Source organism: Phoca vitulina, unplaced genomic scaffold (genome assembly GCF_004348235.1).
Source record: "Phoca vitulina isolate PV1807 unplaced genomic scaffold, GSC_HSeal_1.0 scaffold25, whole genome shotgun sequence".
Taxonomy (NCBI): domain Eukaryota; kingdom Metazoa; phylum Chordata; class Mammalia; order Carnivora; family Phocidae; genus Phoca; species Phoca vitulina.
Window position 1 is genome coordinate 36,099,427 of NW_022589728.1, and position 72,089 is coordinate 36,171,515.

The following is a 72,089-nucleotide window of genomic DNA, read 5'->3' on the forward strand; positions in this document are numbered from 1 at the left end:
ACTGCAATTATTTCTGAAAAAATTACTTTTCTCACACTCTTGCCAAAACAGGATTTTTTCTTGACTTTACACATTGTGAAACTGGTGGGCATTTTTGGAGACAAAGCCCACAAAAACATGGGGGCCCCACTAAAACCGCAGCCCCTACACCCGGGGTTTCTCTCGTGCTAATCCACACTCTGGGAAGTTACTGTTTAAGTGTGCCCACCGGTTTATGGCTCCAGCAGCTTCTGTTCCAGATAGGCTGCTGGCTATGATTCATTGTATTCACTTGTCTGTACAGAGTCCAGAATGATAACTTGCTTTGTAAGCACAGTTCTCTGATGAGTCCAAGAAAAGTGACTGGTTTTCAGTTTGTTCAGTTTTTTTCTTAGGATTCAAGTAAGGATTTCAAATTCCTTACATGTCAGAGCTGAAATGAAGTTCTGTGTTGCCATTTCTGAATTTTTATTTTTGTTTTATTTTTCTTTCAAGTAGGGTATTATTATTATTATGACTATAAAATCTACTATTGTCCAAATCAGGACATGTTTAAAGATGAAGAGAGAACTCTTAATACCAATATTGATCTATAGGCATCAGTGGATTTTGGGAGACTATGAAATAGGACCACCCTATATTTTATCTGAGTTCTTGCATATTTGAAATGATATATGAATGACAACTTTGTTTTTTTTAATATGTGAATGACAATTTTCTTGATCATATATCATGTATTCAGAAATTTTTCTATAATGGTTCACCTTATTTTGACATTGAATTTTGGATACTGAAAAGTCTGAGTAGGTGACATTTTTCCAGAGGATCCTTTAATTATATTTGAGGTTTAGTAACTGTGTCAAGATATTTTAGTAGTGAATTATGTTTTACTAGTTTGTCCTAGGACACAGGTTCTTTTAATCTGTAGCATCAGTTATTTATTTACATTTATATGTGTGTATAAATTATATTTTTCATCTTCCTATTTGTTTCTGGTTCTTTTTTTTAGGAATGTATATTATACTTGTTTGGATCTCCTTTTCCTTCCACACCTAGCATCATTTTTCTGATATTTTTTATTTCTTAAATTTCATTCTGCTTTGTAGGACTTTTAAAAGACTGTGTGCCTTTGGTAATATTGCTTTTTTTTTTTTAAGATTTTATTTATTTGAGGAGGGGAGAGAGGGACAAGCAGACCCCCCCCAAGTGCAGAGCCCGATGTGGGGCTTGATCTTATGACCCTGAGATCATGACCTGAGCCGAAATCAAGAGCCGGACTTTCAACTGACTGTGCCACCCAGGCACCCCCATATTTATCTTATTTTTGGTTTCATTAATGATTTTTTCTTTCTAATTATTTTCTTTGTCAGATCACATCCAGTCTCCTTATATTGCTTATCATTTCCTCTTTAATATCCTGCACTCTTTGAAAAAATTATTTTTTTTTCATAAAGCTGCCTTGTGATCATTAATTTCTTTGGGTATGGAGAACCATATGTCTGAAGATTTGGGAAAGTTAATTCCACTGCTAATGTTTATAATTTAGTTAAAAACATATTTTTGGGTTGGTATACTGCTGGTTCTTTTCAGGTTATTATTTCTTTTTCAAGGGGGCAGATCCATCTAAGCGAATACTTTGCAGAAGAATTGAGATGGGGATTATTGCCCACTGGGGCAGTAAAAGATTGGCGTGGCTCATGGTGAAGCCTTTATATAACCTGCATATGTGTAATGATTTGTTATCTATAGTTACTCATCTGTCTCTGGGCAGCACCGCTAAAGCATATTAGACATTTCCTTTACCTCCTTCAGCTATTTGTCTTTTGCTATACTGAATTGAGGCCATGAAAAGGTATTCCTGCCTGGCTTCTTGCATAGCTTACTATAGCATTTAGATCAAGGTATTTCTGATGAGCCTTTAAGACTATGTTTAGAAAAATCTGCATGCTGCCTGAAGCCAAGAAGGTGTGTGTCAGTTCTATATAAACATCTTGATTTGACACAAATTTTATTTTATTTGACAGATATTGTTTATTGATTGTGATTTGAAGTTGAGGATATTTACTTCTCTATTTGGTTATCATCAGTGAGTGTTAGAGGAAGGGAGTAAAATAAAAATACCTTTGCCACATTTATAGCATTAAGTGAAAGCTTGAGGAAAGACTTTTAACATTCCCTAATAGATCTCACTCCACACCCTGAATCACAAACAGTTAAGTAAAAAAGGTGAACTATGCAAGTTTGTTAGTTTTCCTGTTCCAACCCAATTGCCTTAACCTCTGTTCCAAAGTCACTCAGTTCTTCTTCAAAGAGGTAACTGATTATAAGGTCCTTATGCATCCTTCCAGAGAGTCACTGAAGTTATAAGCATATAATATTATAAAAATATTAACAAGCTAATAGGTAAAAGGAATATATATATAAAGAATATTAAGTACAAAAATATAATACAAAGAAGATGTCTAGGTGTACTACTGTAGGGGTAAAAGTGTAGGGGTATTTATATAAGATACATTCTAGAGTACATTTTATACTATAATTTTTGAACTTGGTGAGCATTTCATATCAATATATTATTTTTATCTGCTCTATAATGCTCCATTAAATGGAAAGACAGTAATTTATTGAATCTGTGCTCTACTGGCATATACTTAACCTATTTTAATATTCTGATATCATCAATTTTTGAATACTTTTATTAGTAATTTTGAATGCAAGTATTTCTGCAGGACAAATTTTATAACTTCACAGAGTTGTCAAACTTATTTTTAAAAACTCATATATAAATACCTAACTATAAAAAACTATTTTAGAACGTTGTAATTTGTGAATTGTGGGGCAAATACTATAGGGATTGGGCAGGAGAACAGAGAGAAGAAATGATCCACTAAAGTTGCCTACTTCACACTTAAAGTGTGAAAAGAAGAATTGTATCTAATTCCAAGGGCATGAAAAGATTATTAAATGCTACTTTTAAACTCATGTCAAGGATATTTCCACTTTCAAGACACTTTTGAGTCATAGTTGTCATTTGCAACAAACTTGGAAATGCCATATGTAATTAGGAGACAACCAGGGAGTGACTTAAATTCATTTAGTAAGTGAAAGAACAGTTCAAGGCTTTCTGAATAGTTATCTCAGATGAATCGAGGTAGTTAATCAAGTCCCCCAAAATGTCAGACAGGTAATAGACAGCTCCCATCAGAAGACTCAATCCTTACAACTATTCATTTTTTAAAAACATTTCTCATTTATGACAGTCACAGGAAAGTCTGAGCAAGAGTTACTTGCAAGTTTAATTGACTGAAATTATTCCCCTGCAAAAAGAAATGTAAAATGGTTAAAGAAAAATAGCAGCTGTAACAGTCTTTTGAACATCTTTCACATGTAGGTAACAATATATTAGAAGTTAGGAAATTGGGTATGCCTTATAAGTATTTTTTTCATAGTGGTTGGGGATTTGAAGTAAAATTGAAACTGAATAATTCTTCCATCACCTGCCAACCAGTAGTTAGTAGGAAGCCATACTGAGAGGTATGGCAAGTGATTTGGTATGTGAAGTAAGACCAAAGCACAGAGGGGTGATGCTAGTGGTGACAGTTATCAGAAACCTACTGCAAGTTATATTCAAAGCACTGGAATAGGACTCTACCCATCATCCTACTGCCCTAAACATAACTTTAAATATCAAAACAAAAACAAACTAAACTGTGGTAAGTGCAAAAAGATCATTCGTGTAGTTAGAAGAAAAATAACGCTTATCAAGGGCCTACTATGTGAAAGCAAAAGCTTTAGAAACCTCTTTTGCTATCTTTAAAATCTGTGAGACAATTATTTTTATTTTTAATGGAAATATACAACAGTAATTCAACATTTATATACATTATAAAATGCTCACTATAAGTATAGTCACCATCTGTCACCATACAAAATTATTAGCATATTATTGACTATATTCCCTATGCCGTATTTTATATCCCATGACATATTTATTATTTGTTTTATAGTTGGAAGCTTATACCTGTTGATCTCCTCTACCTATTTTGCCCATCACCTTACCCCTTTCCTCTCTAGCAACCACCTATTTTTTTCCCTGTATTTGTGAGTCTATTTCTGTGTAGTATTGTTTATTCGTTTGTTTTGCTTTTTTAAGTTCCACTTTTAAGTGAAATCATCTGGTATTTGTCTTTCTCTGATTTATTTCACTTAACGTAATAATCTCTAGGTCCATCCATGTTGTCACAAAGGTCAAAATTTCATTTGTTGTTATGGCTGAATTTATTCCATTGTATATATGTAACATGTCTTCTTTATCCATCCATTTATTGATGGATACTTATATTGATTCCGTATTTTTGCTATTATGAATATTGTTGCAATGAACATAGGGGTGCATACATCATTCAAATTAGTGTTTTAGTTTTCATGGAATAAATACCTGGAAGTGGAATTGATGGATCATATGGTATTGCTATTTTTAACATTTTGAGGAAGCTCTATACTGTTTTCCATAATGGCTATAATAATTTACATTCCCACTAACAGTAAACAAGGATTCCCTTTTCTCCATATCTTCACCAACAGTTGTTTATTTCTTGTCTTTTTGATAATACCCATTTTGACAAGTGTGAGGTGATATCTCATTTTGGTTTTGATTTGCATTTCCCTGATAATGAGTGATGTTGAGCATCTTTTGATGTATCTGTTTGCCATTTATATGACTCTTTGGAAAAATGTCTATTCATGTCCTCTTCCCTTTTTCCCATTGTTTAATCAGGTGGTTGGTTGGTTGGTTATTGATTGACTGATTGATTGGTGTTGAGTTGTATTAGTTCATTATATATTTTGGATATTAACCCCTTACTGGATATGTCATTTGCATGTATCTTCTCCCATTCAGTAGGTTGCCTTTTTGTTTTGATGGTTTCCTTTGCTGTGCAAAAGCTTTTTAGTTTAATATCGTCCCAGTTGTTTGCTTCCGTTGCCCTTGCTTGAGGAGACAGATCCAAAAAAGACATGTCCAAAAGTTTACTGCCTATTTTTTCTTTCAGGAGTTTTATGTTTTCAGGTTTTACATTTAGGTTTTTAATCCATTTTGAGTTTTTTTTATATATATATAAAGAGTACAAACGTGAGCTTCAACTTTGTTCAATTTCCCAGCATCATTTATTGAAGAGACTATCTTTTCCCCATTGTGTATTCTTGCCTTTGTTGTAGATTAATTGACTATATAAGTGTGGGTTTATTTCTGAACTCTCTATTTTTTTTCCCCTAATCCTTTGTATTTCTGTGGGGTCAGTTGTAACTTTTCTTTCATTTTTGATTTTGAGTCTCCAGTCTTTTTTTCTTGATGAATTTGGCTAAAGATTTATCAATTTTGTTTATCTTTTCATAGAACCAGCTCTTTGTTTCATTGATCTGTTTGTTTTTTTCTTTGCCTCTATTTTTTTTTTCTGTTCTGATCTTTAGTTTTCATGGAATAAATTTTCTTATTTCTAATAACATTGGACTTTGTTCTACTTTTTCTAGTTCCTTTAAGTGTGAAGTTAGACTGAGATTGCTCTTGTTTTTAGAGGTGGGCCTGGATCACTATAAATTTCTCTCTTTGAACTGTTTTAGTTGTGTCTCAAAGATATTGAAATGTTGTGTTTTCATGCTCCTTTGTCTCAAAATATTTATTTCCTCTTTGATTTCTTTATTGACCCATTGGTTATTTAATAACATGTTGTTTAGCCTCCATGTATTCATGTTTTATCCAGTTTTTCTTGTAATTGATTTCTAGTTCCATGCCATCTTTGTCAGAAAAGATACTTAAAGTGATTTCAATCCTACTAAATTTAGTGAGACTTGTTTTGTGACCTAACATGGGATCTATTCTGGAGAATGCTTCAAGTGCACTTGAAAAGAATGTGTATTCTGCTGTTTGGGAATGGAATGTTTTGTATAGATCTAGTAAGTCCATCTGGTCTAAGGTGTCATTCAAAGCCACCATTTCCTTATTGACTTTCTGTCTGGAGGATCTATCTATTGATGTAAGTGGGGTGTTGTAATTCCCCTCTACTATTGCATTACTGTCAATTTTTCCCTTTATGTCTGTTAATATTTTTTTGTTTGTTTGTTTTTAGGTGTTCCTAAATACTTGGGTACTTAGATACTTGTTATAGTCTCTTGTTGGATTGATCTATTTACCATTATGTAGTACCTTTCTTTATCTCTTGCTACAGTCTTTGTTTTTAAGTATATTCAGTCTAAGTATTGCTACCCTGGCTTTTTGTTGTTGTTGTTGTTTACTTCTATTTCCATGGTATGTTTTTCCCTCACTTTGTATGTGTCTTTAAGTTTGAAGTGAGTCTCTTGTAGGCAAGTAAAGATGGGTCTTTTTTTTTTTTTAATCTATTGCATCACTTTATGGTTGGAGTATTTAGTCTACATTTAAAGCAATTACTGATCAGCATGTATGTATTGCCATTTGTTAATTGTTTTTTAGTTCTTTGTTCCTTTCTTCTTTTGCTCCTTTCCATTGTAATTTGATGACTTTGTTATGCTTAGATTACTTTCTTTTAAATTTTTGTGTATCTATTTTAGCTTTTTGGTTGGTTGTTACCATGAGGCTCACATATAACATTTATGTATATAGCGATCTATTTTAAGTTGATGGTTGCTTAAGTTCAAACACATCTAAAAACACTATATTTTTACTTCTCTTTACTTGAAGTCATATTTTATTCTTTTTATTTTGGGTATCCATTAACTAATTATTGTGGATAAAGTTGATCTTTTCTCTTTTACCCTTCATGTTAACTTTATAAGAGATTGATTTACTACTTTTACTATATGTTTGCTTTTACCAATAAAATTTGTTCTTTCATAATTTTCTTCTACTTACAGCCTTTTGTACTTAAAGAAGTTTCTTTAACATTTCTTGTAAGGCCAGTTTAGTGATGATGAACTCCTTAATTTCGTTTTTCTGGGAAACTCTTTATCTCCTTCAATTCTGAATGAGAACCCTTCTTGCTAAATTATTCTTGGCTGTAGGTTTTTTTTTTTTTTTTCTTTCAGCACTTCGAATATATTATGCCACTCCATTCTGGCTTGTAGTTTTTGCTGAAAAATCAGCTAACAAGCTTATGGGTGTTCCCTTGTATGTAATTAGTTACTTTTCTCTTGCTGCTTTTAAGACGCTTTTTTCTTTAAATTTTGCTATTGTAATTATGTGTATTGACATCTTCAGGTTCTTTTTGGGGCTTCTCTGTGCTTCCTGCACTTGAATGCTTGTTTCTTTCCCCATGTTAGGAAAGTTTTCAGCTATTATTTCTTCAAATAAGTTTTCTGCCCCTTTCTCTCTCTCTTCTCCTTCTGGGACCTCTATAATATAAATATAGTATGCTTGATGTTATCCTAGAGGTCCCTTAATCTGTTTTCATTTTTTAAAATTCTTTTTTCTTTTTTCTATTCAGTTTGGATGATTTCTACTACCCTGTCTTCTAGATTGCTTATTGATTCTTCTGTATCCTCTAATCTACTGTCGATTTCCTCTAGTGTATTTTTCATTTTAGTTATTATATTCTTGAGTTCTGATTGCTTATTTTTCATATTTTCAATCTCTTTGTTGAATTCTTACTGAATTTATCCACTCTACTCCCATGTTCAGTGAGCATTTTGTGATCATTACTTTGAACTCTATCTTTTCTTTGGTTTGGAACATAGTTCTCTTTCCTTATTTTGTCTGACTCTCTTTGATAAGCTACATCTCCTGGTCTGAAACAAAGTGGTTTTATGTGAAAGGCACACTGAGGGGAACCAGAAGCATAATTCCCCCTGGTTACCAGAACCAAGCATTTCAGGGAAGTCCACTATGTGGACTATGTCTACCTTCCTGTTGTGACTGGGTCAAGATCCCTGTAGGTGCAGTGGTGGGTGGGGCTGATTCCATCAGCTGGTGTGAGAATCCCGGTATATGGGAATAGTACCCATGTGGTTGGCTGCTAGGTCTGGCTGCAACTGGCTGCAACTGCAACCCAGTGTGTTGGTGGGTGGTGTTAGCCCCTGGTATGGCTAGCTATGAGGGTTGGTGTGCATGTTGCCAGTATGCTGGTGGGTAGAGCTAGCTCCCCTCCTCAAGGAAGGAGACACTTTGGAGGGGTACCTGCCCAGTGGGCAGGTTAGGAAGGGTAGATTCAGAGGGAACACTGGGGTGGGGTAAGCAGTGCTAGCAAGGTAGACCAAGAGTGTCACAACTGGTGCTCTCCAATGTCAGACTAAATAGGCAGCAAGGCAAGGAAAATGGCACCCACCAGTGCTTTTGTTCCTGGAGAAAGTTCTGATAGGTCCTTCTGGCATATGCCCTAAAATGAGTTGATGTCTCTTTCATATATGGCCCAGGTGCTTTTATAATTGCTGCCTATTTGATGGGTCCCAGACCAAGAAAGATTGTGTGAGGGCCCTTTAAACGCAGAGTCTCAGTTTCCTATAGCCCTCTGGCACTCCCAGAGATAACTATCACTGATTTTCAAAGCTCCCAGAGCTAGGCCCTACTGGTTTTCAAAGCCATGTGTTATGGGGGTTTAGCTTTCCAGTGCAATTCACCAGGGAAAAATGACCATTGTGGGGCTTGAACCCCTCACTCCTTAGGGAGGACCTCATTGCCTGTGATATTTGTCCTGCTTGTGGGTTGCATTTACATTCTTTTCAAACTGCTATTTCTTCACTGGATTTCTTCACAAGCAAAACTGTAGGTGAGCCCTCCAAGAGGGGAATCTTCTATATAGTTTCCTATAGTTTCATACCCTGGACATCACCCCCATTGACTTTCTAACCCAAATATTCTCTAAGCTTGAGTGAGACAACTCTTATCATCCCCATTATGTAGATGATGAAACTAATGTTTATTTGCCCAGGTATAAACTATATCAAATCCAAACTCAAAACCAGAACTTGGACTCTAGGCATTACAAACAGCATTCATTAAATATGAATTAAATGTATCTCACCAATAATGTGAATGATAAGGGCACATTTTATTCCCTCAAAGAGTCGTAGACAAATATGCAATTCCTTTTTTACTGAGATATAATTGACATATAACATAGTACCAGCTGTATGACATAGTAGTTCCATATTTATATATATTGTGAAATGATCACCACAATAAGACTAGTTAACTTGCATCGCTATATATAAGTCACAATTATTTTTCTTTTGATGAGAACTTTTAAGATCTCTTGCCAAGGTTCAAATATATGGCACATATATAGAATGGAATATATTTCCATTTATGTGTGTCATCTCCAGTTTTTTCATTGTCTTATAGTTTTCAGTGTACACATCTTTCACCTCCTTGGTAATTTATTCCTAGGTATTTTATTATTTTAATGCAATTGTATATGAGATTGCTTTCTTAATTTCTCTTTCTGATAGTTTGTTATTAGTGTATAGAAATGCAACAGACTTTTGTATATTGATTTTATATCCTGAAATTTTACTGAATGTTGATTAGTTTTAACAGTTTTTAGTAAAATCTTTAGATTTTCTGTATATAACATTATGTCATCTGCAACTACTGATAGTTTTACTTTTTCTTTTCTGATTTGGGTGCCTTTTATTTATTTTTCCTCCCTAGTTGCTCTGATTATGACTTCAAATATCATGTTCTGTGAAAGCAGCAAGAGTGGACATACTTTGCTTGTTCCTGACAATAAGGGAAAGCTTTCAGCTTCTCTGTGTTGAGTATGTTAGCTGTGGGCTTGTTATATTGACCTTTGTTATGTTGAACTATGATCTCTCTATATCCACTTTGTTGAGAATTTTTACCATTAATGTATGTTGACTTTAGTTAAATGCTTCACCTACATCTATTAAGATGACTATATAATTTATTCTTCATTTATTAATGTGGTGTATTACATTGATTTATTTGTGGATGTTGCACCAGCCATGCATGGCTGAACTAAATCTCACTGATGGTGTATAATCCTTTTAGTTATTTATTTTTTCAATTTTATTTTGTTATGTTAGTCACCATTCATTACATCATTAGTTTTTGATGTAGTGTTCCATGATTCACTGTTTGTGTATAACACCCAGTGCTCCATTCAATGCGTGCCCTCCTTAATACCCATCACCGGGCTAACACATCCCCCCACCCTCCTCCCCTCTAAAACCCTCAGTTTGTTTCTCAGAGTCCATAGTCTCTCATGGTTCGTCTCACCCTGATTTCCCCCCTTCATTTTCCCCTTCCTACTTTTTTTTTTTTAACATAAAATGTATTATTTGTTTCAGAGGTACAGGTCTGTGATTCAACAGTCTTACACAATTCACAGCGCTCACCAAAGCACATACCCTCCCCAATGTCTATCACCCAGCCACCCCATCCCTCCCACCCCCTACCACTCCAGCAACCCTCAGTTTGTTTCCTGAGATTAAGAATTCCTCATATCAGTGAGATCATATGATACTTGTCTTTCTCTGATTGACTTATTTTGCTTAGCATAATACCCTCCAGTTCCATCCACATTGTTGCAAATGGCCAGATTTCGTTTTTTTGTTGTTGTTTTTTTTTAATGGCTGCATAATATTCCATTGTGTGTGTGTGTGTGTGTGTGTGTGTGTGTGTGTGTATATATATATATATATCACATCTTCTTTATCGATTCATCTGTTGATGGACATCTAGGCTCTTTCCATAGTTTTGCCATTATGGACATTGCTGCTATAAACATTGGGGTGCACATACCCCTTCAGATCACTACATTTGTATCTTTGGGGTAAATACCCAGTAGTGCAATTGCTGGGTCGTAGGGTAGCTCTATTTTCAACTTTTTGAGGAACCTCCATACTGTTTTCCAGAGTGGCTGCACCAGCTTGCATTCCCACTAACAGTGTAGGAGGATTCCCCTTTCTCCACATCCTCACCAACATCTGTCATTTCCTGACTTGTTAATTTTAGCCATTCTGACTGGTGTGAGGTGGTATCTCATTGAGGTTTTGATTTGGATTTCCCTGATGCCAAGTGATGTTGAGCACTTTTTCATGTGTTTGTTGGCCATTTCGATGTCTTAGGAAAAATGTCTGTTCATGTCTTCTGCCCGTTTCTTGATTGGATCATTTGTTCTTTGGGTGTTGAGTTTGATAAGCTCTTAATAGATTTTGGATACTAGCCCTTTATCTGATATGTCATTTGCAAATATCTTCTCCCATTCTGTTGGTTGTCTTTTGGTTTTGTTGACTGTTTCCTTTGCTGTGCAAAAGTTTTTTATCTTGATGAAGTCCCAATAGTTCATTTTTGCCCTTGCTTCCCTTGCCTTGGCGATGTTTCTAGGAAGAAGTTGCTGCGGCTGAGGTCGAAGAGGTTGCTGCCTGTGTTCTCCTCTAGGATTTTGAAGGACTCCTGTCTCACATTTAGGTCTTTCATCCATTTTGAGTCTATTTTTGTGTGTGGTGTAAGGAAATGGTCCAGTTTCATTTTTCTGCATGTGGCTGTCCAATTTTCCCAACACCATTTGTTGAAGAGACTGTCTTTTTTCCATTGGACACTCTTTCCTGCTTTGTCAAAGATTACCATAGAATTGAGGGTCCATTTCTGGGCTCTCTATTCTGTTCCATTGATCTATGTGTCTGTTTTTGTGCCAGTACCATACTGTCTTGATGATTATAGCTTTGTAATAGGGCTTGAAGTCCGGAATTGGGATGCCACCAGCTTTGCTTTTTTCAACATTCCTCTGGCCATTTGGGGTCTTTTCTGGTTCCATACAAATTTTAGGATTATTTGTTTGTATAATCCTTTTAATTAGCTAACATTTTATTAAGGATTTTTGCAGCTATGTTTTTCAGTGATATTGGCCTTTACTTTTCTTGTTGTTCCTTGGTATCAGAGTAATGCTGGCTTTGTAAAGTGACTATTGGTTTTTGTAAAGTGAGTTTTGAAGCATTACTTCCTCTTTCACAGAAGGCATACATGTAAAAACATTTATGAAGTCTATTTCAAGTTGATAACAACTTAAATTTGAGTGCATTCTAAAGCATGTCTTGTGTTTTTGATGTCACAATTTGTATCTTTTTATCTTGTGTATACCTTAACAAATTAATGTAGTTATTTTTTTTTACTACCTTTTTTTAGCCTTTATACTGGATTCCTAAGTGATTGATTCTCTATTGTTCTGAAATTTGCCAAGTATTTTCCTTTTTCTGTGAGATACATACTTTCACGTTTTTCATGAAAATACTTTCACTATTTTTCTGTATTAACCAGTGCCTTTTCATTTCAACCAAAACATGTCCCTTTAACTTCTCTTGTAAGGCAGACTATGTGAAGAATTCCTTACATTTTGCTTCTCTGGAAAACTTTTTATCACTCTTTCAATTTTGGGTAAAATATTCTTGGTTGGAATTTTTGTTTCTTTCAGCACTTTGAATATATTGTACCACTTCCTGTGGCCTGCGAAGTTGTTTCTCTCTTGTTGCTTTTAAGATCCTCTCCTTGTCTTTAACTTTTGACATTTTAATTGAAATATGTTTCGGGTTCATCTTACTTGGAACTCTCTAGTACTTCTGGATTTAGAAGTCTGTTTCCTTCCCCAGGTAAGTTGCTTCTTGCTCTACCCGGTGCGTAGTAACCTGTTAAAAGCTCTTTCTCCTTAGATTACAGTCCAGTCCAGTACGGTCAGTCCAGTCCCTTAGCTTATGTCCTCTTGGCCACCAGTGCCATGTGGTCTGGAAGTGTCCCCTGAAACAGCCACCAACATTAGGATACCAGATGGCCAGCATAAGTGCCTTTCTGTGACAAAGGCAGAGGGAGAATGCAAAGATGATTGTATCCATTGACCTCTGTTCTCTGAGAGCCCCTCCATAGCCTCTAGATGTGTGCCAAACCAGAAGAATGCTCCTCAGGCAGAAGCTCCAGGATAAGGAAATACACCTTTTTCACAGAAAGACGGGGGTGTATTTAAGTTGCTGTCTGTGCAGTGCTGTGGTGGTGGTAACCAACCAAGAACTGTGGGACCCAGGGATGTAAACCCTGCTAACCACCAGAGCCAGATGATCAAGGGATGTCCCTTGGGTGGAAGCCATAATAATGGGAATACTAGACATAAATATGATGGGCCCAGACACCTGTAAAAGCTCCACAGTGTCAAAAACTGGCATTGGGAGTGTGGCAGAAGGAGAGTGCAAAGATGGTGCCCACTAGCCTTCCAGGAGGCTCCTAGATATGTGTTAAATTATATGCCTGCCACTAAGGCCCACACTCTAAGATAAATAAACCTGTTTCACAGAGATTCTGGATGCTTTTCAAATGGCTCTGTGCTGGACCCTTGGGCCATATGTGTATATGTGTGTACACAAGCCCTTTACTGTTTCTCAGTTTGCAATAGCATTATGGGTCTCATGGCTGTGAGCTCTGTTGGCTTTCAAAGCTAGATGTTTTGAGGACTTGTCTTTCAGTGGCAGGTCTTAAAAGTTGGTGTGTCCAATGTATAGATCAAACCCTTTGCTCCTTGGGGAGAAACTCTGGGATTTGGGGTTCTCTGTACCAGGGTTTTTTTTTTTTTTTAATTAGTTTCAGAGGTAGAATTTAGTGATTCATCAACACCCAGTGCTCATTACAAGTACACTCCTTAATATCCATCTCCCCTCCAGCAACCCTCAGTTTGTTTCCTAGAGTTCAGCATCTCTTATGGTTTGCCTCCCTCTCAATGTTCATTTTATTTTTCCTTCCCTTCCCCTATGTTCATCTGTTTTGTTTCTTAAGTTCCACATATGAGTGAAATCATGTGGTATTTGTCTTTCTCCAACTGACTTATTTTGCTTAGCATCATACCCTCTAGTTCCATCCATATCATTGCAAATGGGTCATCTGGGTCATAAAGGCAGAGACAGCTTTCTTTGCATAGCATGCTGAACCAGGTAGAAAATTTTCTCAGGCTCTAGGTCAAACTCAAAGATGACAGCTTTACTAGTTCCTTGATAAATAAATAGACCTCAATAACACAGAAAATATACAGCAAGGTCTCCCAAGCATTTGCTGTGTTTTATTTGAAGGGGATATGAGTAACAACAACTTGTTTCTCACTTTGAAGAGAATATTACAACATGCTCCAAACAAGTGGAGTCCCTGAATACTTTAGTGAAGTAGCACCCCTGATTTTGTGAGGCTTATGTCCCACTATTTCCTGCTGTACGAGACCTGTGAATCAGTGGGATGCCATGGGGGATATTTTGACACAGGGAGAAGAATTTATGTAACCTAATTCAAGGTGGTCAGATAAAAAAATATGCAGTTTTTATAAAGGTAAAAAACTAACAGTATAGCTGCCACTTTTGGAGTAATACATCAGATACAAGAAACAGTACAGCCTCATTCCAATAAAGAGTCCACATTAAGAATAGTAGTTACAATTGTGCATGCTTCCTAATTGAGCGTATATGTTGGAAATATTTCGTAATTAAAAACAAGTCAAATATTAATTAAAATAAGATGATAAATTGCTGCTTATGCACTACAAGTTCTCAAAGTGAGACCATTTAAATCAACATGATAAATTTTTTGCTGGAATTATCAGGCACTTGGCAATTCAAAATTTAAACTTGCATCATTAGTTGATAGATTTGCACTTAATGACAAATGAAGTTCTAAAACTGAGGTTATATAGTTTACAAGTGGTATTTTTTATATGAATCCTCTGCCAAATAATTCAGTTGATTTGCTCATTTAATGTAGTTCCAACCCCTTTATTTCAGGACTTACTACATTCTATGGACTAGAAGTCTAAAATTCTTGGAAATATTTACAGTTTATGTTCTGCATATAGCCTATCTCTTGTCAGGCTGATTAATCTTGAGACGTAAAACATGGAAATTATACAGAGATATCATACTGGATGCATGTGGTATTTCAGTAGCAATGGTAACAGGGGAGCTAGTGTTCAATCCCTAGATTAGCAAGCATTGAACATAAATTTCACTGGCAATGGCAAGACTGAGAAATTGCCATCTTAGAGATTATAGTTGTGTTTCCTGATCCCTGGTAGAACTGGAATGAGTAGTTAGTATTACAGCATCTGTATTCCTGGCTTTTGGATGAAAGGATGGTTCTATGGTAGTATTCTGGGAATAAGTTCAGTCTGGGGCCTTTATCAGCAGCCATTCCAAAGTATTTTTAGATATCTAATATTCTATATTAAATCTCTTCCCTAGTACATTAGGTTTAATCATTTCATATATATATGAAATATATATACACATATATATATATCAGATTACCAACTACTACAGGGAATGATGTCATGATTTACATGCTAGTCTTCTTACTGCTGTTTGTCAAGTATGTAATTTTATTCATTTTCATTCTTTTTTCAGGAATTGGTTAACATATCATCTTTGCCTTTTATTTTTTAAATAATTTCATCCAATAATCAGGTATCCTATGGATAAAATTTTTATACATTTTATAAATGTCTTAAAATATGTAACCAATGTAGACAAAATTCCTGGTGAAGAAAGTTTACAAAGGACTGTTAGTAGCAGCTGGCCTATGGAACATTTGCATGAACATTTGTGCATTTAGACTGGGCCAAAAACAAAGATTTGTTTGTAGTGATGATTAAAATAAACATTTTAATTTAGGTAGTGTTTGACATCAAAACAAGTGTCTTCAAATAAAATAATATTTAGGAAAGTAAGACTCCTGCAAATATGTTTCTTTGCCAAGCAAATATTTTACTTTTTAGGTTTTTGCCAATGCAGGTGCTAATATACATGTTAAGTAAGGTGTGGGTGTCATTCTTCATGATAGAAAAAGGGATACAACATTTCCCCTTTTCATAATATATAATGGAAATAACTACAAAAAAGTTTGTTCAATAAAAATATGAATAAGTTAAATATCTTAATTAAAATGTCTTTCAAAGACATTTTAATTTGTTTAAATATTGGGTGATAATAGCCTTTTTAATTGTATGGAATATAATATTTATAACTGTACTAATATCTTTGTGTTTCCAAATACATATACATGATTTTATAAAGTATATGTGTCCATTAAATGTATGCTGGCTCATTTCAGCTGAGGAAATTTTACATATTAAATCTAATGGAAACTACCTTCTTGGATGGTGGCTCTTGGGTCTGAATGCATGATTGAATCCTTTTGTTTGGGAACTGTAGGAAGGCTCTATCAATTAGCTACACTGGAGCTTAGGAGAGGGCCTATGAATGTATAACTCCTTTTTATTCTCAATACCATTTCCTACCCTGTCCCATGGGTTATACTGGGTAAAAGAGCATAACTAGGGAAGGGAATTATTATCTACTGGGCCAGAGCAGCTCCATTAAGAAATCAAGTCAGCTGAGAGAGAGGAGACTGAAAACCAGTAAAGTAAATTCCATTAATGTCCACATGGTCACCTTATATGGTATGACTAAAGTAGGCTTACAAAGATCATTTTGAGTCAAAAATTGTCTATGTTGTCATGCTTCATACTCACTTCTCAGTTTTAAGGTAAATACAAACCTAGAGTTCTAGTGAAAATACAACAATATCTCTAAGTTCCCAATTTTATTTTATTTTATTTTTATTTTTATTTTTATTTTTTTTTAAGATTTTATTTATTTATTTGAGAGAGAGAGCACGAGTGAGGACAGACGCAGAGGGAGACGGAGAAGCAGACTCCCCGCCGAGCAGGGAGCCCGATGCGGGGCTTGATCCCAGGACCCGGATAATGACCCGAGCTGAAGGCAGATGCTCAACCGACTGAGCCACCCAGGCGCCCCTCTAAGTTCCCAATTTTAAAGTAGGGATTGAAATATGGTGCAAATTCAGAAATTGGTATTCAACTCCTTTTAATTAAAAAAGTCGAGTTTATGGGAAATACTTCTCATTCTAGACTTCAGTAGTTAAACTATCATCAAAACAGAGTGTGAGGAAATAAAAGCTAAGGGAATTTACCATCTCAATGAAATAATTCCTAAAGAATAAACCTCCACTAGGAGAAATTAACATAGATTAAAAGAAGATAATATAACAACAACAAAAAAGTGAGCAAAAGTTTTGGTAAATAACTATGTACCATCAAAAAACCAGGATTGTATGATTAAAGCATGCAAAGATGCTAGTCATGTATTTTTAATTTTTTAGTGGTAACTATGAAATTTTTAGCTTATAATTAAAATAAGGGAAAAATAAGAGACAATAGAAAATAAAGATCCAAATAAGGTAGATACTAAACACACCTACTCTTGAGAATGATGGACTCAGGCCTTAAAAATAACCGTTCAGTCTGCAGAAAAAACTGCAGAACTGGAATATAAATCTATTATCTGAAGGTATTAGAGAGTGAATAGAAACTGACAAATTCTGGTGGGAAGTGCAGACTCCCTGAGCGAAAGACAAATGCATTCTCATCTTGGAAGTTTTTAACCTGAGTGAAACATAGTTGGTATGACATGTCAGTGACAGGAATAGCATTGATGAAAAGCATGTCAGTAATGATGGTGGGTAAACAGTAAATTTTCCATCCTAAGAAACGAGAAAATGAAAGCCAAAGAAACCATGAATTCTGAAGAGAGTAGCAGAATTCCAAGAGGGAATGATGTAGAGAAGACATCTCTATATCATGTATTCACCTCAGAGGTGAATCAGAGATATAGATGCAGAAGCTAAAGAGACCCAGAGAAACTCATCTAAAGACAAAGGATCTGAGAATAGAGTTGCTATCTATGAAAGTTTTGCAATTCAAGTCCAGCGAAACTAAACAATCAATTCTCATTAAACAAGTAAGCAAACAGAAGTCAATTATCCACAACTTATTGTCTAAAACTTAATCCAAATTTGCACAGTATTCAAGTATTATAAATGGACACATTCTCAAAAATAAATTGAACACTGATATTAGTTAAATGATAGGCCTGCAAAATAGAATTTTCAAGTGGCAATTATGTTTAAATAAACTAGGTAAAATATGTTCACAATGAATAAAAAGAAAGAAGCTTTCCATAGAGAATGTAAACAAGTAAAAAGATCCAAATTAAATCTTAGAACCAGCACATACATTCACTAAAAATATAAAAAAACAAATGCCATTGACTTAACTGCAAAATAGAAGAATTAGTGAACTTGAACATTCATCATCAGGAGGAATTAAAAGTGAAGCAAAGAAAATAGTATTTTGAGAAAATGAAAAGAGATTTCAGGACCTGTTATATAGTATCCCATTATTTAGCACAGACATAATTGGATCCTAGAAGTAGATGAGAGAAAGAATCGGGAAGAAAATATTTGTAGTAATATTTAGTAATACAAATATGATAAAAATCGAATTTTAAGAATACAAGATACTTAACACAAGTACAATAAAAACAAACCCCCATCAAGTCAAATTGTTGAAAGCTAAATATTATGAGCTAATCCTGAAAACTATAAGAGAAAGTTGACACATTACAGGAAGAAAAGGAATAATCAAATTAATGTCTGGGATTTTTATCAGAAACCATAAAGACCAGAATAAAATGGATCATTCTTATAATGCTGAAAAAGAATGAAAAGTGTAAAACCAGAATTTGATATCCAGCAAAAATATCCTTCAAAAATGAAAGTGTAATAAAAATATTTTCAGGCAAAAGAAAACTAGGAGAATTCCTTGTAATAAGATATACACAAGTAATGAGAAAGACAATTCTTCAGGTTTAAGAGAAATGACACAAATGGAATCTCAGATTCTCCAAAAACAATAAAGAACATCAGAAATAGTAAATGTGTAGTTAATATAAAAGATGCTAATTTTTTGTTTTTCCCTGTTTTATGAACTAATTCTTTAACACCAAATTTTGTAGCACTTATATCAACAGCTCCATAAAGAATGGGAAGATATAAACCTATACTTTATACATTTCCAAGATTTCAGTAATTCATGTAAATTGGTACAATATGAATTGAAAGTAAATTCTGAAAAATTAAAGATGGATATTCTATTCCCAAAGACAATCACTAAGCAAAAATAAAAAAAACAATGTATAATTAATAAAATAGAAAAATCAAAACTGGAACCCAAAAAAATCATACAAGATCAAGTAATACAAAAGTGGAAAACTAATAAAATTGAAGATTAAATCCAACCATATCAATGATTGCATTAATTGAAAGTAAACACTGAAATTAAAAATTAAAAATATAATGCATTAAAAAACAATACAAAGTATATGTTGTTTGTAGTTTGCACTCAAACTATAAAGACATAGTTAGTTCAAAGTAAACATGTGAAAAAGCGTAAAATGTGTTACCTACTGAATTGTATGCCCTTCAAATTCCTATGTTGAAGTTCTAATATCCACTACCTAAAAATGTAATCCTATTTGGGGATAAGGTCTTCAAAGGGGTGATTAATTTAAAATGATATTTTTAGGGTGGAGCCTTAATCCTGTATAACTGGTGTCCTTGTAAGAAGAGGAAGGGACACCAGGGAAATAAATGCAGAGTAAAGATCGAGCGAAGAGGCAGCAAAAGGGTAGCCACCTACAAGCCAATGAGAAAGGTCTTAGAGGAAACCAACCCTGCCAGCACATTTGTCTTGGACTTCCAGCCTCTAGCACTGTGAGAAAAATAAATTTCTGTTGTTTAAGCCACAATCTAGAGTATTTTGTTATGGCAATTCTAGCAAACTAATATACTGTGCCAACAATAAGCATAAAAATGCTGAAGTGGCAAGAAAAACACTGAAGAGTTCTAAATTAAACAATATACTTATATTCCATGGATTATAGAATAAACCACAAAGGAGATAAGAAACTAGTTTAAATAACAATAAAAATGTAACTTGTAAAAAGTTACCAAATCAGTGCTTGTATTAGAAAAACTTTGTAGAATCAATGGGTACATTTTCATCTTTAGAAATTAGAAAAAAGAAAAATTAGCCAGAAAAGAATAGCAGAAACTAATGAAAGAAAAATAGAAAAACAGTAGAGAAAATTAACAAAACCAAAATTGTCCTCTTTAAAAGATCAAGAAAATCAGTAAGCCCACTTCTTTCTTGTTCTACCTAGAATACTTAGGTTATCTGCACAGTTGAAGGGTTAGCAGAGTCTGGGAACGCAGTAACCAGGACTCAGAACTCATTAAAGGGATGTAACTAAATACTTTGCAGCTCATACTACTAATTGCTTTGTGGACTCCATCAGAAAGCTCACCCACAAATTTCTGGGGATACCTTTCCTGTGGAGTTTCCCAACTGGCTTATGGGCACCCCCAATGCTGCAAGTGTCTCAACCCCCAACTTCTGGCCAACTTTTGGTATGTGCTCCCACAGACATCAAGTGGAAGCCTTTGCGATGGCTAGTGAGCATGTATGCAAGGCTGACTTGAATCTGTAGAATTAAGAGAAAGCTAATAAACATTTCAGGGCATCATGCTAGGGAAGACAAACTGAAAGTTCTTAGCACCTGGCCTGGCTTTACAGAATTGAGAAAAAAGCATAAAATTACAAGAATTCATTCCAAAGAGGGAATAAGAAGTGTGGACTTGGTGCATCCATAGAAAATGTCTGAACAATTTTCAGAATCTCCAGACTGACTAGTTAAGGTGTTTTTCTTCCAAAGCCAGTTAGCAAAAGTTGGAGTTGGTGACTGTTTCTTCAAATGCAAATACAGCATTTTGAAGGAAAGACCTCAAGGAACATGAAAATTCAAGGAAACAATACTACCAAAGGAACACAGTAATTTTCTAGTAGCCAGCCCCAAAATGGAGATCTATAAATTGTTTGTAAAAGAATTTAAAATAATTGGTACAATGAAGCTCAGTGAACTATAAGAGAACACAGACTACTCAATGAAATTAGGAAACTATATACATGAGCCAAATGAGAGTTTCAACAGAGAAAAGAAATCATTAAAAAAGAACCCAACAGAAATTATGAAGCTGAGGAATACAATGAATGAAGTAGAAACTGCAATAGACTTGAGGCAGCAGAAAAAGAATTTGTGAACTTGAAGACAAGTCATTAAAAAAGTATCTAATCAAAGATGAAAAAAGAATGAAAAACGAGGAAAGAAAGCTTAGGTGAATTATAAGACAGCCCAAACTATGTAATAGATGTATTATGGAACTCCTCAAAAGAGAAGAGAGAAAGAGAATGGGATTGAAAGCTTATTTTTAAAAAAATGACTAATTTCTCATATCTGAGGAAAATATGATCATCCAGGTTTATGAAGCACATAAGTCTCTAAACAGATTCAACCCAAGATAAAAATAAAAGAGAGAATTTTGAAAGCAGCAGCAAGAGAAACTCATCACATACATGAGAAATATCATAATGCTATATATGAATTTTTTTTCTAGCGGATATCTTATAGCCCAGGAGAAGGTGGGAAAATACATTCAAAGTGTTGAAAAAATACCCTGCTGACCAAGAATAGTTTTCCTGGCAAAGCTGTTCTTCAGAAATGAAGGAGAGATACTAGCCCAAACAAAACTGAGAGAGTTCATCATCACTGGAACTACCTTATAAGAAATGCTACTAGGAATTCTTTAGTTGATATAAAAGGACACTAATTAGGAATATGAAAATATAAGCACTTTTAAAACTCGCATATAGAGCTAAGTATATAGTCAGAATAATACTGCAATGTTGGTATATAAATCATTTAATTCTAATAGATGGTTAAAAGACAAAATTATTAAAAATAATTATATTACTTTAATAAGCTATATAAAAAGATATAAATTGTAACATCAAAAACAAAATGTGGGTTGAAGAATAGAGATTTTGTCTGCAATTGAAGTTATCAGATTAAAATAGACTGTTATAACTATAAAATGTTTTATGTTAGTCTCACAGTAACCACAAATAATATGGGAGGTACACAGCAGATAAAGAGAAAAGAAAGCATATTAACATTAGAAATCATCAAATTACCAAGAAAGATAGCAAAAGAGGAAGAAAAGAATAAAGAAAAAAAATTTAAAGCCAGATAATAATATGGCAATACTATGCCCTCACCTAGCGATAATTACTTTAATGTAAATGTATTAACTACTCCAATCAAAAGACATAGTGGCTGAATGGATTAAAAAAAAATAAACAAGACCCAACTATACACTGCCTAGAAGAGATTCATTTTAGCTCTAAGGACACACTTAAGTTGAAAAGTGAAGTGAGGAAAAAGATATCCCATGTAAATTGAAATGCAGAACACGGTAGGTGTAGTTATATGAAAAAAAATAGACTTTAAGTCTAAAACTGTAACAAGAGAAAAAAATAGATCATTATATAATGATAGAGGGGTCAATTCATCAAGAGGATATAATAGTCATATATGAACCAAACATTGGTGCACCTAATATATTAAGCAAATATTAATGAGTAAGAAGGGAGAGATATACAATAAAGTAATAGGGGATTTTAATATCCCACTTTCAACAACAGATAGAACATCCAAACAGTAAATCAATAAAGAAATAAACTTGAATAACATGAAAGACCGAATGTACTTAATAAACATGTACAGACTGTTCCATTCAACAGCAGCAGAAAAATACATTCTTCTCAAGTGCAACTGGAACATTCTCCAGGACAAAGCATATATTTGGCCACAAAACAAGTTCTAACAAATTTAAGAAAACTGATATCATCTCAAGTATCTTTTTCAACCACAATGTTATAAAACTAGAAATTAATTCCTGTAGGAAAATTGGAAAATTAAAAGGAAAAACAAAAAGTATTTTGAGACAAGTGGAAAAGGAAATATACCTACCAAAATTTATGAGATGCAGCAAAAACTGTTCTAAGATGGAAGTTTATAATGATGTATGCTTATATTAGGGGGGGAAAAAAAAGACAGATTTCAGGTAAATAACCTAGCTGTACACCTCATGGAACCAGAAAAATAACAACAATCTCTGAACTCAAATTAGCAGAATGAAGGAAACAAAGAACAATGAAGAAATAAATTAGACTAGAAAACAATAGAAAAGATCACTATAACTAAGAGCTTGTTTTTTAAAAAGATAAATAAAATTATAAACATTAGTTAGACTAACAATAAAAAAGAGAAGATTCAAATCAGAAAGACATAAAAACTAATGCTGCAGAAATACAAATATCATAAGACTACTATAAACAATTATGCCAATAAGTTGAATACTTAGAAGAAATAGGTAGGTTACTAGAATCACACAACTTACAAAGACTCAACCATGAAGAAATAGAAAATCTAAACAGACCAATAACAAGAATGAATTGGTAATCAAAAACTTGCCAACAAAAAAAGTCTAGGATTCATGGGTGAATTTTACCAAACATTTAAAGAAGAATTAATACCAATTCTTCTCAAAATCCTCCAAAAATAGAAGAGTAGGAAACACTACCAAACTCATTTTATGAGGGCAGCATTGCACCTGATACCAAAAACAGATAAAGACATTTTAAGAAAATAAAATTACAGGCCATTTTCCTAATGATCACAAATACAAAAATCCTCAATAAAATGTGAACAAACTGAAATTAACAGGACATTAAAAAGATTATATACCACAACCAAGTGAGAATTTCTCCTGGGATGCAAGGATGGTTCAACATATGCACATCAATTGATGTAATATATCACATTAAATGATGTAATATATCACATTAAAAGAAAGAAAAATAAGTTATGTAATTATTTCAATAGATGCAGAAAAAGCATTTATCAAAATTTAATAACCTTTCATAACAAAAACTCAACAAATTTGATATAAGATGTACCTCAACATAATAAAGACCATATATGACAGCCCACAACTAACATCATACTCAACAGTGAAAATCAGAAAGCTTTTACTCTAAGATCAGAAACAAGAGAATGGCTACTCTTGCCACTTTTGTTCAACATAGTATGGAAAGTCCTAGCCAGAGCAATTAGGCAAGAAAAACAAAAGCATCCAAATCAGAAAGGAAGAAGTAGAATTTTCTCTGTTTGTAGATAATGTGATATAGAAAACCCCAAAGATTTCACCAAAAAAACTGTTATAACTAATAAACAAATGAAAAAATCTGTAGGCTACAAAATCAGTATACAGAATTAGTTGCATTTTTATACACTAACAACAGACTATTTGAAAGAAAATTAAGAAAACAATCCCATTTACAACAGCATCAAAGACAATAAAATGGTTAAGAATATATACAACCAATGAGGTTAAAGACCTCTACACTAAAATATGTAAGCTATTGGTGAAGATACAAATACATGGAAAGATATTCCATGTTCATAAATTGAAGAAGCACTGTTAACATCTCCATTCTTGCCAAAGCAATCTATAGATTCACTGCAATCTCTATTGAAATTTCAATGGTATATTTTTCAGATAAATAGAAATAACAACCGTAAAACTGCATAGAACCACAAAAGACCCCACATGGCCACAGAGAATTTGAGAAAGAAGAAATCTAGAGACATCCTAATTCCTAATTTCAAACTATATCACAAAGCTGTAGTCATGAAAACAGCATAGTATTTCCATAAAAACAGATATAGGCTAAAGGAACAGAAAGAAAACCCAGAAATAAACCCACACATCTATGGTAAACTAATCTTTGATAAGAGTGCAAGAACACACAATGGAGAAAGAATAGTCTCTTCAATAAATGGTGTTGGGAAAAGTGGATATCCATGTACAAAAGAATGAATCTGGACCCCTGTCTTATACGATTCACAAAAACTAATTCAAATGGATTAAAGACTTAAATGTAAGACCTAAAAACCATAAAACTAGAATAAAACATAGGGAAAAAAATCTCTTCAACATTGGTTTCACAATGATTTTCTGATGTGAAACTGAAAGCATGAACAACAAAAGCAAAAACAGACAAGTGGGACTACATCAAACTGAAAAGCTTCTGCACAAAGAGGGAAACAACAGGGTGAAATGGGAGAAAATATCTGCAAACTTTATAGCTGGTAAGGGGTTATTATCCAAAATATATAAAGAAATCATACAACTTAATAGCAAGAAAATAAATAATCCAATTAAAAATGGTCAGAGGTCCTGAATAAACATTTTTTCCAAAGAAGACCTACAAATGGCCAACAGGTACAAGAAAAGGTACTCAATATTCATGGGGGAAAAACAAATCAAAGCCACAATGAGATATTTATTACCTGACACATCAGTCAGGATGGCTGTTATCAAAAAGTCAAGAGATAACAAACGCCAGGGAGGACATGGAGAACAGAGAATCCTCGTGCAGTGTTGGTAGGAACATAAATTGGTACTGGTACAGGCATTATGGAAAACAATATTGGGATTCCTCAATATATTAAAAATAGAACTGCTATTTTGTAGAGATTCATGTCTCCCACACCCCAAATTCATATGTTCAAATCCATCCTAATTCTAATGTGATGACATTCAGAAGTGGGGCCTTTAGGAGGTAGTTAAATCATGAGGGTGGAGCCCTCATGAATGAAATTAGTATTCTTATAAAAGAGGCCCCACCGCGTTCCCTTGCCCCTTCTGCCCTGTGTGCATACAACAAGAAGTCTACATCCCCGAAGAGGGCTCTCACCTGACCATGTTGGCACTTTGATCTCAGACTTCCAGCCTTCAGAACTGTGAGAAATAAATGTTTCCTGTTTGTAAGCTACCTGTCTGTGGCATATTGTTATAGCAACCAGAATGGATCAATACAGCTACCCTATGATCTGTCAATACCACTTTTGTGTCTTTATCTAAAGGAAATGAAAACAATATCTAGAATAGATATTTACACTCTCATATTCATTGCAGCATTACTCACAATAGTAAAGATATATATACAATGAAATAGTATTCAGCCATAAAAGGGAAGGAAAGCATTGTGACAGCATGGAGAGCCTTGAGGGCATATGACATAAGTGAAATAAGTCAGAGAAAGATAAATACTGTGTGATGTAGAATCTAAAGAAAAAAAACCCAAACTCACAGGAACAGAGTAGAATGGTGGTTGCTAGGGGCTGGGAGTTAGGGGAAATGGGGATTTGTTGGTCAATGGGTATGTACTACCATTTATAAAATGAATAATTTCTAGGGATCTAGTGTACAGCATTGTACTACAGTTAATAATATTGTATGTGTACTTAAAATTTGCTAAGATAGTGTTTACCACAAAAAAAGGTAACTATGTGAGATGATGGATTTATTATAATGTATGCAACATATAAACTCATCACATTCAAATATACACAATTTTGTCAATTATACCTCAAACCTGCAAAAAAGTAAGAAAAAAAAGCCTGTAAGTTTTAAATCCACCAAGGTATTTTAAGGGGGTGTGTGTGTGGTATATATGTATAACAGATATTGAAATATCATTTTAATTTATTTTCATAGATATATTTGAATTTTACATATTTTCCTAAATCACTTTGGTAAATACAAATATAATACATTTATATAAAATATATAAATGTATACATTTCTGAGATACAGATTTATAAGTTACCGAAATTTAATAATTATTAATTTTCAGGTTCAATGTAACACACCTTCTATATTTTGTGCTTGGAAAAAAAATCTGTAATCCTCATTTAAATTCTTACTGTTTTGCATCTTTCTCTTTTTTAATCTACTTTGTCTGAAGTAAATGCACTTTATTAGTGTTTTCACAGAGCCATCTCTTAGCTTTGTTGATTATATTTATTGATTTGCCCTGTACTTCATTAAAGCATGGCTTTAAAAACATTTTTTCATTTACTTTATTTGGGTTTATCCTTTCCATTTGTATTTTACTTATTGGATAAATCTTTCTATATATCTATACAATATCTATACACACATACTTTGGCTGCTTACCACAGGTTTTGACAGGAGAGATTTTGTTGTTTCTTTGTTGTGTTTTCTAGTTTTTATTTTAAATGTCTACATACATTAAAATTTTTGTTTTCTTCCCATTCCCTCTTTCTTCTTTAATTCCATTTTTGATCTTTTCATTTCTAAAGCATTTAGGTGGGGGCACAGCCAGTAAAGTATCTGTGCCAAGGGGCAGCTTAGCCTGGTGTGTCAGAGCCCAAGTGTGATGAGGTTCTCCATATGTGTTAATGATTGGTGTAATGTTTCGGAGCCCCGACAGGTAGAAATGGTGTCATGTAGAGGCTGGAGGGTAGCACCCAACATGGGATGTTTATCAGTTATCCATTCCTATGTAACAAACTAGCCCAAAACTTACATCTTAAAACTACAGATACTTATTATTTCATGCAGTTTCTGAGTCAGGAATCTGGAACAACTTATGTGGGTGTTTGTTACTTAGGGTCAATCATGAACTTGACATTGAGTCTTCTTACCTGGAGACTCTGGAGCTGGGGAGTCCACTTTCAGATTCACTGATGTGGTTGTTGGCAGGCCTCTGTTCCTCACTGTGTGTTGGCCAGAGGCTTTAGTTCCTCCCTATGTGGGTATCAGCATATAGCTACTCAAAACATGGAAGCTTTCTTTCTCCTAGAGTAGTCTAATTAACCAGGAATATATACTTCTAACAGAGAATGCCCCAATTTGTATAACCTTATATTAAAAGGTGACATTCCATCACTTGTGCATCACATATACTAACACTGGTACAATGTCACTAGGGATTACATAAATCTGTAAGTAAGTACCAGGAGGCAGAGATCATTTGAGGCCATCTCAGAGGATAGTTACCATAGGGTATCAGAGTCCAAGGAGACGCAGTAGGGTGTTTTTGCATGAGAGTGACCTGATGTAAACAGTCAGTGCTCCAAAGATGTGAGAACATGCCTATTCTTTCTGGCAGCCCGGCCCAGATATCAGAGCCTGAGCAGAACGCCCACATTGAGAGGCAACGTAAGGAGGCAGTTGCAATCAGAGATTGGTTGCAGAGAGATTGATTATATCAGTAGTTTTACAAGGGAATATCCAGTTTTCTCTCTTTTGAAGAAGGGATTTACAAACACAAAAGTCTAAAATAAACCCTCTGATGTTGAATTAGAATTGGAGACACGGATGCTAGATAAATAGATTTGGAAATACAGATTTAAATACAAACAGTTGACCCTTGAATAATATAGAGGTTGGGGCACTGACCTCCCTATGCAGTGAAAAATCCATTAATAACTTGTGACTCCCCAAAAGTTAACTACTAACAACCTGTTGACTTGGAGACATACTGACATAAATAGTCGGTTAACACATTTTTAAAAAATATTTTATTTATTGATTTGAGAGAGAGCGTGCGTGCACAAGCAGAGGAAGCTGCAGGCAGAGGGAGAAGCAGGCTCTCCCCACTGAGCAAGGAGCTTGACTCGGGACTCCATCCCAGGACCCTGGGATCACGGCCTGAGCCGAAGGCAGATGCTTAACCGATTGAGCCACCCAGGTGTCCCAACACATATTTTTATGTTATATTATATACTATATTCTTAAAAGCTAAAGAAAATGTTATTTAAAATCATAAGAGAAAATACATTTACTGTATTGTTCTGTATTTATTTAAAAAACCCACATATTAATGGACCTTCACGGTTCAAATCTGTCTTGCACAATGGCCAGCTACATATGCGTACACACGTATGTACATATATTTCCCAGCTCTTTTCATGAAGAGTGCCTCAGAGGAGCAAATGACAAGTACCAATAAACAACCCATCCCCAGAGCATGGCTTATAAATACCATTATCCTCCAAAACCAACCAGGTTTCTTTCAAATGACTGAATTCAAGCCAATATCAGGGAAAAGACAAAGATGAGCCTGGACATCTTGCTATACCAGAAAGCAAGGAAATGATGGGGTCATGTCAAAAGGGCATAAGAGCCAGCTTGAATGGGCCCCCACTGACCAAATTTCAGAGAATCTGAGCATCCAAATAAACAATGATACTAATATAATCTACTGAATTTAGGCAGTAGGAATATAAGTCCGTATCAATATAGGTTAACATATGAATAAATTGAAAGTTTGAATAGAATGAACTCCTTCTGAGATTTAAATTACTTCCCTACAAAATGCTTACTAATTATGAAAGGGAAAAAGAGCAACTTCACAGGGGAGAAGACTGGTTGACACCACATTGATCAAGTGATCCAAGTAATCATTAGTAATGTGATCAGACAAAATCGTTAGCCACCCAGTAGTTTGTGATGAGAACATAGCATCATTGTTGTGATATTCCTGTCAAATATGTATAGCCCATATCTAATTATGTGGCAACATCAGACATACCAAACTGAGAGACAGTGTACAAAGTAATTAAAATCTTCAAAAATGCCAAAGTCATAAAATAATTGTTACAAATTGAAGAAGACTATAATGACATGATAATGCAATGTATAATTCCAGACCCGATCCCTTTCCTATAAAGGAGATTATTGTAACAACTGGCAAAACTCAATTCAGATTAATAATGTACTAATGTAAATTCATGATTTCCATGGTTGTATTGTAAGAGACCATTGTTTGTAGGAAATACACAATAAAATATACACGTGTGACGTGGCATCAGATTGGCAAGTTGCTCTCAACTGTTACAAGAAAAATAGGAAAAAGTTCTTTATATGGTATTTGTAATTTTTTCTGTAAGTGTAAAATTGTAAAATTTAGAATAAAGTTTACAGAAAAAGATTTAACAATTAGCTTTTGCTATCAATTCTAAATTAATTGAAATATGATCAATTATAAAAGTTCCACATATGTTTGAGTAGAATGTATACTGACCTACTGTTGTGTAAAGAGGTCTTCATATAATATTTTATATGGCTTTTTTAGCATGTTATCCATATCTTCTATTTCCTACAAGTTTTTGTTTGGTCTGCTTGATAGGTCAGCTTCTGGTAAAGGTGTATTAAAAGATTGCTGTTTTTTCCCTTGAAATTCTGTTGCTTTGCTATATAAATTGAGATTATAGGAAGCAAAAACACGAATTGAAAAGATACATGCACTCCCCCTGCAGTGTTATTTTCAAGAGTTGACAGAGAAGCAACTTAAGTGGCCATCAATGGGTAAATGTATAGAGAAAAAGTGGTACATATATACAATGGAATTTTCTGCAGCCATAATAGAAGGAGATCCTGTCATTTACAACAACATGGATGGACCTTGAGGGCATTATGCTAAATGAAATAGGTCAGAGAAAGACAAATGCCATATGATCTCACTTATATGTGGAAATAAAATAAAAAAAGAACTAATTGATACAGAGAACAAACTGATGGTTGCAAGAGGAAGGGAGGGGGAGCAAAATGGATGGTGTCAGAAAGGTACAAACTTCCAGTTATGAAAGCGATGTCATGGGATGTAATGTACAACATGGTGACTACAGTTTATAAAACTGTATTGCATCTTTGAAAGTTGCTAAGGAAGTAAATCTTAAAAGTTCTCAGCACAAGAAAAATAATTTTTAACTATGTGTGGTGATGAATGTTAACAGATTTATTGTGGGTGATCATTTTGCAATGCATACAAATGTTGAATCATTATATTGTATATCTGAAAGTGTTATATGTCAGTTTAAATTATTTTAAAATAATTTGCTCTCTTCCCTACTAGTTTCTCCATTCCCCATGCATGTACAGGTTATTACCTGTAATCACATACATGCCATTAATAGAGTTTTAAAACTATTAGTCCAGTTTTAAAACACTGTTGCCACAATTGAATGTTTATATTAACTCAAGATATTTAATTGCTGTTATTGGTCTGTTAAAAATCTAAAGATTTACAATAACTACTTTTTTATTTACATCAATACCTCCTCAATTGAACCAAATAATCACTGAATGGTTAGGTTATTTACTTCTGTAAACCAGAGCTATCTTTAAACATGCAATAGCTTGTAATAAAAGACAGTTCATTGTCAATTTAAAAATTCTGAGATTATATTAAGAGAATACAAGTTCATGATTAATCTTCTTGGTGGACTTTATTATATATCACTATTAATGCATTTTGCTATGCATTTCATTTTGCCTGGTATTGATATTGTTGTCCAGTTTTCTTTTAATTAGAATTTATCTGATATAATTTTTTGCCTTATTTCTAAACTTTTGTGCCATTTATTTATAAATAGCACATAGATTTTCCAACCTTTTATTATATTTGTATTCATTTTTTACCTTGCTATTTATGCTTTCTCTTTACCATGCTTTTTCCCTTCTATCATTAGTTGATTGTTTTATTTTCCCTTTATTTCCTATATTCTTTGGATGTAAAATATTCTGTATCTTTTTTTTTAGTAATTACAGTACTTCAACATTCTTATTTAAATGTCACTACCCTATGAGAAAATATATCAAATATTAATTTTGATTTCCCCCATTACATGTATATGCTATTGTTTCACAATATCTTAATTACAACTTTTTCTTCTTAATATAAAATTATTCATAATTGTTATGGTTCAATATAACCAATGCTTTGTTAGATTTACCAACTGCATTGTTCGGTTAACATCTTCCTTCCTTAACATCCTCCCTTCAGACAAATATATCCTCAATATTTGCCTACTTGTTGAAATTAATTTGTAATACCAAAATTAAGACAGCATTTTTCCAATCATTCATGAGCATATTCAGTGTGGTAAAAAAAAAAATGCCAGCACACACATTCCCAGGTGAGGGTGGACAAGGGAATGCTCTGCCTTCTTAGTTCTGCTCTCGTACTCTCTTTTTTGTGGTCTGTTTTTTACATTTTTGTGCAATTATTTTGGTGGTGTCACTGTTTAAAATGGCCCCTAAGCATAGTGCTGAGTGCTGTATGGTGTTCCTTAGCATTAGAAGGCTATGCTGTGCCTCATGGATAAAATACTTGCATTAGATAAGCTTCCCTTAGGCATGAATTACACTGCCAATGTGAGTTCAGTGGTAATAAATCAACAACACCATCCATCCAGAAGAAGGAAGAGGACGTTTGCCCACTACAGAAAGTGCTAAAGTCACCTCTATGGTGCATGATAAAGCTATGGGGAAGATGGGAAACAGCTCAATGTGTGGTTTCATGGGATGATGGATGATGAAAAAACAGAGTGGACAGCACTATTATTAGGCTAAAAGCCAAAAAAATTTAGGTCCACATCACCGAGGGTAAAATATGTTAAACATTTCTTGTGTCAAAAGATGAGAAGAATGAAAGATATTAAACTTGCACGTAGTGCAGGTTCTGCAGACCAGGAGACTACAGAAGAATTTTAAAAATACCTGCTATGTGTTGTACAGGAAAGGGTTGTATGGAAGAAATGCAGGAGATGGCTCGTTTCAGAAGGACATTGACATATAAACCTACATGACCAAAACAGCATTTTGATTAACAAAAATAATGTGCCCAGAGGCCCAAAGGAACCCAAGTCTCTATTTCTTCTGGGAGCAAGAATTCAGTCTTTGCTCACTCAGTGTTCCTGGCAACTTTACAGAATATAACTACTACAAATAACAAGAATTAACTCCTATTTTCTTCTTGAAGTAAATTGTTTAATAGGACTTCTATTAGTAAGGGTCTGTTAGTAGTTTAGTGTTAAATCTGTCTGAAAATGTCTTTCTTACTTTTTCTTAGGTAATTGCTAATCTGATTATAAAATTCTAGACTGATAGTTATATTCTCTCAGATGTTATAAAGTATTTTTCCATTGTGTTTACTTTTTTTTATTGAAGTATAGTTGACATACAACATTATATTAGTTTCAGGTGTAATTCTATACATTATGCTGTGCTTGCCAGGATAAGTGTAGTTATCATCTACACCATACAATGTTATTACAATATTATTGACTATATTCCCTATGCTGCACTTTTTCATCTCTGTGACTTATTTTACAACTGGAAGTTTGTACCTCTTATTTCACCATCACCTGTTTTGCTTCTACATTTGCTGTCAAGAACTTTGTCCTTTTTTGAGAGATTATTATTGAAAAATGAAGGATGAAATGACATTACGTCTGGAAATTTGCTTTTTAAAAAAAGAGATTAAATAAAAGTGGAAAAAATCTAATGATTCTTGATCTGGGTGATAGGAACATAGGGATTCATTTTGTTCTTTTTACTTATTTAAAATATTTTATAATGTTTTAAAATGAAAATATAAAAACAATCTTTTCAGGTTTAACAACCACAGCCTGTTTTGGGATTGGGACCCAGCTTCAACCCACATGCTTAGCTTTCTACCTTGTGTTCCTTTTAAGTTACTAAATCTTGGAGATTTTTCTTTCTTGTGGATTCAACCATGCATTGAAAATAATTTTTGTTATAGATTATTTAGCATCTGTATGTTCATACTACCAGAATTTTTACATTATCTTGGTTTGCCACCCCACTAGAACCACTCATTCTCAGGAAGGATATTGAAAGAAAGAATAAGAAGCAGAAATTACAAAAGAAAGTAACACAAAATTTGACTACATTAAAATGAAAACAGAGAATGCTGTCTCCTCACAATACCTCAAAAAACAAGCAGCAGTTGAAGCATTTATACAAGAAAAAGGATAGGTTTCCCACAATGTAAAGAATCCATCAAATAAAGTTGATCAACAAATCAGTAGGAAATATGAGCAAGGAACTGGTCAAGAGATTCATAGAAAAGGAAATCGGATTAAGCAATTCTCATATGAAAATTTCCTCAACTGCATTATTTAAGAGATTAGGGTACTTTTTAATATATCATTTTTATCAGTGTCCAATCATAAACAGAAAAATATGCTGATTACTTTAACAGAGATATTTTAATATAAAAGTTTGGTTAATTAGATATTGGAGGGCTTAAAAGGCAAGAAGAAAATATTAAGTTTTCATAGAAGTAACAACTTCTGGAAGCAGTTGCCACTCCAGGGCTGAAGAAACAAATGGAACACTTTCAGGGTATTAGAACCTAAATATTTGAAGCAGGCAGCTTCAAAAAACTGGAATAATCTCTGAAGAGGGATTGTCTCCTGTTTGGTGCCCACGAAGGTGGGCTCCTGTAGCACTAGAAGCTAGGCCTCTAGGGAGGAGGCTGGCTGATTCTGGACTTGAGGATCTCAGAGGGAGGCTCCAAGCACCTGGCATTCAGACCTCCTGATGCACTGTTATCACCACAGGAGCATGATACAGCTGGTTTGGGGACTAGGAAATCAACATTAAATGGGAACCAGATGCTGTTACCAGGGTACACTTTATGATGCTGACAGAAATAAGTAGCACACTAGGAGCAAGGCCCTTTCCTTCTCCATCCTTGCAGTTACTTCTAGTACATCCTGCTAGCAGAGCCTACCAGGGATCCCTCAACCAAAGCAGAAATGCAGTGTTGGTCCCAGCTACAGCATCACAAGGTGGATTTGGAGCTACAAAACCATAATGACCAGCATACTAAACATCAAGTGGGCATAAATAAATAGAAACTCTGAAACCCTGGTGGAGTTGCAATATAACTTGATAATAACCATGCTTGAAAACAAATTTGAAATATCTAGTATGAGGTTGGAAAAGTTCAAACACTATGATGTGGCATTCGTCCAAGTGTATTCCCTATATTCAATTTGTACACAGGGTGATATATGCAAGGATGTTTATGGTGCTTTATAGCAAAAAAAAAAAAAAAAAAGGCCTAATTGACCATAAATAAGAAATACTGTATTTTTCTAATATATAGTACCTTAAAAATATTGAAATAAATATATATCAATACATAAATGATAAATTACACACACACATTTTAAATATATATATTCCTTAGGACTTTGGAATTGTGGATTTAACTCACTCAATTTAAAGAAAATGCTACCATATGACTAGTAGGCAAGGCCATTTCTTATTGTCAGAGAATTCAGGAAAATTAGGCTTACTTTTTTTTTTTTATTCAAATAAGCATGTTCATGCGTCACAATTACAGACATCTCATTTCTGAAATCTAATTCTAACATATGTGCACTGAGAAATGGAGAGATATATACAAACAGACATATAGATGGATTGGAAAGACAAGACTAGCTGTGAGTATACAACAAGCCTCAGATAAATAAGGGGTTGCTCCTTTATTAATTCACAAAAAAGGCCTCCCTGTTTTTCAAACCTTGTTAAACTCTCTCAAGCATGATAATGATGGAAACATGCAAAGCAAATATGAGACTGCAAGTATATTTTTAAAGGGAGTAATCTTTGGAAAGAATATGTACAGACAGAAGGGATTTGAAAGATAGTTTCTTTAAAACTCTCATGACTATACTCTGAAAAATCAGTCCCCCAGAGATGGGAGTAATTTAGTTCCCAAATAACCTGATTTTAAGAGGTAATTAATTGTTTCTGAAAATATCTATAGACAGTATGATAAAAATCACAGGAAAATAAACCTCTCAATTAACCTCCTTTTAAAATGTTGAACTTTCAGGTAAAGTAGACAAGATAAGAGCAAAGTATAGACACTGATTCTAATATTCTTGTGAACTTTCATCTATTTTAAAATAGAAATCATTTTTTTTCTGTAGTGACTGTACATTTTTGCATTCATTCCGAGAAAAGGAAGCAGTACTCTTCAGAAGACAATGCACTGGGCTAGCTGTCAAGTTACTTAAGCTTTCTGTTTCTCTATGTACTGTTCTGAAGTTGAAACATTTCTTTAAAGACAACTAAATAAACACAGTCACACTATTTCACTACTTAGAAAATAAGATTCATCCTAGCTAATATTGAGTCTTAGAAACAATCAAGGAAGCAAGCAAACAAACCACTAAACCCTCAAATTATTTCAAAATAAACAGCACCAAAAAAGTTTTATGTGCACACAATGCAAAAGAGAGACATTTGCTGCTCACACTTTTAGATATGTTAACTATCACCACTTGTACACCTTATAGTCATAGTACCACCATCTTTAAAAGAAGGTCCATTCCAACACAATTGGTATCCTTTTTATAATATTTTAATGATTATCTTACTCTAGTTTTCATTTGAAATTTTTGAGAACCCAAAAATGAAAAATTCTAAGGTCGTAACATTTGTTTAAAAAGATCTAATGACATAAAATCTAATGAACAATTGTAATATGTAAGGGAGTGCAATAGATCATTTGGGAATTTAAAGATACAATTCCCATAAAAATGATGGCTATTATATATAAAGTACATACTATGTGCAAGGTATTTTTCTAGTGCTTTACATTTATCTCTCATACATAATCCTCTGACACAGTTCTGGAAAGGGTAATGTTATTTTTTTGTTATTGTTTAATTATGAAAATATTAACTGCTATGAAAAAAAAATTCGGACGGACGGAGGTGTAAAGTAAAAACTGTCCCCATTAACCCCTGCTCTTACCAACCAGAGGCAGTAACTTCATAGTTCCTTGTAATTTCCTCTAGAAAAATTTTTAGCAAATACAAGCATAATACACACACATACACACACAGTGGGTCATATTATGCCTCAGATCATTAATTCGCTTTTCTCACTTAAAAAATATATATTGAAAGGGCCCCTGTGTGGCTTAGTCGGTTAAGCATTGGCTCAAGTCATGATCCCAGGGTCGTGAGATTGATCCTAGCTACACCCCCCACCCCCCCACCCCCCACTCCCACTTTGGGCTCTGCACTCAGCAGGGAGTCTGCTGGAGATTCTCTCTCTCCCTCTGCCCCTCCCTCTGTTTGCACTCTCTCTCTAAAATAAATAAATCTTTAAAAATACATATTGACGATCATTTCACACCAGCCTATCCTATTTAATGGCTGCAAAATATATTTCAGTGCATGAGTGTACCATAATTTAGTTACCCATTCATCATGTGGTCGATGTTTATATTGTTTGCAGCTTTTTGATTTTATAGTGTATAGAGAATGTAATTATGCATACACCATTGGGCACTTCTACAACTAAACATAGATGATACATTTCTAGAAGTGGAACTGACAGGTTGGATTCTGGAAAATATTTCCAAATTGCTCCCCCTTTCCCCAAATTTATTTGAAATAACTAGTGTATGAACCTGCCTATTTCCTTCCATCTAGTACCTCCCTGGGATGTGGGCTACAGGGGTTCCTGCCATGGGCCCAAGCTCTAGAAAGCTCTATGCTGGCTTTCTTCTGGCTGTGCTCTTCCTGTAGGGCATGTGCCCTATGGGGTCAAAGAGATATGCAGAGCATGGTTAATATAGGGAGGGGTGTAGGCTCTAAGTGGGCATATCTGAGACCCCAGAATTTCCTTCTCAAAGAGCCCTAAGCCTACCTCAAGGATCTGCAGAGGATAGGAAGGGTAATGTTATTTGCTCAAGCCACACAGCTGATCATTGATAGAGGCAGGATTTAAACTGAGTTTTCACCAGTGTGTTGTATTGCCTTTATCCTTACATATAGAGAGCTTAATATTATATTATTTACTGATGAAAACTAAACTTTCCAATACCTTAGTAGATAGTAGTAGGAATATCAAAAGATGCCATTGATTCTAAATAGTGATAAATATGAGCACATTGTAAAATATATTTACTGTAAATGTTACAAAGTCAAACATAGAATTATAATTATTGGTACAGTATAGTGGAAGAAGAGGCAGAATCAATAAGCCAAAACCTTTTTGTTTCTTAAACCTTTTCTATTTATGAAACTATCAATTATTTTATGTTAAATTTCCTATAGAGTCTCCTGCTAGAACTATCAAACGGGTTTCTGGCCTGCAGGCATTCCATTGACACAAAGACTCGTTTACTTTAAATAGCAGCAGAATCATAACACCCAGTAAAATTATTCACTTTAAATGCCAATTCATGCTGAGTACTACAAATGCTTATTCAAAAAAAATGAAGACAATGAAGGAGGGTAAAACTGTTGAAAATTTCTATTTCAATATTAGTTTAAAAGAATATTATAATTAAGGGTTAGTCTTTTCACTAAAATTGTTCATGTTCTAAATAATAATGACATGATTTTTTTTTCCCCTAAGATATGAAATGGTTTGGGAAAAAGTCAAGGACTGAATTTTTAGGAAACATCTCATAAGTATCAATATACCCTCTGAAAAAATTCTAAACATATATAGGAAAACACATATATGAAAACATATAGCAAAGATATTAAGAAAAACTTAAAAGATAAATAACATAACCGCACTCAACAGCTAAATATTTTCATCAAAAGTTGCACACTATGGATTCTAATCTAATCATGGGATGCAAATTCTGAAGAGGTAATGGAAATTAAAATTGGCCTGCTCTACACACACACACCCCTCTGAAAAATGTGGGTTGGAACCAGGCTCAGTGCTGTAATCTTGGAGATTGGGTGGGCCTAAAAGCTGTTCTCAATTACCTAGGTTCAAGTGCTGGAAAGAGCAAACATCTTTGAAGCCAGACCTGGGCTAAGCCAGCTCTGGGCTTGGGACTCTGTGACGTCCTTCATATAATCAAAAGAAAAACACTGTGAGTTGCTGGTTGAAGGCCAGTGTGAAAATAATAAAGAGAAAGCTCACTAAAATGGAGTCAGGAGGTTCAAGAGGGGGAGTTCTCCTACCCTACCACTCCTCTTCGTTTGCAAATCCAACAGGAACAGCTGCACCCTGCACAGGATACTATTTTGCTACCCCAGCAGAAGGAAAAGAGGTTTTCTTCATCACCACGGCAACAGCACAGCCAATGAGAAACAGCCACAACTCAGCCAATGGAAAGCCACTATACTTACTCAAACTCCCAGTTCACTCCAATGGGCTTTATGTTCCTAACAGCCTTTCCAAAGTCACACTTTCCTCTATAAAAGAGTATACCTCTCCTTTGTTCTGTGGACTTGCCTATTTTTTTGTTTTGCTTTGTTTTTTGTTTTTTGTTTTCCCATAGCTTGCTGGACCCAGATTACAGTTCTCCAGATAAACCCATTTTTCCTGGTAAAATAACTGACAGTTTTATTTTTAAAATTAACATCAGCCTTTACAATGGAGACACTAAAGTGGGGTGGGACGAAGTGCTAGGTAAAAAACCTTCTACCAAAACGCTAGAAGGGAGGGGTATAGCTTTGCAATGAAATTTAGGAGACAAATAATCTGCCATTTTTATGTATTGCAGAATGGTCTCCTAAATGGCTTTTTTATTATGCCAAAAATTTTGATTTTGGCATAGTCAAATTTTTTCAATCATTTCTTTATAATTTGTGCTTTTTGAATTTCCTTTCAGGAATTTTTATCTGCCCCATTATGTTTTACATGTAGAAACAAGCCAACACAATGTTCCATATACACTCTCTAAAGGACTAATGGCTAAAAAGTCAAACTATCAGGGGTAGGAGGCAAAGGTGATTTTTAGAATTTGCAATGGTCCATCAGTTAAATAATCACTGCTGGACTAACAGAGAGTTGACTGAGTATTTGAAAGAGTTTAGAGAATATTCTCTCTGCAGGAAATAGCTGGCTGGTTGGAAGAACCCCCTAGAAATACATGGCTTCATCAACATTTTTTAGAATTTAACTTTTGGGGTAATTTCAGCCTCTCTCTTATTTTCTAGTATGAAAACTCCCAAATAAACTAGCGTTATTATCCATTTATTCTTTCTGAAAGCACCAACTGGCCCAGTGGTTTGCAGAATTATTTTAAAAGAATGCTGTTTGTTGGAATTACAATTTTTGATAGTGTTCCAAATGTTGCCTACAAACATAAAAATGGCATTTAGAGGCTGCACTTGTTTTGCTTTCTTTCTTATTGGTTAATGTTATTGAACAAACAGAGAATGGTGAAATCCTACAAATATTTTATAGCTATTAGAAGGAAACAGGTTTTGAAGAAAAAGTATTTGTCCCAAGCAAGCCTAGAATTTAAGAAAATAAAAGGATTGTTGTAAACTTTGCCTATTGAGGCAAACTGCCTGCAAACTTCAAGAAATATGTAAGTTGAGAAAACCTATGTCTTAATTATAGGAATATTCAAGAGAGCTTTCAAAGTATTTTAAGGAAGTCAGATTATCTAGCAGCCGTATACTACATCATAGTTCCTAATCAGATTGCTATTTCCTTGCTCTTCATAAGGAAATGCTCAATACTTCTATGCACATTCCTTTTTTCCTTTGCTTCCTTTTAAAAATTGCATGCAATGGGACCTTTTATTGGTATAGTATTCTGTGAAAATCAGTGAGGAATCATCACAAGAATAAGCTAAAATGCATACTCATATGTGGGCTGACCCTACCAATTAAATACTAATTATTATATCTTTCTCATATGGTCAGTATAACTTGGACAAAGATATATAGGTGTCCATTTTCCACATAAACCTCAAATACAACACACTGTTATAAAATCCAAAGCCTTTCATTCCGTAGTTACTCAAATTGGAATATATTGCACTCAGACGTAGGCATCAATTAGGATTATATTAACATTTCACAAAGAAGATAAAAATTAAATTCCAGGGTAACATTTCTTCTGATATAGCCATCTTCAAACAATAGGAAAAGTTAGAGAAAGCATGGAAAACTTGCCAAAGCAAAGAGAAGTGACCTAAGAAGAAACTAACTGAAGGTGGTACAAATGAAGTAAGATGCCTAAGGTCACACGTATAACAGACTCTGGACCAAAACCTCCCATCTCTGGGTCTATTGATAATCTCTCCTGGTCATAACGAACCCTAGGGTTTTTATTTATTCATGAACTCTTTTAAACATATAAAAAGAATAGCAAATATTTGAACAAATATTCATGTTCCTATTTACCAGCTGTGACAAATGTTAATTGTACAATTTACCTGAAAACTCTTTTTGGTCAAAATTCCATAGTTTTCTAACCTGTATTGGGTTCAAGAAAAGTTATACTTTGGAGATTATTTGCTTTTTCCTTTGTTAGAGTGAGAACAATGTTCTTTCCAGACTGGCATATTTCAAGTGGAATGCCAAAAGTCCCACACAAGTTAATTTTTACTTTTTATTCTTTAATACTGATAAAATGCTACCTACAGTCACCTTCTCCATTTACCATATATACCTTATCAACTTCAGTCATATCAATTCTTTAAATGTCAACAAGTAACATTAAGGATTCAAGAATATTTTTTCACAAGTTACTCAAATCCAAAAGAAGTTTGACTTTAAATATAAGACTGAAAATACAGTTTTATATTTCTGGGGTACATGATAAAATTTACGTTGGCCTCTAGATATTATACGTACAATTATTTTGTTTCCTTAATGCAGTCTTCACAAAGGACAGCACAAATACATTCCCTGACATGAAACAAAGTGTGTTTTTGTTTTTATTATATAGTGTTTTATTTTTTCCAAAATAACAGCTGGTTGGTGGTCACCTTGAGCCTCAGGAGGAGTTATTAAGATTGTGTATGTTGTATAATTTCACTATTATTTTATCACTCAGCTTCACAAGTGGTATTTAAAGTTAAGAACAATTTTAAATCTTCTTTATGTTAATTAAAAAAACACATTTTGAAAATTAGTCATTAATTTCCCTTGGTGTGCAAGAATATTAACCATGCTATTGCAATAATATTGTTTTATTATGTTATTAATAGTAGTGAAAGTATATAATTTTAGAAAATTAATTTTCTAAATTAAAATTTTGCAATGCCATATTTCAATAATGGATTTGGATCATACAGAGAACTATCCTCTGAAACTCACTGTGGTCATTCACTAAATATGAGGATTTAAAACCAAAACTCCCAAGATTGAGAAGAGTTTACCATAAATTTGAGTCTGCCACTTTTTCTGAAAACAATACTAGGGAGACATAAGGGTTTATTTCTAAATGTTTGGATAAAGAAATATTATGCTACACTGTCATCAGTGAGATCAGGTGATACATTCTCGAATCTGGTTTAAAAGGGCTAGTATTTATAGATACTACTTGTATGTATAAGCAGTGATAAGGAAAAAAATAAGCTATTATTCTTAAGTGAGCTGCTGGTAAGCTCAGAACAGCTTTATGACATGAAATTTATCAAATAATTTTTCTATAGCAGACAGATATTCTTTAAGTACAAAAATTCAAAAGGAGTTAGAAAGGTGAATGGAGTAAATACAAGGGCACATTAAAAAACGGGAATTTAATTTTAAAATATTATCAGTACTCTTTAAAGTGTAAAAAATAAATGCATCTAGCTTATATGACCTAATTTTATATCTACATTTTTATCTACCAAGTCATTATTAACTGTATTTATTGCCTAATACTAGGACAATAGCACTTTTCTTTTTTATTATGTTATGTTAGTCACCATACCGTACATCATGAGTTTTTGATGTAGTGTTCCATGATTCATTGTTTGCTTATAATACCCAGTGCTCCATGCAATATGTGCCCTCTTTAATATCCATCAGCGGGATAATAGCACTTTTCTAAAACCCACCTGTGGTGCCAAGATTATATCCTTTATTAATTATTTAATTATTTGACTAAATTCATTCATTTATAGAACTAATGGAGAAAGAGAAAACATTTACTTTAAGATTTTATTTATTTGTTTGAGAGAGAGAGAGAGCAAGGATGGGGGGGCAAAGGGAGAGGGACAAGCAGACCCCCCACCCAGTGGGGACCCCCATATGGGGCCAATCCCAGAACCCCATCATCATGACCTGAGCTGAAGTCAGATGCTCAACTGACTGAGCCAACCAGGTGCCCCATTTATGGTTCATTTCTTTTTCTTCTTCTTTTTTTTTTTTTTTTAAGATTTTATTTACTTATTTGACAGAGAGAGACACAGCAAGAGAGGGAACAGAAGCAAGGGGAGTGGGAGAGGGAGAAGCAGGCTTCCCGCGGAGCAGGGAGCCCAATGCAGGGCTTGATCCCAGGACCCTGGGATCATGACCTGAGCCGAAGGCAGATGCTTAATGACTGAGCCACTGAGGTGCCCCTATGGTTCATTTCTTAAATAAATCACAGTCAAGAAGAGGAGGCAGACATTTAAGTAACTAGTTGTCAAATAGAGTGATGAATATTAATCAGATATGTATAATTAATCAGGTATGTTCTTCATGTCCTTCTTCTTAATCTAGTTGAAGGAGTAAGACTAACATGAAGAAATTACCCGAGACCACTTAAGATTGAAACCAGATTTTACTGAAAGAAAGATAGATGCTAAGAAGTTTCTTTCTTCCTTTCTTCCTCCCTACCCCTCCCTCCCTCCCGCTCTCCCTTCCTTCCTTCTTTCCTTCCTTCCTTTTGGAAAGAGGTAAGTTTTAGAATCTGTCAGACCACAATTTGAATCCTGGTTCTGATGTTTACTTGCTATACAATCATGTAGTTTGTTCATGTACTAAATAATCATAATGTCATGTAAGGCTGTTTTTAAGACTAAATAAGATAACATGTAAATTCTAGAACTGTGATCCATAAAAATCTGTCCCCTCCCCATCTCAGTCCTTCTCTGTGGCTATAAGTACAATTATATGTAAACAAAGAGGAGATGGGAGGTGCAAACAAAGATAATGAACTATCAAAAATATCTTTATAAATAGGTAATATTTGGATTTTTTTTTTAACAGAAGTGGGCTTTTGATTGATAAAAATGAAAACATGATTACTTCTGGGGGCAAAGCATTCAAAAGACCCTAGAACAGAATGTAGAATTAAGCAAGTTGTCTTCAAATGTAGTGGGATACTATGGGATTGCATGTTGAGAAAGGGTAGAAAATCAGTTAAAAGCTAGGAAAGGACTTGTGCCAGCTACTGGGGCAATCAGAGGTTGTTTTAGGCTCTTGAAAAGGAAATGATAAATTAAAGAGGAAATTATAGGGTAAAATGTATGTGAAGCATGACCTAATAGGAGACTGCAATGGTGGTCTATAATTAAGATAAAGCAGACCTGGTCTGGTGTAGGGAAATGAAAAGGAAAAAGCCGGGGAGATATCTAAGACAAATATTAAAAATGTATACATTTTGGATATAGCAGATGAGAAGAAGTGGAAACAGTATAGAATAAAAGCTAAGAGAGAATGAAAAATAGGTAGTGCCAGGGGCACCTGGGTGGCTCAATTGGTTAAGTGTCTGCCTTCTGCTTAGGTCATTATCCCAGGGTCCTGGGATCAAGCCCCCCACACACACACAGTGGGGAGTCTTCTTCTCTCTCTTCCTCTGCCCCTCCCCCACACTCCTGCTCTCACTTGTGCTCTCTCAAATAAATAAATTAAATCTTAAAAAAAAAAAAAAGTAGTACCAGAAATAAATACTGGATGATGGGCACCTTGTTAAGGAATCAGATGATAAGTTTAGATTTGACAGGATGAGTTTGAAACTATAGTACAGCATAAAAGTAAGCATGTCATACATAAAGTCCCTGGGTTTTTCTGTACATGTCTTTTATTTGGTACACACTAAGGGAATTATTGAGGTTAATTTTTTTTTCTTCCTGCATAATTCAGTATCACGTATTTCCATGAGACCAAATCTGGCCAAGAAAATAAAGTGGAGGTGTTCTGTATATTTCTGAGTGTGTAGTGCTGCCTAATAATGGCAATATTTTATAATAATAAAGTGTTCAAACCGGTCTTTGTATGGAGCCAGAACTAAGGATGGCAGAGAGGAGGGACCTAAAATGCCATACATTTAGTAACTTTTTTGAATTCAAGTATCGACCAATCCCAATATATGCTTGTAAGATCATAATTCCACATTCTTTAAAGCCCATAGTTAACAAAAAGTATGGCATGCTTTATTATTTTCACTCTTCATACTATATCATCTAAATCTATTTTCCTTACCGCAATAATATGCACCCTAGTGTAGTGAATGTATATTCTTCCAAATATTATTTAGACATACATGTGCTACTAAAAAAATATTATTTTTAAAGTTTCAAAATGATATTTTCAGGTGGCTCTGGCTTCAGCTCCAGTATGTAAAGAGCTTAGAAGTTGAAATCCCATTCTTACATAAAGAAAAATCTGGACATACTGAAAAAATAAATGACTTTTTTTTTTTTAATGTGTCAGAGAACTAGGTTTTTAGGAGAAAAAATTACCCCAAAATTTGGAGAGACAGATGAATCCAGAGAGCCATAGCAAAGATTTGCTTTTCTGAAACAGAAGCCTCTGTAGCTGTAAACTGGTATGAACACTAATATAATAATTTTGATGAATTACTGGAAATTAAACTGGACTAGTGTGACAGTGAGAAACTCCTGGTGGATGTAGTCTTGGGAGAAGCACAGTTTCCAGTAATCCCACTAGATTCTCAAAGTAAATATCCAGGAAAGAGTTCTTTGTGCTCTGGCACTGGGGAGATAAGAACAGTCCTTATCCAATACACACAAAACATTCTCCTTAACAATGACCTACTCTCCAGCACCCTGTCTTAGAGCTGTGAGGAAAGGGCCTTCCTCTTACTCCAGCCTCTTGTCTGTTTGACTGAATGGAGGACTGTATGCGAGAAGAAACACTTGCAAAACACAAGAAATGAAAAAAATTTGAGATTTAATTGAAAGGCTAGAGAATGTTTCTTCTCTAACACACCTTGTCATTTACAGGGTTCTAGTACAGTAAGAGTGGATTACAGCTGTGAATTGTGTAAGACTACTGAATCACAGACCTGTACCTCTAAAACAAATAATACATTATATGTTAAAAAAAAAAAAAAAAGAAGAAGAAGATAGCAGGAAGGGAAAAATGAAGGGGGGGAAATCGGAGGGGGAGACGAACCATGAGAGACTATGGACTCTGAGATACAAACTGGGGGTTCTAGAGGGGAGGAGGGTAGGGGGATGTGTTAGCCTGGTGATGGGTATTAAAGAGGGCACGTTTTGAATGGAGCACTGGGTGTTATATGGAAACAATGAATCATGGAACACTACATCAAAAACAAATGATGTAATGTATGGTGATTAACAGAACATAATAAAACAAATTAAAAAAAAATAAAGTAGGGGTGCCTGGGTGGCTCAGTCATTAAGCGTCTGCCTTCGGCTCAGGTCATGATCCCAGGGTCCTGGGATCGAGCCCCGCATCGGGCTCCCTGCTCCGCGGGAGTCCTGCTTCTCCCTCTCCCACTCCCCCTGCTTGTGTTCCCTCTCTCACTATCTCTCTCTCTGTCAAATAAATAAATAAAATCTTTAAAAAAAAATAAAAAAATAAAGTATGTGCAAGACACTGTGGCAGCAAAAAAAAAAAAAAGTGGATTACAGCTAAAAAAGGCTGAAAGACACAGACTATCTCTGAAAAGGTGTACTGAGGGACACCTTGTGAAAACACCACCCCATAAGCACAACAGCTTGTGATTTCTTTGTTCTTCATACGTATGATTCATCCCCAGCCCTCAGATCCAATGTTGGCCTTAGCCTTGAATAATACCTTTGAGCTAATAAAAGGTAGAAGAAATAAAGCTCTCAGACCAACATTTTAGAGTTGATAAATTTAAATCATATTGCTGGCTCCTCAAGAAGCATTCTTGGTCATTTAAGCATATAGTTATATCATCATAAATAAACTAAATGTATTTAATCTATTTAATTGGAAATTTTAAACATTTTATTAAGCTATTAATTGGTCTACATTTTACTTTGGCTCTTAAAAAGCCAACATATAAGACATATTGCCATATTATTTGCAATTTCATTAAACACTTTCCAAAGATATGGAGTCTAGGGGCGATTTTGCATAATCTTAATTTGCAGCATTGTTTCTTCACATTTTTTCCAGTAATTTTTCTGCACAAGCCAAGAGGCCAAATAAATTCTAAAAGTGAGAATTTCTAAAATCATAACAGTTATGGCATCATCCTCATTTTTGTTGTAATAATCTGCTATCACAATAGAACAGAGGAGGTATATAGCATAGGAAGATATGGATTTTTAAAAACTGTCATGAGCATATGTCTTGTATTTATCAACATAAAATTAACTTAGTAAACAGTTGTCATAGCATTCGTTAATATTTTTGATGAGAATGAAAAATTTAAATTATAAACTACATCTACACATTGTGACACATGAGGATTAGAATTTCTACATTAAAATTTCTGAGCATGCATTCATTATTAAAGTTCAAAAATATTTCTCTTCAAACATTCTTTTTGGAAATGATGTGATGCTGTAACGTTTGATGCCTCAAGCAAAGAAACATACTGCTTCAGAAAAATCAGATTTGATTTGGGTTTCAACAATTCTTAGAATGCAGTGACTTGTATGTCCGCTACACTTTATTTTTTTGTATGCCACCTACCCTTCTAAATCAACCCATACTGCGTAGTTGACATGACCATTGGCACACTCAGCCTCTGCACTATTATTGGCTTTGTACATAGCAGTGAAAGAGGTTGGGATAAAATGCTAGGGAGCCAATTGTTTGTAGGAGGAAATATGTAATAACATTTTTTAACACTCCCTACTAAGTTCAAAACAATAAATAAGACAACTTTAGTTTTTCATCTTCTGGTGGAAAATGTGTGCCTTTCAACATTTTCTCAAAGAAATTTAATTCACAGCTTAGAAGAAGGAAATCTTTTCCTTCAAATATTTTCATATTTTATTATTTTTTTCTTAGAACATGAGACTAATCATTTTTTTATAGAAAGTTAGTGCTCATCCAATTTCATGGGGTTATTGGTTCATATCATAGATGTAAAAATGCAAGTGTTGGTTATTTTATCTTTTTTAAAAATACAAACCACTATAGGTCAGAGTAATGGCATTTGGCTTATCTCTCAAACACAAATATAAATTGGGGGACTACTGATGCATGCATTTAAAGAAAGAGACACCGATTTCTTATGTAAAACCCTAAAGTTATTACTGTCTGCCTTCTATTGTATTCCCTCTAAATAAAGTATTACCAACAGTTACCAGAATGTTATTCTTTAAATTTAAAAAGTACAGGTATTACTTCTTAAGCTCCATATCTTTAAAGATGAATTCATTTACAGAAAAAGATTGTACTTAAGATTGACAGTAAACCATCCCAAATAATATTTATTAAATACCAAATTATTTCACTAATAACTTCTACGTTATAGACTCAAGGGTAGTATGTAATTGCTGAGAATTTGGTATGTTTGCCACATTTTTACCAATAATTAAAACTTAATGTAATGTTAATAATATAATAGTTACCTTTATTAGACACTTGTTATCTGCCCTTCAGTAAGATGGTTTACACTGCACATTGTGGTAGATTGTTTTGATTCATCACAGTTATTAATTCTTCCTCTTTGTTGCTATGTTTTCCTATTGGTAGAATATACCCTCTTACTCAATGACTTGGGCTTTGCCTTATGACTTGCTTGGCTAATTGAATAGGACCAAACATGACAATATGAATGTCCCAACAGAGGAATACAATGCATTTGTGTTTTGTTTTTTTTTTTTCTCCAATTCTTTTGCCTCTGCTCTCCACTATGAGAACATTATGTCTTAGATAATGATGACTCCTCAGTAAGCCTGGGTTCTAAAGTAAGATGATGAATGGGGCTCAGCTGAGTTCAGCTAAGCATTAGACCTCACCTAAACTGACCAATAAATATCTATTTATTTTAGGTCTCTGGTATTTGGATTGATTATTGTTCCAGAAGAAGCTAAACAACATGGAAATTTATACTGGAAGTTGGATGATGATGTAACAAAAATATCTAAAATATATGTCTCTAGATTTGGACTGACAATTGAGGTAAATGTTGTATAATGTTGATAAAACTGTAATAAATTGAAAGATAGAAAATATATCTAATGAAACTATAGCCTTGAACACACAATTTTCTTGAAAAAAATGTTACAATGAGTTGGTTCTCATTAGTTGCATTTGATATACTTCTACAAGAAAGATATTAGGAAAAGAGTTGGCTTGTTTACAAGCAGTAATAGAAACACACAAAGAAAATCTAGAATTTATATGACTTTTCAGACGAAAGATGCATCTATTTTTCATCCCCAATTAGCAAAAATTTCAGTGATACAGTCTCAGGACAAATCCAAACTATGGGCATGTTTAGAGGGCAACAGTTCAATCAAGGATGTAACCTCCAAATTCTTTATTAAGGTCTAAAATTAATGTAGCTCCAGAAAATAGTTGGACAAAATGGCTCAGGGTAAAGAACAAGGTGGTGTCTCACAGAAGCTTGATAAGTTTCAAAGATGTGTGCCATAGTCCAGGAAGACAAATGTGTCTCGGAAATTATTGGTATAGCTATTGACACCTTGAGGTGACTGCAATCGATTAAATAAATATTTCAAAAGTACCTAAGTGCTGCCAGCTTGGATTTAAAAGATGTAACAGAGATTTAAAACAACCCTTGGACATCCAACTTTCTAAGGACACGAAGCAGGCTGAGAAAGCTACTCAGTGACAAAGGAGGGCATATTCTCCAAAGATATTTACAGAGGTGGACTAAGATGGTAGTAGAAAAGGAAGGCCCTCCCAGAGACAGGGCAAGATCCATAGAGAACAATGAACTGGGGAATCACTGTCAGAGGTATAATCAAGGATTATCCCTTAGCCAAAATAGGGAGTCATTTTAACCAATACTATAGGATTTCAGAACTCCTAAGGACCAATAATTACCTCTTTTACTGAATGGGGGTGCTCGTTTTGTTGTTGTTGTTGTTTGTTTATGTTACTGTTCTACTATTGCATGTAGGGTATGTAGGGCACCATAAATTAAGAGGACCTGAATTTTATGAATATTATATAGATCAAGATCCTAGACTTTGAGGGTCAAACACTGATTTGATAACATTTTTGAGGCATCTTATGAAGAAGATGAATATATTTTTTTTGTGTGTGAGAGGGAGGTAAACGTTTATAATCAAGAATGTAGTCTATGGTAGAATTTATTATTTGTTAATAATTATTCAATCTTCTTTACCCTTGCCATGCTTCTATGTATGTTGACTACTCATCCTTGCCTCATTGTCCTTGGCCATGAAACTTGCTTTGGACAATAAATGTGAGTAGTAGGATGTATGCCAGGTCCCAGCAGGAGTGCATGTGGTTGATTTTCTCTCTCTTGCTTCTGCCCTCTCCATGAGAAAAACCTACCCTTGTCAGTGGCTACTCATTCAATATGGGGCCAGGATTATATCCCTCATGTAACCTGAACAAGATATGTTTTTCTAAGCCATTGTGATTTTAGAGTTGTTTGGGATTTTGCCCCAAAAACTCATTAACGTATTTTTTATGTAAACTGTGAAACATTACGTTAGTCATTATTATATATTTTTACAGATGAGTTATTTAAAGCTTAGAGAAGATAAATTAAAAAAAAACTATGGGGGCACCTGGGTGGCTTAAGTCGTGGTCCCAGGGTCCTGAGATGGAACCCCACATCGGGCTCCCTGCTCGGGGGAAGCCTGCTTCTCCCTCTCCCACTCCCCCTGCTTGTGTTCCCTCTCTCCCTGTGTCTCTCTCTGTCAAATAAATAAATAAAATCTTAAAAAAAAAAACTATTCAAGTTTATATAGCTGTTAAAAGACAGAGATAAATTTCATAGTCATTCTAAATCTAAATCCCCAGTCATTCCAGTAAACCATGCTTACAATCTTTCTCAATGACATAGTTGAATTGCTAGTTTTCTAATTAAAAGTGGTGCCTGTATTTCTCCCCAAATTAGTCTAAATAATATTCCATTGTATTTTCTTTTTAAATAGCCTTGTAACAATTTGATACCAAGAGAGCATCGTTAGTAAGTCTGATGCCTTGGGAATATCCTTAATATTAAATATACATTGTTTTTCAACCAACTTTGGAAGGCAGAAATCCAAACTATGGTATGTACCTAAGGAAACCTGTTTTTTTAGTGAATGTGAACAACTGAAGTAGCTGCCTAGGTCCTAAATGACTTTCCTTCAGTTTACAAAGTCAACAATAAAACTTCAGTGAAACTAGAAAAGAGAAGAACCATCAACATATAGGATTTAAGCATGTTATAAAGTCTAAACCCTTCATTTTATAGAGGAGGATTTTATAGAGGAACAATGCATCATGTGGTTGCTTGAAGGTGACAAAGTAGCAGAAATATATGAAGTTTCTCCTTAAAATGTAGAAATTTCAAAGATTAGAGGATTTTAATATGTTTACATGTCAAGTGGCTTTCTGAAGCTTTGGCTATTGAATTGGCTTTAAGTATGGCAGTTTGCCATGTTGAGTAAGAAAATGACAAACGGATGACTAGTTTACAAAATGCATTTCTTTTGCAGACAGGTACTTGGGAAGTGGAAAAGATGAGTGATGATTTTAAACAGTGACTCTTTAATATCAGAGGTCACTGCGTAACCATGGATGAGGAAGGTAATAGGTTAATGTTGATAACATTTTCAGACTTAGCATGCATATCAGACATCAGAATTCTGTGATAACACAGTCTTTCTTAGGTAATTTTAACTGGGCATTATGGTATTAATCTTGAAAACAGGTAAATGTTTTTTTTTTTTTTTAATTTTGTTTATTTATTTGAGACACAGAGATACAGAGAGAGAGAGAGAGAGCACGAGCAGAGGGAGATGCAGGAGGGAGAAGCAGGCTCCCTGCTGAGCCAGGAGCCTGATGTGGGGCTTGATCCCAGGAACCTGAGCCAATAGCAGATGCTTAACCATCTGAGCCACCCAGGTGCCCCACAGGTAAATATTCTCTGAACATTGATTATGGTTAAGAGCAGCTGACTTTTTCACTGTGTCATAAGCCTCCTGTGACTTTGACTCATTAAATGATTTGGAAAAGATGTAGTCACTGACAAAGAAAAAGGAAAGAGCTGAGATGAGTGATTGTAGTGCCAGTAGTCATTAATTAATTTTAAGGTTTAATTTTTGTATGGGGTCAAATGGCTAATTTCTGGCAGGGTCCTAAAGGCTTTTTTTTTTCAGTATGGCATCATACTTGTTTTTGTTTGTTTGTTTGTTTGTTTTTGTTGTTTTTTCAGAAAACATTGGCAGCACAGGGGCACTTGGGTGGCTCAGTTGGTTAAGCATTTGCCTTCAGCTCAGGTCATGATCTTGGGGTCCTGGGATCAAGCCCCGAGGGAAAGCCTGCTTCTCCCTCTCTCTCTGCTCCTCCTGCTTGTGCTCTCTCTGTCAAATAAATAAATAAAATCTTTTTTTTTTTTAAAAGAAAAGTGCATCACAGCCTCAATAAAGCATGAACACTTTCAACCCATGCAAATAGATTATGGAATTAGTTATAGTTCCAAACATAAACATATTCCAGTTTATTAGTCACTCAGTCCCTAACTTGATACTCCTCAACAACCAAATCTCATCCCTTCATCACTGTTGTTTCTCAGTACCATCAATAATTCAATTCATTCAAACTCTAATTTCTGTGATTGGCACATCCTTGCCTTGATTTTCATTCACTCACTATAATAAATTTTACAGCATGCTAAGCCCAAAAAGGGTAACTTCCTTGACATTTTGACTGAATGGGTAATGATAATGATGATATTTATACATTCCTCAGCTGATTTTAGATCCAAGTTTTTATTTTCAAAATAACTGCATGAACCATAAGTGACTCAAAATGATATATTTACAGAAAATTCAAGCAGAAAAGCAACTTTTCAAAATATCTTATATTGATATTACACAATGCTCTTTGAGGAAACTCTCTAAAGTATTTTCCTTTAAAATTCTTGAAATCTGTTTATTTTCTTTTAAATCTACCTTTGTAGCTTACTCAAAGATTGACATAGTGGCATAGACCTACGTTAAAGAAAAAAGTCTCAAATCAATACCTTACTTTATACCTTAAGAAATTAGAAAAAGAGGAAAAGAATAGACCCAAATCTAGCTAAAGGAGAAAAAAGAAACCAACAATAAAAAATTAGTGTGGAGATAAAGAAAACAGAGAATAGAAAAACAGTAGAGAAAAAAAAATCAATGAAGCCAAAAGTTAGTTCTTTGAAAAGAAATTTTAAAAAGTGACAAATTTTCAGCTAGATTTACAAAGAACAACAGAAAAAGGTCTTCTTAGAAGATGGCAGTGGAGTTGGAAGACCCTAGGCTCACCTTGTCCCACAAATACAACTAGGTAACTATCAAATCATCCTAAATATTCCAGAAGTGACCTGAAAACTGATAGAACAAACTCCACAACTAAAGGTAGAGAAGAGGCCACATTGAAGAAGGCAGGAAATGCAGAGACATGGTTTGGAAGAAAAATGAATCATGGCCACTCTGGTGGGTAGGGAGACACAGTCACTGAGAAGGGTGCAAGACAGACTAACATAGCAGAGTGAACAGGGAAACCAAATCCCTATAGCAACTGGCTTGGAAAGCAAGAGTGGATGAATTTTGTGAGTTCTGGCAATGAGCAGAGTTTAAAGCCTGGAGTTCTAAAGGTTGGCAGGCTCGGCTTAGATAGAGCCTGGAGGTCACTGTGCTGCTCCTGGAGAGAAGGCAGGCAAACAACCCACAGATGCAGAGGGTGGAAACAGTGATCTGAAAAGTGCCCGGGGCACACATTGGGGAGGTGATTTGCTCCTCTCAGAGGATGTCCCAGACAGGAAACATTCATAGAGTGACCCCTCTGGGAACAAAGGAACTGGAAGGCAGCATTTCCCTGCCCCACCCCTCAGCATAAACAGAGCCACCTGTAGGAGCTAATGCAGCACCTATATATGCTACCTAACTTGCTTACACCAAGCACCACTCCACAATGCTGCCTTAGTCCCAGTGTGGCAGGCCATCTACCCTAGAAAACTGGCCCAAACCCCTGCCAATACCATGTCTCCCATCCAGGAGTTTTGTGGAGCCTTGGTCCCATCAGTGGTGGTGACAGATCTTATTTCATGAGCAAACCAGAATGCATCTAGTTAAAACATGCCACATTCAGACAAGGGACGAAACACTGCCCATGACAGGCAGAGAGAGCCCCTGCAGGCAACGGCCTGAAGGATAAATCAGGCAGGACAAAATAGCAGAGCACAGGCAGCACACATGGGGACACTCACAGAAGCACCAGGCCCTGAGGAACAGGGGACACTACATAGCAGGGCACTACTGGATCTTTTCTTCATGAGGCTATTACCCTCAAGAACAGGAGACATAGCTGACTTTCCTAACACACAGAAAGAGGTACAGAGACTTAGACAAAAGGAGAAGACAGAGAAATTTGTCCCAAATTAAGGAACAGAACAAGGTCATGGCCAGAGATCTAAGTGAAACAGATATAAGTAACATGCCTGATGGAATATTTAAAGCAATGATCATAAGGATTTTCACTGGTCTTGAGAAGAGTGGAAAACATTGGTGAGACCCTTAACACAGATAAAAAAAGGACCAGTCAGAGATGAAGAGCACAATAAAGATTAGAAACATGCTTGATGCATGAACAGCAAGTTGGAAGAAGCAGAGGAATGAATTAATGACCTAGAAGACAGATTAATGGAAAGCAGTCAAGCTGGAAAAAAAGAAAGAAAAAAGAATTAGGCAAAATAAGAATAGACTTAGGGAACTCAGTGACTCCATCAAATATAATAACATTTGTATTATAAGAGTCCCAGAAGAAGAAGACTGAGAAAAGAGGATAGAAAATTTATTTGAAGTAATAATAGCTGAAAACATCCCTAATCTGGGGAAGGAAACAGATACCCAGATCCAGGAGGCATAGAGAACTCGCATCAAAATCAACAAAAGCAGACCCACACCAAGACATATTGTAATCAAATTGCCAAAACATAATAATAAATACATTTTCAAAAAGGAGACAAAAAAGTCAATAGCTTATAAGGGAAAACACATAGGGCTAGCTGGAGAGTTTTCAATGGAAATTTTGCAAGTCAGAGGGAGTGGCATGATAAATTCAAAATTTTCCCTGAATGGAAAAAATCTGTAGTCACGAATACTCTATCCAGTAAGGCTATCATTCAGAATAGAAAGAGAGATATTTTCCCAGACAAACAACAACTAGAAGAGTTCATGACCACTAAATCAGCCCTGCAGGAAATGTTAAAGGGGACACATTGAGTGGAGAGGAGAGACTAAATGTGACAGTATGAAGGTAAGAAATACAAAAGCTGTAAAAATGAATATTTCTGTAAAAAATCAGTCAAGGAACTCACAAAAAAGGACCTAAAATATGGGGAGGAGAGAAGAAAACAATGGGTTCAAACTTAAATGCCCATCAACTTAATATAGACTGCTATATGCAGAAGAGGTTATATACAAACTGAATGGTAATCACTTATCAGAAACCACTATTCTTTATGCAAAGAATAATGAAAGAAATCCAAATATATCATTAAAGGAAACCAGCAAAACATAAAAGAGAGAAAACAAAAAAGGATCAGAGAAAATTTTCAGAAACAACTATAAAACAAGTAATAAAATGGCAATAAATACATATCAATAATTACTATGAATATAAATGGACTAAACTCTCCAATCAAAAGACATAGAGTGACAGAATCGATTAAAACAAAATAAAACAAAACAAGACCCATCTATATGCTACCTACAAGAGACTCATTTTAAACCTAAAAACACCTGAAAATTGAAATTAAGGGGATGGTGAGACATCTATAATGCAAATGGATGTCAAAAGAAAGCTGGAGTGACAGTATTTACATCAGACAAAATAGACTTTAAAACAAACACTATAATAAGACACAAAGAAGGACACTCTAATAATACAGGACAATCCAATAAGAAGATAACAATTGTAAATGTTTATACACCCAAAACAGGAGCACCCAAGTATATAAAACAGTTAAAAAAAATAATAAAGGAACTAATCAATAATGATATAATAATAGTTCGGGACTTTAACACCCCAGTTACATCAATGGAGTGATCATCTAAACAGAAAATCAACAAGGAAACAATGACTTTGAATGACACATTGGAACAGATTGCTTCAAAAGACATAGTCAGAATATTCCATCCTAAAACAGAATACAGATTCTTTTCAAATGCACATGGAACATTCTGCAGACTAGATCACATATTAGGCCACAAAACAAGCCTTAATACATTCGAAAAGACTGAAGTCAAACTATGCATCTTTTCTGACCACAATGCTATGAAACTAGAATTCAACCATAAGAAAAAATTTTGAAATAGTACAAATACATGGAGTTTAAATAACATGCTTCTAAACAATAACTTAGACAACCAGAAAATAAAAGAAGTAATAAAAAAGTACATGGCAACAATGAGAATGAAAACACAATGATCCAGGACCCTTGGGATATAGCAAAAGCAGTTCTAAGAGGGAAGTTTATAGCAATACAGGCCTACCTCAAGATGAAAAATCTCAAACAACCTAACCTTACATCTAAAAGAGATAGACAACAAACAAAGCCCCAAACATATAAAAGGAAGGAAATAATAAAGATTAGTGCAGATATAAATGATATAGAAACTAAAGCAAACAAACAAATCATAGAAGAGGTCAATTAAACCAGGAGGAGCTGGTTCCTTGAAAAAAATCAATAGAACTGATGAACCTCTAGCCAGACTTACCAAGAAAAAAACAGAAAATTCTCAAATAAATAAAATCACAAATAAGAGAGGACAAATAACCAACACCACAAAAATACAAACAACTGTAAGAGAATACTATGAAAAGAAAATAGAAATTCAGATCTACAAGACATAGAGAGCCCCCAACAAAATCAACCCAAGAAGGTCCACATCAAGACATAGTAATTAAGATAGCAAAAAGTAGTGATGAAGAAAAAATTTTAAAAGCAGCAAGAGAAAAGAAAGCAGTTATATACAAAGGAAACCCCATAAGGTTAAGAGCTGATTTTTCAGCAGAAATTTTACAGGCCAGAAGGGAATGGTATGATACATTGAAAGTAATGAAAGGAAAAAAAAAAAAAAAACTCAAGCCAAGAAACTCTATCCATCAAGGCTATAATTCAGAATAGAAGGAGAGATAAAGAGTTTCCTAGACAAATAAAAGTTAAAGGAATTCATGAGCACTAAACCAGCCCTATAAGAAATGTTAAAAGGGATTCTAAGAATGGAAAGAACAGATCAGAAGTAGGAGTAAGAAAAGTAGGAAGCACAAAAGCAATAGAGATATATATATAACTATCAGATAAGGGACTCAAAAAATAAAAGAATGTAAGGTATGACATCATGTCCCTAAAACATAGGTAGGGGGATAGGAGTAAAGAATAGGTTCAGGGGTGCCTGGGAGGCTCAGTCAGTTAAGCATCTGCCTTCAGCTCAGGTCATGATCCTAGCATCCTCGGATCGAGCCACACATTGGGCTCTGTGCTCAGCAGGGAGCCTGCTTCTCCCTCTCCCTCTGCCTACCTGTCTGCCTACTTGTGATCTCTCTCTGTCAAATAAATAAATAAAATCTTTAAAAAAAGAGAATGGGTTCAAATATAAGCAACCATCAATTTAATATAGACTGCTACATAAAGAAGATGTTACATACAAACCAAATGGTAACCATAAATCAAGCACCATTAATAAATATGCAAAAATAAAGAGAAAGGAATCCAAGTATATCACTAAAAAAGACAACTAACCATGAGAGAAGAAAGCAAGAGAAGAAAGGAACATAGAAGAACTACAGAAACAACCATAAAATGAGTAACAAAATGGCAATAAGTACATACCTATTAATAATTACTTTGAACATAAATGGCCTAAATGCTCAAATGAAAAGACCTAGGGTGATGGAATGGATAAAAAAGCAAGACCTGTATATACATATGCAGCTTACAAAAGACTCATTTCATACCTAAAGACACCTGTAAATTGAAAGTGAAGGGATGGAAGAACACTTATCAAACAAATGGATGTAAAAAGAAAGCCAGAGTAGCAATACTTACATTGGATAAAATAGACTTTAAAACAAACATTATACCAAAAGACAGCAAAGGACACTATATAATCATAAAGGGAACAATCTAATAAGATATAACAATTATAAATATGTATGCACCCAACATGGGAGTACTCAAATATATAAAGTAGTTAATAAACATAAAAGAAGTAATTGATAGTAATATGATAATAGTAGGAGATTTTAACACCCCACTTTTATCAATGGATAAATCATACAAACAGAAAATCAACAAAGAGTGGCTTTGAATGACACATTGGATCAGATGGATCTGATAAATTCAGAACATCCCATTCTAAAACAGCAGAATACAGTCTTTTCAAGTGCACATGGAACATTCTTCAGAACAGATCACATATTAGGCCACAAAACAAGCCTCAACAAATTCAAGAAAGTTGAAGTCATACCATGCATCTTTTCTGACCACACCACTATGAAATAGGAATCAACCACAAGAAAAAATCTGGAGAGAGCACAAATACATGGAAGTTAATAGCATGTTACTAAAAAATGGGTCAACCAAGAAATCAATGAGTAAATAAAAAAATACAGGGAGACAAATGCAAATAAAAACACAATAGTCCAAATTCTTTGGGATGCAGCTAAAGTGGTTCTAAGAGGGAAGTTTATAGCCATGCATGCCTACCTCAAGAAGTAAGAAAAATCTCAAATAAATAACCTAACCTTACATCTGAAGGAGATAGGAAAAGAACAGCAAACCCCCAAACCAGTAAAAGGAAGGAAATAATAAAAATTAGAACAGAAATAAATGAAATAGGAACAACAACAACAATAAAAACCACAGTGGAGAAGATCGATGAAACCAGGAGTTGGTTCTGTGAAAAGACCAACACAATTGATTACCCTTTAACCAGACTCCTCAAAGGAAGAGAGATAGAGAGAGAGAGGGAGAGGACTCAAACAAAATCAGAAAGGAAAGAGGAGAAATAACAACTGACAACACAGATATACAAAGGATTATAAGAGAATATTATAACAAATTATATGCCAACAAATTGTAAACCTAAAAGAAGTAGATAAATTCCTAGAAACACAACTTACCAAAACTGAAGCAGGGTGAAATAGAAAATTTGAGCAGGCTGATTACCAGCAATGAAATTCAATCAGTAATCAAAAGATTTCCAACAAACCAAAGTCCAGGACCAGAAGGCTTCACAAGTGAATTCTACCAAATATTTAAAGAAGAGTCAGTACCTATTCTTCTCAAACTATTCCAAAAATAGAAGAGGAAGGAATGGTTCCAAATTCATTCTATGAGGCCAGCATTACCCTGATACCAAAACCAAGTAAAAACACTACAAAAAAGAGAACTACAGTCCAATATCTCTGATGAACATAGAGGCAAAATTCCTTAACAAAATATTAGCAAACTGAATCCAGCAATACATTAACAAAATCATTCACAAAGATCAAGTGGGATTCATTCCTGTGATGCATGTGTGGTTCAATATTTGCAAATCAATCAACATGATACATCATATCAATAAGTGGGAGGATAAGAACCATTGATCATTTCAATAGATGCGGAAAAAGCTTATGACAAAGTACAACATCCATTCATGATAGAAACCTCAACAAAATAGGCTTAGAGGGAACATACCTCAACACAATAAAGACCTTATATGAAAAACCCACAGCAAACATCATACTCAATGGTGAAAAACTGAGAGCTTTTCCCCTAAAGTCAGGAACAAGACAAGAATTTCCACTCTCACCACTTTTATTCAACATAGTACTGGAAGTCCTAGCACAACAATCAGACAATGAAAACCATCCAAATCAGTAAGGAAGAAGTAAAATTTCACGATATGCCGATGGCATGATACTATATATAGAAAACCCTAAAGATTCCTCCAAAAATGACTAGAAATGATAAGTGAATTCAGTAAGATCACAGGACACAAAATCAATGTATAGAAATAAGTTGCATTAATAATGAAGCAACTAAAAGAGAAATTAAGAAAACAACCCCATGTACAACTGCACAGAAATAATAAAATATTAGGAATAAGCTTCACCTAGGAAGTAGAAGAATTATACTCTGAAAATTATAAAACAGTGATGAAAAAAACTGAAGATGACACAAGCAAATGGAAAGATATTCCATGCTCATGAATTAGGAGAACAAATATTGTTAAATGTCCTTACTACCCAAAGCAATCTGCAGATTTAATGCAATCCCTATCAAAATATCAATAGCATTTTTTCCAGAACTAGAACAAATCATCCTAAAATTTGTATGAAACCACAAATGACCTCAAATAGCCAAGAAAACTTTGAAAAAGAAGAAACTAGAGGGATCACAATCCCAGATTTCAAGTTATAGTATAAATCTGTACTGATCAAAACAGTCTTGTACTAGCATAAAAATAGACACACAGGTCAATGGAACAAAACAGAAAACCCAGGAATAAACAAACAATTGTTTGGTCAATTAATCTTTGACCAATAGGCAAGAATATGCAATGGGAAAAAGCCAGAGTCTTCAACAAATGGTGTTGGGAAAACTGGACAGCTACATGCAAAAGGATGAAATTGGATCACTTTATTACACTATAAAAAAAAAAAAAAAAAAACTGAGAATGGATTAAGAATCTAAATGTGAGACCTGAAACCATGAAAGTCCTAGAAGAGAGCACAGGCACTAATTTCTCTGACATCATTTGTAGCAACATCTTTCTAGATTCATCTCCTGAGGCAATGGAAATAAAAATTAACTATTGGGACTATGTCAAAATCAAAATCTCTGCACAGCAAAGGAAAAATCAAGAAAACTAAAAGACAACCTACTAAATGCAAGAATATATTTGCAAATGACATATCTAATAAAGGGTTAGTTTCCAAAATCTATAAAGAACTGATACAACTCAACACCCAAAAATCAAATAATCCAATTTTAAAAAAGGCAGACACATGAACAGACATTTCTCCAAATAACACATAGAGATTCCAACAGACACATGAAAAGCTGCTCAACATCACTGATCATCAGCAAAATGCAAATCAAAACCACAATGATATATCAACTCATTCCTGTCAGAATGACTTAAAAACACAAGAAACAAAAAGTGCTGCTGAGGATGTAGAGAAAAAGGAATCTTTGTGCACTGTTCTTGGGAATGCAAAGTGGTTCAGCCCCTGTGGAAAACTATATGAAGTCCCCCCCAAAAAAATTAGAAACAGAACTACTGTATGATCCAGTAATCCCACAACTGGGTATTTACCTCAAAAATATGAGAACACCAATTAAAAAAGATATATGCAACCCTATGTTTAATGCAACATTATTTATAATAGCCAAAATATGGAAGCAGTCCAAGTGTCCATCAATAGATGAATGGATAAAGAAGAATGGGTATGTACACACACACACATACACACATACACACACACACACACACACACACACACAGAGGAATATTATGCAGCCATAAAGAAGAATGAAATCTTGCCATTTGCAACAACATGGACGGAGCTACAGAATATAATGCTAAGTGAAATAAGTCAGAGAAAGGCAGACACCATATTATTTCATTATATGTGGAATTTAAGAAATGAAACAAACAAACAACAACAAAAGACAAAGCAAAAAACAGACTCTTAACTATAGAGAACAAATGGATGGTTACCAGAGGGAGGTGGGTGGGGAGATGGGTGAAATAGGTGAAGGGGATTAAGAGTACATTTATCTTGATGAGCAATGAGTGATGCATAGAATGTTTGAGTCACTATATTTTACACCTGAAACTAATATAACACTGTATGTTAACTATACTGTATTTAAAATAAAATAAAATGTTTAAAAAGTATTATTCAGCATGACCAAGTGAGATTTATACCAAGACTGCAAGAGTAGTTCAATATAAGAAAATAAATTCATATAATACCTCAAATTAATAGAACAAGGCGGGAGAAACACGAACATCTCAATTGATGCAGAGGAGGCATTTGACAAAATCCAATACCTTTCATAATAAAAACTTTCAGAAAAGTAGAAATAGAGGAAAAATTCTTCAACATGATAAAGGGTATTTATGAAAAACCCACAGCAAACATTATAGTCAATGGTATTTCCCTTTAAGAGTAGGAACAAGACAAGGATGGTCATTTTCACCACTGCTGCTATTCATCACGGTACCAGAAGTTCAAACCAGACCTTAAAGAAAAATAAAGAAAATAAAAAGGAAAGAAAGAAAAGCATTCAGATTTGAAAGGTAAAACAATCTTTATTCACAGATATTACGACCTTATGCATAGAATACCCCAAAGGATCCAGAAGAAAATTACTAGAGCTAATAAATTCAGAAAAATTGTAGCATATAAAAGCAACAAAAAAAAATAAGTTGTTTCTATACACCAGCATAAACAATCCAAAGAGGTAATTAAGAAAGCAATTTCATTTAAAATAGAATCTCAAATAATTAAATTGGACTAAACCAAGTACGTGAATGACTTGTATGCTGAAAACTACAAATGTTGCTGAAAGAAATTAAAGAAAATCTAAATAAATGAAAAGACATTCATATTCATAGATAGGAAGACCTAATATTGTTAAGATCTCCATACTACCCAAAGTGATTTATAGATTTAAAGCAATCTCTGACAATTTCAACAGCATTTTTCACAGAAATAGAAAATAGTTTCTAAAATTCATATGGAATTTTAGCAGGCCCCTTAATAGCCAATAATTTTGAAAAAGAAAAATAAAGTTGGAACACTATCATTTTTTGACTTTCAACTTACAAGGCTAAATACTGAAACCAGTATCTTACTGGCATAAGAGCAAACATATAGACCAATGGAATAAAATAGTCTAGAAATAAATTCACAGGTATGGTGAATTGATTTTTTTACAAGGGTACCATGACCTCAATGGAGAAAAGGGTAATCTTTCAACAAATGTTGTGGGGGAAAATGGATATCCACATGTGCAAGAATGAACTTGAACCCTTACTTTATATCATATACAAAAATTAACTTGAAGTTGTTCAAAGACCTAAACTTCAGGGCTAAAACTAAAAGTCTGAGAAGGAAACATGGGAAAATCTCCATGACATTGGATTTGGCAATCATTTCATGGATGACACCAAAATTAAAAGACAGGAAAAAAAATAAATTGGGCTTTAACAAAATGAATAACTTTTGTGCATCAAAGGACACTATTAAGAAAGTAAAAAGAATCTTCAGAATGGGAAAAAGATTTTTAAATTATTTAAGTATTAAGAGATTAATATCTAGACTTTATAAAGAACATCTACAACTCAACAACAACAAAATTCAAAAATGAACAAAGGATTTGAATTGACAATTCTCCAAAGAAGATATATAAATGGCTAATAAGCACATGAAAAGATTCTAAACATCATTAGTTATTAGGAAAATGCAAATCAAAACCACAATAAGATAACACTTCAAACCTATTAGAAAGGCTATTATTAAAAGATAAAAAATAATAAACATTGGTGAGGATGTGGAGAAATGAGAACCCTTGTACATGACTTGTGGAAACGTAAAATGTTACAATCCCTGTGGAAAACAGTTTCATGGTTTCTCAAAAAGGTAAACATAGAACTGTCATATAACCCAGAAATTTCACTACTAGGTATATATCCAAAAGAACTGAAAGCAGAGAACAGATATCTCTACACCCATGTCGTAGTAACATTATTCAAACTAGCTGAAAGACTGAAACAACCTGAATGTCAATAGATAAACAAAATGTGGTATATATACGCATGGACTACTAATGAGCTATTAAAAAGAATGAAATTTTAATATGTGCTATGACATGAAGGAACTTTAAAAACATTATATGAAATAAGTCAAACACAGAGGATAAATATTATATGATTTTATATATATGAGGTATCTAGAACAGGGAAATTCACAAAGACAGAAAGCAGAATAGAAGTTATCAGAGGCTAAATATGGGGAAGGGAAGAAGGTAGGAGGCAGAAGAGTTACTGTTTAACAGGTACAGAGTTTATGTTGGGGATGATAAAAAAGTTTTGGGTATAGTTAATAGTGACAGGTACACAACATCATGAATGTATTTAATGCTACTGAATTGTATACTTACAAGTGGTTACAATTATAAATATCATGCTATACATATTTCACCACAATAAAAACATTGATCACAGCTGCATAAATGTGTGAGAAAACAATTGGTAGAGCTCATATCTCTTTGAATATTGTACTAGAGATAAAGTCAAGGTTTATTTTCATTTTCCCCTTGCTTTCAGGGACCTTACAGTTCAGTGGAGGAAAAGTCAGAAACAAGGAAAATTTTGGCTTTGGTTTCTTTCCTAAACCCAGTTAATTCCAGATTCTCCTTTACTGTCAGATCAGTCATTATCTTTTCCTAGTTGCCTTCTTTGCTTTAACTAGAAGACAGGTGAAGTAGGAAATGAAATATTGAGTATTCATTTGCGTATCAGACTCTTACATTCATCCCTATTTTGACTCCCTTTTTGCATCAAATCTTTAATCAAAAATAAAAATTGATCTTGGGTATATTGCCCTATAGGATCTTTATCTTTGTTATGTCTAGTCAAAACTTAGGACACTCAAAGAAAAGACACTTAACTACATATTGTACCCATAGTGAATACTCTTATACTGTCAGAAAGATAGTTCAAGAAAGTATTATTCATACCTGAATTAGTAATTTTCCTGTTAGCTATCCAGCATCACCCTCATGTATTATTAGCATTAGTGGGAAAGACTCAGAAGATGGTCTCACAGTAACACAATCTGTAAAAGTAACACTTTCATCCGAGTCACATTTATTTTCACATTTATTCTCTTGATATCTAAGGGACAGTAATATGGGCTTTAGAAGTTCAACATAAGACTATCTTTATGTTTTGCTAACACTGAATGGCATAAAAATGGTACTAATAAGATAGCTCGTGAATACATATGCTATACATATATACTGTACCATCTCTACATGTATGTGTTTCAAAATCTTTTCATTGAGAATGCTATACTATTTATAGAGATCATCAGAGGCAATAAAAGAAGACATCATATAAGCATTATAAGCTTTAAAATAATTGTATATTTCTTTATTTTAACAAAGCATAATATTTTGCAAAGTACAATAAAGTACCCTATAATGCATATGTTTAAAACAGGAAAATACATCAAATATTTGATAAGTAAACAGATATAAATGCTAATTGTTAAAAGTGTTCTTTAAATTTTTTATTTAAATGTAGTTTATTATACACTTAATGAATTAAAAATATCTTCATTTATATTTCTATGCACCATGTCATATTTTGAAGTTCATAACAAACATGATCTTGAGGAAGAGGAAATATGCTGAACTGTCTATTGAATTACTAAATAAAAATTAGATTTATTTCAGTGTGGTGATAATTATATTTAATGTGCAACTTTATATAACTTCTGAACTCTTGTAGCAGCTCTTATCTGTACATTAATGTCCTAATCATTTATAGTCTGGTCTTGATAACTGTTATGTCTATATAATCCCTGTCTGACTGAATGAATTGGTCCTGACCAGAAAATAGTCAATAAATTCTTGTTAATTTGAATTTACTTTCTAACTCTATTTACCAGAATATTTACAAGAAATCCCCATCCCCACACATGCAAGATGATATCAAGGTTATGTAAATTTGGAAAGTGCTAATCTGGAATTGATTTTTTAGACAATGAGGTAATATTTTACTTTTCCAAAATTTTAAAGAATTGGATGGTAGTTTTTGTTTAAGCTATATATTTAAAATCTTCTTTTCTATTTTTTTATTATTTTAGATTACAGAATCTCCCAACTAGAAGTAAACTATATCCTGGCAGTGGTTTCTTTCTGTCATTTTCATTGGTATATACCAAGCATGTAGAAAACATTGAACCTAGTGAATGTTCAATATTTGTTTAATGAAAGACCTAACTATACATATATTGAAGAGTAACATTTTATGTTTGTTTAAAAAACAAATCAGAAATTCATTTCATGATAATATCACATTACTCCCCTTAGGAACACAGAACATAAAAAATTAGATCCCCAGAAAAGCATGTGCACATGCTTACTCACACACATACACACTTCTTTAAATTTTTTGAGAAAGTGTCATATATCCCTAGATAAATATATAATTAATGACAGTTTCAATCAAAATCCAGTGCAACTCTTTTGGGACTTTATATTGTTGTAAAGCTCAGGGGGAGTTTTTTGGTTCAAGATGACTGTTTAAAATCATTTACTTCTGCTTTTATCCCAAATCTCATTAAAATAAGAAAATAAGTGACATTTTTCAAAGTGCTGGAACAAACAATCCTAAAATTTGCATGGAATCAGAAAAGACCCCAAATCACCAAGGAAATGTTGAAAAAGAAAAGCAAAGCTGGGGGCATCACGTTGCCCGATTTCAGGCTATTATTACAAAACAGTGATCACCAAGACAGCATGGTACTGGCACAAAAACAGACATATAGACCAATGAAACAGAATAGAGAGCCCAGATATGGACCCTCAACTCAATGGTCAAATAATCTTCAACAAAGCAGAAAAAATATGCAATGGAAAAAAGACAGTCTCTTCAATAAATAGTGCTGGGAAAATTGGACAGCCACATGCAGAAGAATGAAACTCTACCATTCTCTAACACCATACACAAAGATAAACTCAAAATGGATGAAAGACCTCAATGTGAGACAGGAATCCATCAAAATCCTAGAGGAGAACATAGGCAGTAACCTCTTTGACATCGGCCACAGCAACTTCTTTCAAGATACATCTCCAAAGGCTAGTGAAACAAAAGCAAAAATGAACTTTTGGGACTTCATCAAGATAAAAAGCTTCTGCACAGCAAAGGAAACAGTCAACAAAACAAAGAGGCAACCCACAGAATGGGAGAAGATATTTACAAATGACACTATAGATAAAGGGCTGGTATCTAAGATCTATAAAGAACTTCTCAAACTCAACACCCAAAAAACAAATAATCAAGTCAAAAAATGGGCAGAAGACATGAACAGACACTTCTCCAAAGAAGACATCCAAATGGCTAACAGACACATGAAAAAATGTTCATCATCTTTAGCCATCAGGGAAATTAAAATCAAAACCACAATGAGATACCACATTACACCAGTTAGAATGGCAAAAATTGATAAGGCAAGAAACAACAAATGTTGGAGAGATTGTGGAGAACGGGGAACCCTCTTACACTGTTGGTGGGAATGCAAGTTGGTACAGCCACTTTGGAAAACAGTGTGGAGGTGCCTCACAAAATTAAAAATAGAGCTACCCTATGACCCAGCAATTGCACTACTGGGTATTTACCCCAAAGACACAGATGTAGTGAAAAGAAGGGCCATATGCACCCCAGTGTTCATAGCAGCAATGTCCGCAGTAGCCAAACTGTGGAAAGAGCCGAGATGCCCTTCAACAGATGAGAAGATGTGGTCCATATATACAATGGAGTATTACTCAGCCATCAGAAAGGATGAATACCCAACTTTTCCATCAACATGGATGGGACTGGAGGAGATTATGCTAAGTGAAATAAGTCAAGCAGAGAAAGTCAATTATCATATGGTTTCACTTATTTGTGGAACATAAGGAATAGCATGGAGGACATTAGGAGAAGGAAGGGAAAAATGGGGGGGGGGAAATCGGAGGGAGAGATGAACCATGAGAGACTATGGACTCTGAGAAACAAACAGGGTTTTAGAGGGGAGGGGGTGGGGGGATGGGTTAGCCCGGTGATGGGTATTAAGGAGGGCACGTACTGCATGGAGCACTGGGTGTTATACGTGAATCACTGCATCAAAAACTAATGATGTATTGTATGGTGACTAACAATAAAATAAAATAAAAAAAAAAAACTATTCTTGCAAAAAAAAAATTGGAAAATAAGTGTTTTCTAGGAATCCTAAAAAAGATGTTTAAATTTCCTAAATGAAAAACTTCTCACAAAGATTTAAAAAAAAGGAGAGAGAAAGTATTTTTTTTTTTTAAAGATTTTATTTATTTATTTGAGAGAGAGAGAACGAGAGACAGAGAGCATGAGAGGGAGGAGGGTCAGAGGGAGAAGCAGACTCCCCGCTGAGCAGGGAGCCCGATGCGGGACTCGATCCCGGGACTCCAGGACCATGACCTGAGCCGAAGGCAGTCGCTTAACCAACTGAGCCACCCAGGCGCCCGGAGAGAGAAAGTATTTAAAAATAAGCATAATAACACTGAAACACTGGAAAAGTAAAAGGAAGCCAGACACAAAATGGAATACTGAATAATTTCTAGTAATATGAATCATATCAAGTGGCAGTGAAACTCATCAGAACTGAGGAATTAATCCTATACAGGCAATAGCACAGACATCTTAAATAATTAAGATTTTCCAGAAGAATCTTGGAATTCCCAGATCAAGTCATTCAAGTATTAGCGAAGAACTGGGCCACTCATGGTAGGTGGAATGAGGCCAACTACTGTTTGACAACGTGAGGATGACTCAGGTATGGGTCAGCAAGTGATAGGAATTACTGTATGATGGGATTAATACCAAATATCCCACTTGTTAACAATGTAAACTTGTGCAAGTTTGATAACTTTACAGATTTCAATTTCTCTTTTGGTATATCAGGAACAACTCTTCTTATAGAGTCATTGTGAGGACTGAACATGATAATATATGTAAAGATCTTAGAATGCTACTGGGAATATAGTAAATTTATTAAACAGATAATCCACGCAAATAAACAAAAATGGAGAAAATGGAATTTTTAAAGATGCTATAGTGAAAAAGAAACACCAAGAAATCTTGTTTAAACAAATAAACAAACACACACAGGAAAGGAGTAAATAATAAAATCGACCCATTTATATTTATATAAAATTAGTGAGATGAAAGAAAGGGCTGAGTTATTTTTCCTGATTGCCAATGAAAAAATATAAAACAGAAAAGTTACACAATATAATAATTAGCTTCAAGAATTTCAAATAGAATTGAGAAAATAGATGGAAAAAAAGAAAATATTTATGTAGATTATCCTACTGCCAAACTCAGGATTAAAACAACAAAAAAACCAATATAATCCTAAATTCTTCCAGGAGGAACGGGAGAGTTTTTTATTTATTTATTTATTTATTTATTTATTTATTTATTTAAGGATTTTATTTATTTATTTGGCAGAGACAGAAAGTGCAGGAACACAAGCAGCGGGAGTGGGAGAGGGAGAAGCAGGCTTCCCCCTGAGAAGGGAGCCCGATGTGGGACTCCATCCCAGGACCCTGGGATCATGACCTGAGCTGAAGGCAGATGCTTAATGACTGAGCCACCCAGGCGCCCAGGAGAGTTTATTTTTTAAAGACAAAGGTCAGCAAACTACAACTATAGCCCCCTGGGCTGCCTGATTTTGTAAATAAATTTGCACTGGGACGCAAGCACACCCACTCATTTGCATATTGTCTATGGCTGCTTTCATACTACAAAGGCAGGAGTTGAGTAGTTGCAATAGAGATTATCCAAGTCACAAAGCCTAACAACCCATTTACTATTTGACTCTTTGTAAGAGCAGTTGACCAACCCTGCTCTAAAAAATGAGAAATTATCAGCTATGAGACTAGATACTAGTAGACAATGAAGGAAGGCCTTCAGAATTCTACAGGAAGTTTTGAAAATAATACAAGATAAATACAACATTGAAATACATAAGGAAAAACTGACAAATCCTTAATCAACTTGGAGAATGTTCATACATATATTCCAGGTATTAAAGGAAATCACAAGGAAACTAGGTAAGGATATAGAAGTTTTAAACATTACATATTTTTTAACAAAAGAAAAATCTAAAAACCTAGATCAATAAAAGCAAAATCTCTCTCTGAAAAGAGTATTTAAGTAGATAATTCTCTTGAAAGATTGAAGAATCAGGAAGAAATATCAAATACTAAGCACCTAATTATCAAGCCCTGATGAAAGGTTTTGTGTAGTAGTGTGGTAGATTTTCTCATATTTGTGCTGCGTTCCATCCAATCCCCTGGTGCCTAAATTTCCCTTCTGGAAATCAGCTTTCCTTTATTCAATGAAGATTCATTAGAGTTAGTATAGACCTCTTTCTACAGAAGCAGGAGTCAGATCCTCTGTTCCCCTGTTACATTTTAAGAAGGTAAGATTTTTAGCTGGGAGACTAATTGGGGTGAAAAATAACAGGAGCAGGCAGCTGACTCTTTGTACAATCACCATTCACAATTTGTTACTGCTCTTCAAATAGGAAATGCATCCCAATAATAAACCTTTGGGATAGGTCATTCTCTAGACTCTCTGGTCAAATTTCAGAGTCTCTCTTAGATTCACTTCTGACATAGTTCCTTGGTACACTGGGGTTAACTTTATAATGCCCTCCAAGGTACTGATATTATAAGAATGAAATATTGCCAAGAACCTCAGCCATCTGGCCTAAGCTTGCATCAATCTCTTTTCCTGCCAACCCCCATTTCCAGGGACTGACCTTTTCTTCTGTCTCTGCGGTCTTGCTTGTCTAAGTTCCCAAAATGACTGGATTTTTATGACTCTCTAATGATGCTTTGAGGTCTGCAGATATGCAACCTATTCTGCTTCCACCAAATTTGATGCCCTTTGTTTTTAAACATTACCTGGACTCAAGTGGATTGGATGTACTGTGGCTCTGTTTGGACTCATGCTTAGTGACCTCCTGAAGATATTACTCTGCTCCAATTTCCTGAGTCTGTGCTTCTCTTCTCTCTGCTTCCTTCTCCCTTTGGCTGTGTTCCTCAATGACACCCAGAACACCAATAGGCTGATGTCACTCTACATTGTGCTGTTACGCCAGTCCCCTGCTGGATACCAATCTTAACAGAAGTATATGGGGGAAAGACAGGGGAGGACCATATCTTTAACTGCCTCTGCTATTTGAATTAAAACCTTTCCCTTATTCAAGCTTAATGTACACAATTAAAAATGAATTAAATAAAATTTTTAATTATGAGATTCTCTATTATAGAGTTTCCTAATTTTTTTTACAATTAGATTTTGCATAAAAATTGAGCTTTATAGATTGAAAACTGGCATCAAGACTATAAACAAAAGACAGTGATGCCTCTGAAGCCTCCACTTACAGATCTAGTAAATCCATGTTTTTTTCCTTAATCTCTTTATTAACATTTTAGTATATGAGATTTATAGCACATTATCAAACACCACAGGTAATATTGAAGTAGAAGATGTTTCAAACATCTCAAAGGCAAATGAGAGGAAAAGAGTTAGGGAACATGAACTGTAAAGTAAAATGGGTAAAAATAATAAAGGGATAAAATTGGGTAAAAGGCCATAAATTATTATTTTAAGAAAAATATAAAAGTAAGCATTACTGAAAAGCATGGATTTGGATATGACTTACAGATAGATGTGTGGTATGATTTATAACTTTTATTATAATTAGACTAATAAGTTATACTTATTATACTGGGACTATATGGTGGGCATGGTGCTACATCATTTGTATGCCTTGTCTATTCCTTATAGCAACCCTAAGTAAAATCTGTTTTACTCATAAGGTCACAGAACCAGAACAAGATAGAACTTGAATTTGAATTCTGATGGTCTGAATATCTGAATATAGAGCCCACATATTCGACCCCTGTATTCACATACCTTTTATGATTTACTAGAAAGTTTCTATGAATCATGACTAATCCTATGGAGGTAATCAAAGTTTTACACCTGACATGCCCCAACTGGTTACAGGCATACAGCAACATGTTGTAACCTCCCCACAGTCAGCAAACTCGAAGGGATTAGGTTTGCCAAAACCCCTGGACCTGGCTTCTGTCAATAGGAAATACTCCATGGAAGGCAGAGCAGAGCACAGGCAAATGGACAATCCATAATCTTCACAAGGAGTGAGAAGAATAAATACTTGCTAGCTATTCTTAATGCCCAGAGTATGGCAGAGAAGATGCTCTCTTATGTGAACATCTACTTCAATAGTTAGATGTAAAATGTACTACTGCCCCTCACCCACAAGGAACTGGTGACTCTGCAGAAGGGATTTAAGTTTCAGGATTCAATAGATCACAGAGGACAGCCCAAAAAAGAGCCACAGTCAGGTGAAGGAATGAGCAGAAGTGTCTTGTGACTTGCACAGCTATGTGTGGCACCTTCAAATCTGTACCTTTACTGCAGTGCTTAAAGACAGCTGTAAATTCTTTCACACTCCTCCCTCCAAGATGTGAGGGTCTCTGCTCTCTCCCCTTGTACCTGGATGCCTCTGTGACTGCTTCATCAACAGGATGGAACAGAAGTGATGCCCAGTTCCTGAGCCCACGAAATAAAAGACTAACAGCTCCAACTTCCTGTCCCTTGGAATGGTAGCCTACTGGAATGCAGTCATCATGTTAGGGCAACCAAGTAACCCTGTAACAAAGTTCACATGGAACTAATCCAAGGTCCCTGGCTGACAGGAAATGGATGAGCTCCTAT